Below are 71,434 nucleotides of genomic sequence, written 5' to 3'. Positions count from 1 at the left end.
TTCTTATAAGGACACCAGTCGTATTGGATCAGAGCCCACACTAACGACCTCGTTTTAACTTCACCACCTCTGTAAAGATGTTATTTCCAAATAAAGTCACATTCTGAGGTCCTGGGGGTTAGGACTCCCAGCATATGAATCTGGGGGGTGGGTGGGGCACAATGTAGCCTATAACACTCATTCCTTCCAGAAGCCCTTCCTCCTTTCCCACCTACCCCATCTCAGCTCACTCCGTCATTAGGAGGCATTTCCAGGACCCTCAGACCAGGTCAGCCCCTGCTGGAGGACGCCATGCACGTCCAACTTGCTGCACGTGTGTCGTTCGTCGCTTCTGGTCTCGAGGCCTCCCCTGCTGGTGTCTGTGTTAATCCAGGTCCCAGTGAAGCGCCGAGGCCCAGCTGATGCTCTGTGTGTCTGTACCAACTGAGTGTGCGGTGAATGAATGAGCGAATGAACGAATGAGCCAGTGAATCAGTGAGTGGACCTGGGCTCACTGCTGTTCCGCCTCCCCCAGATCCGGGGGTCGGTGGGGCCCGACGCAGAGACCACACTACTTAATCGCCTGCTATACTTTAGCAGAACGTCTCCCGGACCTGAAGGAGGTTCGTGTTTTGGGGATTAAGACGTGGACGTGTCTCTTTGGAGGTCATCATTCAACCCTCTACACCTCACACATGAGGCGGTTTGGGGTGGGGACAGTAGGAACACCCCAAAGGCAGAAGCAGGAACGGGGGCTCATGCGGGTTCAGGTCTGAGTGAGGGGCCTCACCACGGGAGGGGACTTAGAAATTTTCCAGGAAGATAGTCCAAAGCAAGAAAGTGTCCCCACAGTGCAGGATGCCGGGAGAGCCCCGCCTACCAGGGTCTGAGGGCTGATGTGGCCACCACACAGCTGGCGCCTAACCACGATTGGCATCTCTGTCCTTTTCCACGGGAGGAACATGGAGGTGCCCCAGGAAATGCCCCCAGACTTTGAAGGTGGTGTGGGCCTTGGAGTCAGGCGAGCATAGACACGGTGTGAACATGGCAGGGAGCTCGGCCTCCCAGGTCCTCAGTTTCCCCACTTGTAATATGAGATAATACTGGTTCCAAGGCACAGGGCCGCCATGAAGAGTGCGTGTAACAGCTGGCACCGAGCCTGGCACTAGGTCCTCTCTCAGGAACAGCTGACTGGTCAGCAGAAGGGGCCTGGGTGCACATCTGGCCCAGGCGACAGGTGAGTGCCGCAGGCCCTCCGCCATAGCCAGCCGGCAAAGACCCCAGGGCTGGGGAGCTGTGTCCACATGACTCACGGCTTGTCCAAGGTGAGAATTAAATAAATAAAGAGAAGGTGGCTGGGGGAAAATGCAGACTGTGTACCATTTATGTGAGTGATTAAAATTCTTTGGCTGGCTGCATTTCATCCCCCCTCCAGGAGAGAACGAGTCCCCTTATTAAATTCAAGTGTAATGTGTCAGCTGGGGCTGGTAGTTAGGTGGGGTTCCTGCCTGTGCCTGGGGCTTAGCCCAGAACATGGCGGCTTCTTCAAAGGGGTCTGCTAATCACCTCCTTCCCCAGCAGGGTTTGGGGTGGGGGGGTTCCTGCAGCTCAGGCCTCCCCAAGGCTCAGTCCCACCGCCCCAAGCATAAAGCCTGGCCTTTTGGCAGATGACAGCATGTGGGCTGCAGGGCTGGATGCCATTCTGCGTGTTGGTGCCCGAGGCTGGAACCAGACCCTCTCTTGTGAAATCAGGGGGGTGTTTCATGCTGCCTCCAGACCCCTTTCTGCTCTCTTCCCGTCTCCCTCTGCCCTGGACTTAGCCCCTGACGCCTGTCACATCCCTTTTGCAACCCCCTCCCCCACCACCTGGACACCCTCGTGCCGTGCCCCGCTGTCAGTTCCTCCAGTGCCCACATGCTGCCCTGCCTGGGCTTTACACATGCGGTTCCCTTGCCTGAAGTGCTTCCCTTCCCCCTTCTTGTTAGTTTCCATCCATGCTCCAGGTCTGTAAGAGTTTGCTCTGGCAGCTGTTACAAAGCCCCACAGCCTGGGGGGATTAAACAGCAAACATTTATCGTCTCTTAGTCCTAGAGGCTGGAAGTCCGAGACCCAGGTGTCAGCAGGGCTGGTTCATCCTGAGGCTTGCAGATGGCCATCGCCATCTTCCCCCCTCTGTGTCCAAATTCCCCCTTTTTATAAGGACCCCAGTCACACTGGATTGGGGCCCATCCTGATGACTTCATTTTAACTTCATTACCTCTGTGAAGACCACCTCTCCAAATAAGATCACATTCTGAGATATTGGGGGCTAGGGCTCCAGCATATGATTTTGAGGGGACAACATTCAGCACAATAACGAGGTCCACACCCCAGTGTCCCTCTCTCCGGGAGACGGCCGCTGCTCCTCCTCCAGGACGGATGCACTTACCGCGCTCACCCTTCGCTTCCCTCTTCGGGGCCCAAGGTCCCTCAGTTCGCTTGCTCAATGTCTGCTGCTCCCCCACTGGCTCCTGAGGACAGGTGTCCACCTGTCTTCCATCCAACACTCACCTAGCGCCGCTCACAGAGCACATGCTCAGCAAATAGTTGTGGGAAACTGTGCAACCCTGTTGGATCCTTTTCCATGGGGTGCAGTTAGTGTCGTGGTTCACACACACACACACACACACACACACACACACACACACATACACACACCAGCCAGTCTTCACTTGAACAAAGAGGGTTTTGTGTCTTTTCTCACACAAGAAGGCTGGAAGTAAGGAGCTGCTGGCTCAGTGGCTGCTCTCTCTGCAGTTCGCTTGGCTTGCCGTTCCTGCTTGTTACCTCATGGCTGCAAGACGGCTGCCACAGCTCTGGTCGTCACCTCCATCTTCAAGGTAGGAAGAAAGAGGAAGGACAGTGCCAGTTGGGTTTGTCTTTTCTTTTAATCCAGAAAATTAAAAAAAAAAACTTTCCCAGAAGTTCCCACAAGACATCTGCGTATGTCTCAATGGCAGAAATGGGTCACGTGACCACCCTCATGGCTCAGGAGGCTGGGAAGAACGTTGACTGGGTGATTAGCACCTCTGTGCTCTGTACTGGTGGGCAGAAGGTCAGAAAGGGATGGGAGAGTGATTGGGGCAGGGAGTCAGCAGTGACTGTCCCACTCCAGAAACTCATAATTTCAGCACATCTCCTGTATCTTTCCGCTTCTTCAACCCCAGGAAAGGCCCATGGATCTGCTCCAGGGTCCTCAGCTCCTCCCCCAGCCCCTTCCTGAAAACGCCCACCCTCCTCCATCTCCAAAGCACTTTTCCATCCTGAATCTGCATCGCAGAAGATCCAAGACTCCAAGCGGCAAGGGCAGAAACCTCCTCCCAGGGGGAGGGTGGGGAGGGGCAGAAACACAGGGCAAAGCAAGCCCCCTGCAGGGAGAGGCCAGGGCGGGCAGGCTGGGAGCACTCACTACCTGCTTTGCCCCAACACGAATGAATGAATGAATGAATGAATGAATGAATGAATGCATGAATGAATGAAATGATACGTCAGTGCATCTCCAAAAGTATATACACAGTAATAAGAAGGTCCCACAGAACAGTGGAAATGTGAAAATTTGAAGCAGAACAGTTGGTTCATAGGTCAGGAGTTGACCTTGACCTTGTCTTCTCTAGGTTTCAGTCTCCTTTTCAGGTCATGCCTTCCTCCTGTGTGTCCCACGGCACACTGAACAGAAAAGGGCTGTGCATACATGTCCCCTCATGAGGGAGGGATGGACACACTGTCACTGGCCGCCCTTCGCAGCCAGATCTCAAAGTGAGAGCCTCCAGGACGGGCCTTGAGACGAGCAGGGCAAGGCCTGCTAGGGTGCTGGATGGTCTGTGTTTTTCCAGGGAGACAAGAGGAAATACAGAAATTTCCTTAGAAATCATGACAGAACCCGGCCCTGGGCAGGACACGGAGGAGGGAGCTAGAGTCAGGCACCACACCGGTGGTCCCTCAGGTCGGGGGACACAGTCATTACACTCCTTCTGTGTGGCAGGCACTGTGCTTGGCTCTTCCCCAACTTGGGGGCCCACGATCTTGCCTGATGTCCCAGCCCCTTACTCTTGTACCTGGCAGAGAGGAGCAGCTTACCCATTTGGGGGGTGTCTGTCTTTGGCTCATAGTTCTGGATGGGACCTCGCACGTCTATTAAAAAGCTCTAAGCAACGTCTTCTTCCAGCTCTGTTGACATACCCGGAGCTAGACTGACCCATCCCCCACAGACAACCATACACCTGGACAACAGGTATGAGGTATTTCTTGACAGGAGCTGTACAGCAGTGGTACGTGACCATGATCTTGAGTGAAGGGAGGCTTGGGAGGGGAAGGACAGATCTGCTGGGACAATTCCGGCCATGGCTCAGCAAGCTGGGGTCCTCGGAGCGCGTGGTGGTCCCACTGAACCAAGGAGGCAGAGAGCAGAGTTCAGGGCATAGGTGTTTCTGGAAGCTGTGAGCAGGTCACCAGCGAGGGGCTACAGAGTTGGGGATGGAGTGTGATTACAGAGGTTGAGCAGTCAACCTCTGGGGACACAGTCCAGGGGACACGGTCCAGGCAGGGTGCAAAGTCTCACTGACCCCTGGGCATCCAGCGGGCTACCAACAAGAGATGCCTCGGCATAAGGATGGCATCCAAACACAAGGCCCACATTAGACTCCCCATAACCAGCTTAACACAAGCCCTGGTGGATCGCTGGGGACAGTGTGGGAGGTGAATCTCCCCGAGTCAGGGGGCTTGGGCACGTCTAGAACTCTCCCAAATCCACTAACAAATTATGAAGTCAAGTACATACCAGTTCAGGGCAAAGAGAGAAATGGAGCTACCCACTAGAACGAAAATCAACACTCTCCAGAGGGAGAAAAGAGAATAGGGTGTCTCCACAGCACACCTTCATGAGGTACGTACGTACACACACACACACACACACACACACACACACACACACACACACACGCCAAAACAGGAAAATATGACCCGTAGCCTAGAAGAAAGCAGCCAATAAGAATGAACCACAAGACGACCAATGGGCCAATGAAAACATCACAACGACACAAAGAGCATTAACCACAAAAGTAAAAATTGTGATACATTGACTTCACCGAAACTCAAATATTCTGTACTTCAAAAACCATGGTAAAGAAAACTGAGAAGGCCAATCACAGACTGAGAGAGAATACTCGTAACGCACATCTCTGCCCAAGGAATTTTGTTCAGAACATGTCAAGGACTCTTACAACTCAATCAAGATGTACAACCCAGTAAAATATAGGCAAAGGATATGAGCTCACACTCCCCAAAAGGAGCGACCTAACCGGCCAAGGAACCCATGAAACGCTGCTTCTCATTGTTAGTAGTCACGGGGATGCTAATTACAGTCACAGTGGAACACCGTGCATTCCCAGGACAGCACCTCCTGTTAAAGGTGGGCACTCCAGGTGTCGGCAAGGAATTCGCATACGTTGATGGGAGCAGGTGACATGGAGCTTCCACTTTGGAGTAATTTGGCAGTGTCTTAGAAATTTAAATATACTGTGACATATGTCCCAGAGAAAGGATAAGATTCACCCACAAAAAGACTCAGACACAAGATTCTACAGACGCAGGAACCAGAACATGCCCACAGGTCATAACAGCTGCGTGGATAAGCAAGCCAGCATGTGTGTGCAATAAAAGGGACAAAGTATAGACACACACAGGTTCATGCAATCTCGCTACTGTCATGCTAAGCAAAAGGGGCAGACCCAGAAGAGCATGGGGGTACATGGTTCCATCGGTGTGGCATTCCACACCAGGCAAATCTAGGAGGTCTGACAATTAAGGTCACAAACTCATCCTAGAAAAAGTGCTACGTACCTCACTGCTGAATATTACTACAGTCGCCTTCAAAGGACTCCCCTTGGGAAGATATGCACCAACGCCAGCGCCTAGTCCACCCTTCAAAGCAGTTTTGGAACTCTTTTTCTGGAATGGCCATCAGAGCTGTCATTGTATTACCCTTGATGTCCTGAATGTCACCAAAATGTCTTCCTTTCAATATTTCCTTTATTTTCGGGTAAAGAAAGAAGTCATTGGGGGCCAGATCAGGTGAGTAGGGAGGGGGTTCCAATACAGTCATTTGTTTACTGGCTAAAAACTCCCTCACAGACAGTGCCGTGTGAGCTGGTGCACTGTCGTGATGCATGAGCCATGAATTGTTGGAGAAAAGTTCAGGTCGTCTAACTTTTTCACGCAGCCTTTTCAGCACTTCCAAATAGTTAACTTGGTTAAGTGTTTGTCCAGTTGGTACAAATGCATAATGAATAATCCCTTTGATACCAAAAAAGGTTAGCAACATCGTTGCAACAAGTTCACGAACTTAATTGTCAGACCTCATAAACTGTAGCCACAGGAAGCAGGTCAGTTGTTACCTGTAGATGGGGAAGGGCTGATCGATTGCAACATGTCAGGAAGGAACTTTCTGGAAATGTCCTATATCTTGATAAAGGTGGTGACGGCCCAACTGTGTACACATCTTGATTCATTGAATTGTGCACTTACATTGGTGGATTTTATTGTATATGAATTATTCTTTCATAAAGCTGATGTATTTTTAAGCCCAAGGCATTGGTGTCTTGTCTTCCTTCTCTGCCCAAATCCTTAGGTTCCATCCACGGGCTTGTCCAGGGCTTGTCTAGAGCTAGATTCCTGGGTGCAGGCAGAGGGGTGAACATCACACTAATGGCGACGCAGCCGTGAAAGCCCCTGGCAGCTCTGTGTGACAACAAGCTCGCCCCACATCTCAAAGGCCTATAGCAGTGCGGGTTTGTGTCTCACACACTTTCCATGGCAGCCACAGTCTACCCCACATTCTTCATGCCGGGCCCAAGCTGAAGGCACGGTCCCCATTGGGACACGTGACTTTCATGGCAACGCTCAACAGCCACGTAATGTTTCTGCTCTCAAGGGCTTCCTCTCGCATTCCATTGGCCCAAGTAAGCACATGGCCAAGCCCAGCAGAGCTACGGGGAATCCAGGCCCAGGCCCTCTCCTCAGGGGACACTATCAACTCACAAGTTCCCCCTGTGGGGTCATCTCCTTCTTGTGTGGGAAGGGGATGCAATGGGTGGGAGCAAAAATGCCATCCATCACATTGCCCAATCAACACACACACACACACACACACACACACCAGACTCTTGTACAGAGCTTTACACCTTGCAAGACCTTTTCATAACCACAAACCCCATTTGATGAGGTCAGTGACTTAAAGAAGAAGGATGATCTGGGGTGGGAAGACCCTTTGTAAACTGTAAGCACCATCCACCCCCAACCTGACCCCCTCCTCCTCACGGGCTTCTCACCGTCCTCATGCCCGGGCTGGACCCTGGGCTGCAGCTCTGACTCCTCTTTCTCCTCGATCCTTCACATTCATCGTTCAGTGTGTCATGGAGGAGGCTTTTCATGACAAGGAACAGAACTCCCAGCTCAAAGTGGGTTTAAAAACACAGGGGCTTCATGGCCTCAGGCACAGCTTGATCCAGAAGCTCAAACCATAAGGCCAGAAACTGGGTTTTCTTTCTCTTTGTTTCCTAGTTCTGCCTCTTTAAGGCTGGTGCCATTCTCAGTACATAGCACCCACCAGGACTGTGCAGTGCACAACCTGCCCACCTGTCCACGATGGCTGCCTGTCTGTTGGGCTAATGCAGGAATGGAAGTGGAGGGCAGGCCACTCCCATTTCTGGGCAACCACACTTGTCCAAGGCAAAGGCTCACTTAACAGGGAATGGCTGCATGCTTTCAGTGACCCATGTGAGGATGGGGAAAGAACCACCCAAAAGCATGCAAGAGAACGGTGTCCTGAGCACACAGGGCTGGAAATTGTGCCTGACTCCAGCAGCCACAAGGAGGATCTCATGATTTGCAGGCCATCAGTTAAAATCCTGGGGGAGATTTTGCCTCAGTGGTGGGGTAAAACTAACTCCAGACAACACGCTGCTCTAGTGTCACCCGACAAAAAAGCAAGGCCAAAAAGGATCAGAAGGTCCCCAGGAAACTTAACTGCATCCAAGAGCAAAGCTCAAGTATCTTTTTTTTAAATAGAAGACTATATAGCACCCACCAAAGTAAAATGTGCGATGTCAGCCATCCAATCCAAAATTATCAGCATGCAAATCAGCAGGAAAACACAACCCCAAATGAGGAGAAAAATCGATCCATCACACTGACCCCAAAATGACAAAGACAATAGGATTAGGAGACAAGAACATTATATGAAAACTGTGTTCAGTAGAAAAGGGGCAGGCTTTTCAACCAACGCTTCTGAAACACTAAATATTTATATGCGGAACAAAAGAACTTCGATTGACACATTACACCATGTGTAACAAAGAACGCCAAATGGATCGCAGATCTAAAAGCAAATCTTAAAACTATAAAACTTCTAGAAGAAACAAAGGAGAAAATCTTTGTGGCCTTGGATTAGGTCAAGATTTTTGAGATGCACGTTCCAAACTCCAAAGGCATGTTTCACTAAAAAAATTGATGACAGGTTTCATCAAAATGAAGAATCTCTGCTCTTTGAAATACACTATTGAGAGACTGAAAATTCAAGTCCAGACTGGGAGAAGATATGTGCAAATCACATCTGATAAAAGACTGGCATCCAGAATACACAAATCGACTTGTATCCAGAACATACAAAGCCAATCATAAGAATGTAAACAGCCCAATAAAAATGGGCGAAAGATTTGAACAGACGTGTCATTACAGAAGATACAGGGGTGACACACAAGCATCCGAAATGATGCTCCGTATCACTTGTTGCTGGGGAAACAGAAGTCCAAACCACAACACGACATCATGCAGCATCTCTCAGGACGTCTCAAATTTGAAAGACTCACAATGCCGCATGTTGGCAAGGATTATATTAGGATTGTGGAGATCCTGGAACTCTCATGCATTGCTCGTGCGAACGCAAAATGGCCATTTCTTCAAACATTAAACATTCACCTTCCATATCACTCCATCACTTCATGCCCAGGCATCACCTAAGAGAAATGAAAGTGTATGTTCATACGAAACCGTGTACGCAAATGTTCAGAGCAGTTTTATTGGCAACAGCTCCAAATGTGAAACAATCCAACAGCAGATGAACCACTAAAAGCAAACCATAGAATATCCACACAAAAATAAAAGGGATGAACTATTGATACAAGCAACAACGTCGATGAATCTCAAAATAATTATGCAGGGCAAAAGAATCCCAGCAAAATAAGAGTACACCTCCGTGATGCTATTTATATAAAATTGTAGGCAATGCAAACACGCTGGTGACAGAAGGCAGATTAGTGTTTTATCAAAGCAGTACACCTCGTATCCAGGTCCTTGGCTCATTTGGAGTAGAGATCTGGATTCCAGTCCCTGATTGGCCACTCAGAGCTGTGTGACTTGGGCCAAGTCACTTCCCTACTCTGTACCTCAGTTTCCTCCCCTGTGCTGAATGGGAATGGGGAAGAGGTGACAACCTGTGAGCGTCCAGCATTAGAACTTTCACCAGCTGGACTAAAGCAAGGCACCTCTGCATGGGAACAGGCACAGCGTCCCCCGGGCTCTTGGATTCAGAGAATGCATGGCCAGTCTGTGTGCCAAGCCTGCCTGGGCATTTGGCCTGGCCACTTCCCAGCACATGCCTTCCCAGAAGCCAGTGTGGGAGGCACCACCAGCGGGACCTGCTGTCCCAGAGACAGGCACAGAGTGTCCCAGCAGTGCTGTTGGGATTCAGGAGGTCGGTCCCAGAAGCTAGAAGTAGGTGACGAACTGTCCCGGTCTGCCTAGGCAGAGGGGGCTTCCCGGAATGGGGGGTAGGGGGCCAGTGATAAAAACCAACCAGGAAAGTCTAACAGGGCCACCACCCAGGATGCCACCTCCTCTGCCCCTTCTGGCCACCTGTTCTTCCCAAAGAAGACAACAGTCTATACTGAGCACCTAGGAAACCACTGCTCCTAGAAGTGGGAACTTCTCACCAACTTTCCTCTCCCACCTCAAAAAATGGGGTGAAAACAACCCAGCACTGTCATTGATGTGGAGCTCAGCATCTTCCTCCACAGGATTCTCAACGCCACTGGGAATCCTTGAGCAGAATGCTCACATAGCTTTACAATATTAATAATCTTTGACTCAATAATTCCCTTTCTAGGAAATGCACCCACTGAAATTATCGGACACATGGGACATCTGGACATATACTAAAGTAACTTTTTAAGTAGTGAAAGATTGGCAACAACCTAAATATGCATCATTGAACAGTCACGCCCACGTGCTACGGCTGAGCAATTTCCCACTCCAACAGAGTGGGGAGGTGTGTGCAGTGTCCAGAAGATTCCACGATATGTTAGCGCCTAGACAAAGTTCCACAATAGGGAGTAGTCATTCCACTGACAGAAAATGGACCGTTACACCTGGGAGACTGGAACAGAGGACGGCAGGTTTCCCGGGCTTATCTCTGGAGGCAGGAGTGGCTGTCAGGTGATTTTTACATTTTTGTTGTGCTTTCCTATACTGTTCAGATTGTTGGGATGTGATTGTTTATATAACCAGAGAAAGCAGTCGTGGTGATTTATGGTTGATAAGAACGTTTCTCTATAAAGGGTCTCCTTAGAGACATGGTGGCAGCAGCAGATCTCGAACTCTGTCTCCTGATATCAGGGAGCTGGGTCAGTCCCAATCTGTCTCCTGGAAACAGGGGGCAAAGGAGCCAGATTTGGGTCTGGCACGACAAGAATCTTTTGTCCTCAAACTTGGAAGTCAGCCCTGTCATAAATTTTGCTTTCTTGGAAAGATTCTGGGAATTCTAGGAGACTGAGGAGGTTAGAGGTATCGGGAAGGACACTTGGTTTGCAAAATACAGGCACCCAACTCGAACTCCCTGAGCTTGTTATTTGGCATGTGTAACTTGGAGCTTTGGGAGTTGATCAGCTGTCTTCAGGTACAGCTGGATCCAGGGGCTTAAACAATGTCTCTGGGGCTTTCTTTGCTATCCTCACGTTCTCTTCCTCTTCCCCTTTCTCCTTATCTTCTTCGTTCAGTTATTCTCATCTCTGCTTAGCACGTTATCCTTACGTTTTCCATTGCAGTCAGATACCCTTTGTGAGCTAGGAGAAATGACGCCTGGCCACCCCAGGCAGCAATGTGAGTCCTGAGCCAAATGACAGCGCCCCCTGCTGGAAAAGCTCTAGGGTTGCCCCAGCCTGCGCCACATGTGCACCCCTGTGACCAGAGGACATGAGTTCTAGGATGGCCAACCCCCTCCAAACCACACTGATGGGGAGAGAACGGGAAAGGGGGTGCTGCTGCCTGAAGAAGGAGGGGAGTCCTGCTCCACAGGAAAAAAAATCACAGAACCCACGATCCACTGCAGCTGCATTCTACAGACGCTAGTATTTGTCGGCACAGCTGGCACAGGCTCAGAGCTTTATAGCTTTACAACTTTCAAGATTTCCACTTAATCGTGAACATTCACAGGCCTTGGCCACCCGGATCTGCAAACAGTCCAGAAAGGGATACAGTATCATTCTCCCTTTATTAATGAGGAAACTGAGGTTCAGAGACTGGGTAAATCCCTCCAGCTCACCAGGCAGTAAGTAGCAGAATTGAGACTAGCAGTCAGGTTCTCTGAGTTCAAATCTGCTCCGTCCTGGGCTCAGGCTGTGAGGTGTCAACACCACCTACTGTCAATGTCAATATCCCATCAGCACTATCACCATTAGCAACAACCCGTCACCACCGCCACCACCATCACCACCATCACCACCATCACCACCACCACCACCACCATCACCACCATCGCCATCACAACAACAAAAACATCACTACCACCATCTTAGCAACAGAGAGCCTAGTTCATAGCAGAAGAACTGTGAACCTAAGCCGAAAAGGAGAAGCTGACTGAATTGGATTTTCCTAGTGGGAGCTCCTTCCTTGGCAGCGGGGCCCGGGCCCAGCTCTTCTGTGGCCGGAACCCAGCATTCCACTCACAGCTTTGCGATGCCTCTAGGACATGGCTGAACTGACCCCAAAGGCCTGTGATCGTCCTGGGGAGAAGTACTTGTGAGTCACTGGGGCTGACATTCTTTGGGATCTGACAAGGTTTCTACTTTGGGAACCTACTAACTGACTCAGTAGCGATTCACCCAGAAAACAGGCTGGGGAAACTGGAAACATGCCTCTTAATAAACACTGTTGGGGCCACTGGAAGCGGGGTCAGTGCTTGGTGCTATGCCTTGTGCATTCTGTTGACTCCTTTATGGGGTTTGGGATGGAACTGGGGTTCAGAGAGATGACACAGTATACCCCAAGGTTGCACAGTGAGAAGCAGGAAGATGCAAAACTTGAACCCAAACCTCAGTGACTCTAGAGTCCATGGATGCCATCGCCCCATGCTGCTGCCATGCTGTCACCAGGCTGGCCTTTTGGCTCTGCCACTTGTTCAAGGGCCTGGGAGCCCCGTTCTGAATGGGATCGCTCTGGCTCTCGCCCAGCTTTCTGGGGGAATGGCTGGGTGTTCCTGGGTGCTGCCAAAGGAGTACTCCATCAGAGCCAGCTGTGGGAGCAGTGGCATAGCAAGAGGCCTCTCTGGGGTACCAAGTACCCTCTTGAGCCGCCACGGGATAGGGGTATGTGTCAGCCAGGGTTCCACCAGGAAAAAGATGACACAAGTTGGGAAAACAGCAGAGGGTAGGGAAATCATGAAGGGGGGGCCATACACCACACCCCAGAGCCATTGCCACCCTTACTTAGGCTGAAGGGATAGGGAAAGGCACCATGGCCAGACCCTGAAGAGAGAGACTCCTGTAGTGAAGACTGCCTAAGGGGAAAATGTGACCTTCAATCCAGGGACACAGTCTGCCCAAGGTGACCCCCAAGGGGACAGGCTGTGACCTCCTCTCCTCCCCTCTAACCTGTAGCCAGGGCTTACCAGGACCAGACCCAACAGGAAGCCACATGGCATGGAGCCCAGGCACAGTATCCGTGGGGCTCAGCCCCTGGGACAGACAGCAGGGTGGAGAGTGGGCCTGCAGGGGCAAAGGACAGTGTCTGGCACAGGGTGTCTGGCCCTGTGGACCCGCAGCATCTGCTATGATGCAGGGATCCTTGGGACCCTGCTCAGCAAAGACGCATGTTGTTGGGGCTCTTTTAGTCTTCCCTTGAGGCTCCTGCCCTGACTGCGCGGACCCCCCAGGTCAGCCAATCAGCTCACTCTCTCTTTCCTTCACCTTCACTCGCTCATGCCCTCTGTCTCTCACTACTGCTCGACTCTGTTCCACTTGTGTTTCTTTTTCCCTATGGCCTTCCCCATCCCCTGAAGCATCCTCATTGCTGCTGAGCCAGACCTACTTGTGTTGGTGTCAGAGAAGAGAGACCAGACCACAGTGACCTAGAAAGCCCTTTGGGGAGATGGGACAGGGGCGTCCTGGGCAGCAGTGCCTGTGGAGACTCGGCCCCAGGAAAGGAGGGCACGCCAGGCCAAGGGCAGGCAGCCCTGCTCTGGCATCCAGTGATTTCCCTGGATGAGGGTCTGGTTCAGGAACGTGGGCTTTCCTGGGACAGGGAGGTGTGTGGTGAGAGGGAGAAAATGTCCCTTGGTTTGGGGAATCCTGGAATGTGGCTGAGGCCAGAGGTTGAACCGTCACAGGAAGTAGAGGTGCCTTTTGGAGTTTTCCTACCACACATGGGGGCTCATCGGGAAGGGAAGTGGCCAAAGGGAGCAGCCTGTGTGAAGCAGGTGGGAGGAGCAGGACACCAGCCAATCTCAGGTCTTCCAGCGGGTCCAGGGGTCCTCAAGAAACAGGTGGCCCTGGACACACCATCTGGGCACCATCTGCAGCACCCCCTCATCCTTGGGAGTGTTCACTGTTCCTGCAAGGAGCTCTGTCTCTCTCCCTGTGGGAGACCATCAGGGGCCAGAAGCCCCAGAATCATCGCCAGTGGTGACCAACGTGTGGAAACATGCCTCGGTCTCCAGGGCTTGCATCTCTGTCAGGAAGTCCCCAGGCTGCACCGCCAGCATCACCATGCATGAACACCTCCCCCTACTGGTCCCTCAGCAGCCTAGGGCATCGACACCTTCACCAAAAAGTGATGGAGCACGTCGTGTGGCCAGGCTCTGGGGAGCCTGCTTCTGAGGAGCTCAGAGCCTGCTCTGAGGGATAAAATGCAGACACTGTGTTTGCCCGAAGAAAACGCCTGTAATTCAGGCTTGGAAGACCAGGGAATGTCCCTCCGGGAAGGTGACTTGAGCAAGAGCTGAAGGGTAGTTCAGCAAAAGTCCCAGAGGTCAGCATCCAGTGACCCACCCAGTGAGGGCTCTGAGAAAAGAGGTGATGATGTCATCTGGGAGCTGCAAACAGGGCCGTGAGCAGGAACGTGGGGAACGGGCCATAAGAGGCGGCTTGGAGATGGTGGGGACAGGTCTCAAGAGCTGCCAATCAACACAACAACAGCAGGGTTTTCTGGGAGGCAGTGCAAGGCCAGATGTATGGATCGAGTAGGGCTCCCAGGCTGCCGGGAGGAAAAGAGCCAGACTGGAGGCTGCAAGGCCAGCGAGCTGGCTGTCAGAGGGGCATGGTGAGAACACATGGTGGCCTAACTCGGGCAGTGGGAGTGGAAACGGAAATTTTGACAGATCCAAGAGCGCCGACAAATGTCAAAGGAGCTGACTTTGCTGATGGATCCCCCACAGGAAGTGACGGAGAGGGTGGCGCCAGAGAAGACCCTCCAGGATTCTGTTTTGGAGAGATGGGCAGATTGTCGCAGGTCTGCAGGTGGAGAACATAGGAGAGGAAGGTTTGGGGTAAAGACAATGAGCTCTCGTTTCTGGTCATGGCACAGTAACTGTCACTGGATCAAACCATCTGTCACAAACAATCGTAAAACTGGGCAGAATATATGAAGCCACCACTTTCAACACTGTATCATAGGCAGGGCAAGACTGTGATCCCCAAGAAAGGAGAAAACATAAGACAAGCGCTGTGATCTCCCTGGATCTGTGCTTGGGGACACTTCCCTGAGCGTGGTGCAGTGAGCGAGCGGGCTTCCAGGTAGAACTCAGTGATACCATTGAACCGAGGGGACAGAGATGAGAGTTGGGATTTCTGAAGCAGCTAGAATCTACAGGGCTGGAAGCAAGAGGCCAGGAAGGTGCATAGAGGAGGGGAAGAAGTTCGTGTGAGGTTCCCTGGGTGTTGGTAAAACCATCTGAGACATAATAGGTTGTCTCAACTCCTAAAGATTTGAGAGTGGAACAAAGATGCTGGGTGTCAAGCAGTGCCAGGGGACTTGGGTTCTTGCCAGAGTGAAGAGACTTCATGAACACCAGGTATCTAGCTGTGACACCCCAAAAGCCTCATCTTAGTAATAAAGACCACATCTTAGAGTAAACACTACTGTAGACCTTCCATAACAAAGCTGAATTTGCAGCTCAGTGCTTGTTTCTCCCCAAGTTAGAGAAGTTTGGGAGACATGCTGGCTTTTCACTCATCTGCCATGACAAAGAAGAAAGCCACGATCACAAACATTCAAGTTATCACTCAGTAATTGATCTGCCTGAGAGAACAAAAATCAACTCTTTTCAGAGAAAGATACCTGAATCCAGAATTCCTACATTATCATCCATATTGTCTAATATACACAAAGAAACAGGAAAATATGACTCACCGTCAAGAAAGAAAAACAATGGGCAATAGAAATCAATCCTGAGATGGCCCAGATAATAGATTTAGCAGCAAACAAATCTTTCAAAGCAGCTCTTATAACTATCTTCCAAAAATGAAAGAAAAATATGCTTGAAGAAGTAATGGAAATTATAGTCTTAGTAAGGGAACAGATAAGGAATCTAGGCAGACAAATAAAGAACCAAATGGAAATTCTAGAACCGAAAAGGTAGAAAGATTAACATACACAGTTGGGGATATGGGTCTGAAATTCAGTAGGGAGGACTCTGCCCCCAACCATAGCCTCACCCATTTTTGCCCCTTTTGATACCCAGCTACTAACGACAAGCTCCTTGTGGAGCAGAGAGGGGTGTGGGGATGCTTCTCTGCCAATTAGGGCTGCTTTGAGGACACCACCAGGGTTCCTTGCAGGGTTCCAGGCAGATGAGTTCTCCTGCTCCCTCCTACCCTTGCAAAATATGCTCTGTGATCTTACTGGATTCTGGAACCAGCAGGGACCCCCGATGGACGTCCCGTACTCCTAGGCTCCAGAACCATGGGAGGGGAGTAGAGAGAGTGGCAGCTGTCAGGAGCTTCTCTTGGCAACCCAGTTCCCAGGGCCTAATGGGAAAAGGAACTGCAGCAGGGCCGCTAAGGTGAGCATGGGGAGCTCCCCATGCAGTGGACAGGCAACGGTTAATAGTGGTCTTTATCTGAGCCCGTAGCTGGGCAGGCACTGTGCTGAGCATGTTATAGGAGCCGCCATAACAGCCTCATGAAGAGATAAACCCATTTCCCAGAGGAGGACACTGAGACTTAGAGAAGTTCAGTGACTAACACATGGGTAAGTAGAAAGTGGTAGGACTAGGATTCCAACCCAGATCTCTGAGGTCAGAGCCTGTGCATTTAGACTGAGGCGTGTGCCCATCTGGTCTTCCAACCGCTTTCTTCCAGCGTCATCCTGAGCTCTGCAAATGACTCATCATTTCCCCAGTGGCTCAGACCTAACACCTGGCAATCAGGATGGATGGGTGAATAGCTAGCTGGGTGGATAAAGGGAAGGGTAGATGGGTAGGTGAATGGGTGGATGAGTGAGTGGGTGGGGGGGTGGGGGGATGGCAGATAGATGGATGGATGGATGAATGGATGGATAAGTGAAGGGTAGACAGATAGATGGGTGGATGAGTGGGTGGGAGGATGGATAAGTGGAAGGGTAGAGGGGTAGATGGGTGGGTGGATGATTGCGTGGGTAGATGACTGGGTGGGTGGATGGGTGGGTGGATGACAGACAGATGGATGGATGGATGGATGGATGGATGGGTAGATGGGTAGATAAAGTGGAAGTGTAGAGGGGTGGGTGGGTGGGTGGTTGTATAAGAAGGGTCCCTACATCCGCCAAGCCCTCCAGAATGGTTACTTCATGGCTTCTTCAGTGTCACCCATGGAAGGATGGCTCTTTTGTAAGCAGGGGGAGAGCAGGAGGTCCTGGAGGGTAGGCCCAGCCCCTCCCACCTTCTCCACACACATTCCTCTTCCCTTTACGGTCACCCCCCCCCCGCCCCCCCATCAGGCCTCACGCCCTGGCGCCCGCTTGAGGGGCTCAGCTTTCCGGAGGCTCTGCCTGAACCAAATCTTTCTGATCCCTGCTCACCCACCCACTTGGGAGACGCTGCTGCCTTTGGCCTCCCCCTCCTCAGCTTCCCAAATCCAGCCCCCCAGCCGGCCCCCACCCCCAGCGCAGAGCCAGGCCTCGTCACCGCAGCTGTCCTCACTTACAAAGCCTGACTGTTCGATAAGACTGTGCCAGCTGGAACGAGACACTTCCCGTCCGACGGGAGGTTCTGCACGGAGCCTGGGGGCAGCTGTCGCTGGGGGAGCACGGAACCGGATCTGGGGCCTGCTTGGGGCCTGCACCCTCCCTGGGTTCCCCCTCAGCAGAGGCTCTGCCAGGGGCCTGGCATGGGGGGCCTGGGGGGGGGGAGCTTTTGTTGTCTGAACCCTCTGAGACCTGATGCTGCAGTACCTTAAGAAAACCTGCCCCTTTAGGAGACACAGGGGTCTGGAGCTGCAACAGGGCAGAACGTGGCCCCCTCCCAGGGGTGACACTGTTCTTGCTCGTCATCAGATACCAGGGACCAGAGCAGAGACTGAAGGAAGAGGTGAAGGTCAGTACATATAACAGGCAACAGAGGATGGTCACCCACAGCCAGGATGGGCACCGGTGTTGGCCCAGGAGGCCAGAGCAGTGTGTTCTGGCCGAGTCCAGCCCTGAACCTCGCAGGAAGCTGCTGCATCTTTTCTGGAGCAACCCTCTGCTGAGACTGTCCAGGACAGATGGAACAGTCGCTCCCCAGCCCCTCAGCTGCTCACACCTGCTAGGCACTCATTCCATGGCGATTTCTTGAGTACCTACTATGTGTCAGGCATGAGGATACCAACAGGCCTGAATCCCTGCCCTCATGGCACCTATTTTCTCAGAGCACAGCCTCCTCTGACTGGTGTCAGCCCTGCTGACTCACCTGGCCCAGACCTCAGGCCCAGACCCCAGGCTCAGACCTGAGACCCAGACCCAGACCCCAGGCCCCAGGCCCCAGGCCCCAGGCCCCAGACCCCAGGCCCAGACCCCAGGCCCCAGACCCCAGGCCCAGACCCCAGACCCAGACCCCAGACCATAGGCCCAGGCCCAGGCCCAGGCCCGGCAGAGCCTGCCGCCTTCTCTGGCTCTGATTCCTTCTAAAAGACTCTAATTACATCCTGGGAGAAACAATTAGAATGAAACTAAGGGTTTTTTTTTCTCTCTCTGCCTCAGGCCGGGCCTGTTTAATAACTTAATTAAATACACAGAATTATAATTATAACGTTAATATTTCCTTTCCGTAATGCCGGCACATTCTGCTGGAAGAAACCGCTGTTGGGAATGAGAGCTTCCCACAGCCCCCAGAGCCTCGGTCCGAGGCTGGCCGCCCACCGGCCTCCCTGCTGGGGCCCCCGCCTGGGCCCACCCAGTCCCGGGGCCCAGAAGAGCTGGCAGGAGCCCCAAGCAGGGGAACAGCCTCGTCCTCTCCATCCTGAGTGTTTACAGTGGAGCTCAAACCACACGATGGAAATTACTCTGAAGTTCCTAATTGCATGTTTCCTTCCTACAACCATTTTCTTTTGACAGTCGACTTTGAAAACGTTCACCACTTAATTCTCCCCAGGCGGGAAGGAGGGAGAAGTAAGGAGGGCGCTGAAGTGAGAGACCGCTCCCCCTGGAGGGGCTCCCACTGCTCTGGGCATCTCCAGTGGGGACTCTGGCTTCCCAGGACAGTGAATGGGGCGTCCCACCCCATTTCCCACCCCTACTAGGTGACCTGGAGCAAGTAAGCTTTTGTCTCCTGAGTCTCATTTCCTCATTCATAAATTGCGATTAAGAATATTCACCTTGCAGAGTAACGGTGTGAGGTGGGCCAGCACGTAGTAGGTGCTCAGTAAATGTTAGGCGCTTCCCTCTCAGCGTGGACGCTTACTAGCAGGGCAATGAGGCCCTGGGACAGTGGCATGCCTTTTTTGTGACTCAGTTTCTAGATCCATAATAAGAGGGAAATCATAATGGCGTCAACATCATTGGGTCATCCTGAGGTTTATGGGACTTAACCCTCAGGGCGTGAAACAGGGCACAACACGGAGGAAGGCTTAGCAAGTGTCAGTATTGATCCCTGGTCGTCCCTGTGGAGGCGGCTGTGGGCTTGGAATCACACAGACTTGGGTTCCAGTCCTGGAGGTACATGTACCTGGGAAAGCCACCTAACGTCATGGACTCTGCATCCCCGCTGGGGAACGGGAGCGGTAACACTCGGTTGTTGCAAGACGCGAGGCAGGTCATGAGCGTGAAGGTCACAGCAGAGAGCGGGCTGGACCCCACACCCTCGTCAGCGCTTCAGACCTCCCAATGCGTGACACGTATTTATGCTGAATTCCCACTGGACGGGGATTCCTGGGGCACAGGAACTACAGGCCTATCTCTGCTTATCTCCCCGCGAATGAGGCCATGATCGCAGAGTAGAATAGAGGATGATGGTTGGAGGACAGAGAATGAGACGGATTTGAGATTCATGGAAGGACATTGAAATGCTGGTAAGAAGTGGAAGAATCTGAGAGCTGATCCAAGAGATACAACGGACATGACCCCTGGATAGGCTTTGGAAGAAGGAGTCAGGGGTGACGGCCACTTGTAAGGCTTGGCTCCATTCCCTGCAATAGGGAGCACCGTGGAGGACAGGTTGGCACTGGTGGGGGGATCAGCAGTTTGGTTTGGGGTGTGTTGCGTTGAGGGTGCCCTGAGCACCAATGGGGACACTGAGTAAATGGCTGAGAGAGAGAGAGAGCTGGAACTCAGAGGAGAAAGCACAGCTATGAGAGCCCCGGCAGTTACTGTCCGTGTTTTCATCCCAGGGTCACACCGAGAGCTGGACAAGAACCCAGGTCTCCATTACCCCTCACCCGAGCCCGAGACTCTCTCCAGCCCTCCCTGCGGTTTTCCAGGAGGGCCCAGGGTAGACGAAGCCCAAACAGGAATGTTCCTTTGAAAATATGAACACTTTCAGCTGTTCTCTCTTGAATCATTGGCAAAAGCCCAAAATCTATACAATTTTTTTTTTTTTTTTTTTTATTTTATTGCTGCACAATCGTAGCCAATCTGCCTTGGTCACTAACACTGAGAAATGGGAGGTAGCAGACAAAGGACCCTTAGGACGTTCCCAGCCCTGGCTGGCCTCCTGTATCAGAGCAGGTCCAAGCGAGCCGGGCACCAGCGGTGAACCGCAGGCGCTGTCGCTGGAAGGGCCTGAGGGCAGCCAGTGGGCCTGCGGCTGAAGCACCTGCCCGCTCTCGATGGACGGACCCTTGTGGAGGGACCACATCCCTTCCACGCTGAAGTCACCCACTACATATGAGCCACTCACATCTTTCTCTGTCCAAGACCTCCCGCTGAGCCCAGAGCTGCTAGTCACGCAGCCCAAGGCTCTCTCTCACCCTCGAGAGACCTGTACACAGCAAAGCCACAGCACACCCCTAACTGAACCCCCTTGTCACCTCCCTTCCCCCAGCTTCTCCTCCTGCATCCAGTCTCCCAGCCACAACCTGGGGTCACAATGACTCCTCGACCGAGCCCCCCTGATTCTCTCTCCTCTGTGCTCAAACCTTCCGCCCTCACTGGTGTCTCCCTCAGGTTGCCGCCTCACCTGACGAACCCTGTACCTGTCACAGGAGAAATCTCTCAAACAAGGCCCTGCCAATGTCACCTCCTGCTCCCACTGGCCTCCAGATGGGCTTCAGGCTGCTCCCGAGGGCTGAGGCCTTCGGCTGTGCACCTTACTGCCCCTCGGTCATCCTCAGGCGCTATCCCGGGGTCCCCACCACTGCCCACCTCCATGTGACCCCCAATCAGGCCCAATGGGGCAATTGCCAAACCTGTCCTGTTCTTCCTGTTTGCTGTCTTTTGCACATGCTCTTCCCCCTTTGTGGGGACAGAGCCAGGAGTGCAGTTTCCAGGCTCTCGGCCTCATGTGGAAAGCTGCTGGCTCAGGTAGTAAATGGCCATCACCTGTGATTGGATGGCCATCAGCTGTGGCTAGTTGGCCGTCAGCTGTAACCAGTGAGCCATTGGCCACTAATAAAACTGCCGTGGCTACGCTAGCAGAAAATGGGGGCTAGCAAGAAGATGGTGGCTGAGCTAGCAAGCGCAGATTGCAGTTAGCTCAACGGATTGCAGCTAGCAAGTGGGGTTGGTTGGCAGAGTAGTGGACGGCAGGTTGCGGATCGTGTGGCTCCTGCTTCCTGTGTCTCCAACCCAGCCGCCAGCGAGAATATAGCGGTGTGACTCCCCTATCTATGGCTCCGTGGGTGTTCCTTTTTGGCCTCACCATGTCCTGTGTTCTTATGTGGGGAGCGGGACCACATACCCTGCATGACACCCTGCATGACACCCTTCAAAAATGTTCTTACCACTCCCCACCACCAGCTAAGCCAAATCTCTCTCCCTGTCACCTCCTCACAGCTCAGTCCAGGTGCTTCTGCTCTGGGATGCACCCCCCCTCCACCCTCAACTGGGCGCCCCTGGAGCAGCTTGTATCCTGGGTGCCATCTGGAGGTCTCCACTCCTCACCAGGCGGGGCACCCTGTGTGCGTGGGAGGCATTGGGGGCCTGGGTTGAAAGCTGGGTCTCACAGTCAGACAGAGCCAGGTCCAAATCCACACAAGAATGGGGTGGGCGGACCTCAGGCTGATTATCTATCTCCACAACGTGCAACTTCTCCAGATATAAACAGGTTACGATACAATGTGTCCGGTAGGGTGTTCTCTCATCCATGTAACAAATATTTATGAGCACCTATTATATGCCAAACGTGGTTGTAGGTGTGGGAGATAAAACAGTGAGCAAAACAGCCAAAGCCCTACTGCCAAACTGCTGACCTCCTGGTAGAGAGAGGCCTAACTACATAAACTGTTCAGCATGTCAGATCATGCTGAGTGCTATAGTCTCAGGGGTGACTGTAAACAGGGGGGTCAGGGAGGCTGACTGAGCAGGCCTTCATTTGAGCAAAGACCTGAAAGAGAGGAAGGAGCAAACCATGTGGGGGTCTGGGAAAAAGTGTCCCAGACAGAGGGCACAGCAAGTGCAAAGGCCCTGGGGTAGGAGGAACAAGCAGGGAGGCCATTGTGGCTAGAGTCAAGGAATGAGGGGGCATGGGGTCAGAGAAGAGACAGGAAGAGGCAGGGCAGGGAGATGTGTGCCTTGTAGGTTTAGTGAAGGTTCTGCTCATTTTCTCTGAGGTGGAGCCACTGGGGGCGACCAGAGGAAGAGGGCGACATGAAAAGGCTCAGATTTTAACAAGATCGCTGCCCTAGGGGCCAAAGGAGGCATCACGGGGCCATGGAGGGTCTGTGCAGAAAGCCAGGGCAGCTGGGGCCAGAGGGGAAAGGGCCGTGGTAAGAAGTGGTCAGCTTCTGGATGCAATGGGCCCAGCACAGGCCAGAACACGTAGAAGGCTTCCGAGCGCGCCTGGCACAGGTTATACGTGCTCAGGGGGTGAGAGGAGTTTGGCTGGTAACTGATTAAAGTAACATGATTATGCGGGGACAATAACAGTTACTAAGACCCAGGCACAGGGGTTTGGGGGGCCCGATGGAGGAGAAGGGCACCGGTGGCCTCCAAGCTGGGCCTGGGGGTGTGGACGATTTGGGCCAAGGCGGGGTTGGGGGTCATATGGTCCCGATGGGAGAAACTGCAGGAAGATACTTACTCCTGCCTAGCCCCTGTCCAGTCCCACTCCCTGCTGGGCCTGGCTGGGCAGGACCTAGTGTCCCCTGGGTCTTGGAGTGAGATGAACCGCTGGGACCCAGCACCGCCTGGGAGACACAGCCCTTTGCCAAGGGGCCCGGCTCTGAGGGAGCTGGGTGTCCACTGGTTTCTGAAGCACCACATTCTAATTCTATGGGCTGCTGCTGTGACCTCTGCACCCTGCAGCTAACTTCCTGGCAGCAAAGGGAAGTGGCACCCTGCAATACTGCCGACACTCCTAGGCAATGCAGGAAGAACATTCTGGAGACAAGCACACGGGTGGTTTATGGAGAGGGGCTCATAAACCGCTACTCAGTGGTTTTCATTTTGACGTGTTTGTCAATTGAGAAGTCGTGGGGTGACCCCAGTCCCTAGCTACTGTGTGAGGGGAGCAGGGGAGAACGGAGCTCCCGACAGGCCTCCCAGGACCTGGATCTGTGGCTCCAGGCGAGTCCCCTTCCCTCTCAGGGCCTCCATATCCTCTGCCTGTGTTACTGGGTGGATTCCTGAATGGAGAGCTTCCACCCTGACTAACATCTGTGGGAGGCCTGTCCCTCCATCAACGGGGGGCACCCCGACTCCAGGCTGCCCAGTCTCCAGCCCTCTTCCTCCTCACCCGCTCCCCACACCACCCGTTCTGAGCCCGCAAACGAAACTGCAGCACCGAGTGGCAGGGCCCCCGGGGAGCCCTTCCTACACCAGCATAGCTGTCAACGACGCGACTACATGCAGATGTACCTACAAACGACATCAGTATATCTCATAAAGCCAAACCAAATGGGTCCCCAACGCACTTTCTCATAACTGAACCCCAAATATGTCTGCGGCCATGCTGGTGCCACCCAACTCAGGGGAGAGGTGGCAGAGAGAGTGGGAACAGAGACAGTGGCTGTCACCAATTGCAGTTAAACTCTCCTACTTTTGTACCTGATACAGATGCGTGTGACCCAGACCAGGCCTGGGTTGGACCCTGCACGAGGGGGGTCCTGTCCAATCTGCCTCACCGTAGATCGCCCTCTGGCTACTTGGGGCCTTCTTTGGTCCTAAGCAAGATGCGAGGTGGTCCCAGCTCCTCCCCCCGCCCTCCTAACCCAGGGGCTCTCCAGATGTCCATCAGGGTCCCTGTTCACTGACCACACTGGAGGCAAGGAGGCCTTGGTAACATGTTGCCATGTGCCCAGCGTTCTGCCAGCACATGCCATTTTGGGAGAGCGTGCGTTCCTTCTGAGTGAGTTCCATGTGGAGAGGCCGCCGGGTGCGGTGCTAGGGATGCCGGCATCCAGAGCTCTCACAGGTCTCCTGTGCCTGTGAACAGGTCCCAGAGCCTCCCTGAGTGGCAGTTCCCTCACCTGTGTGATGGGACCTCGCTTCCCTCACAGCTCTACCACTCCAGACCCCGTCTCCGCCTGGAACTGCTGGAATCGCCAGTGCCTTCTGCCCACGGCCCTGGCCGCTCCCCTCACACATGGGCCACTTTCATACGGAAACAGCTGGTACCATTTGAGCTCTCATTCCCTACCAGCTGCTTTACATAGATTATATATCTTAGATCGGCTTACATACATGAGCTCATTTAAGTCTTAAAACCACCCTGCAATGGAGTTATTGTTACCAGACGAAGAAACTGAGGCTCGGAGAGATTGCCAAAGGACACACAGCTGGAAAGGGGCAGCCGGAGCCCAGAGCCTCTGTTCTTCACCACTGAACCACACTGCCTCCTTTCCGATGAAGCAGAGAGGGTCCAGAGAGGCCAGGAGCCTGCGAAAGGTCACACAGCAGGATACTGGTTGCACCTAAAGCTGGGATTCCTAACTCCCAGGCCTCTGTTCCTGCTTCTACGAAGTCGGACAATTAAGTTCGCAAACTTTCCACCGTGTAAGTGCATGGTGCGAAGTTCACGAACTTAATCTTCTGACCTCTATGACCCCATAATCCAGGTCCTTCTGGGGGTAACATGGGCAGGCTTTTCCTGGGAGAAGACACAAAGGAAATCCCTCCCATAATGAGGTACCTCATGGATTCCTGCAAAAGACGAAGACAGTCTTATCAAAGAACATAATGACTCACGCCAACCCACCAAGTCATCAGGAATCATCAGGACTGTAATTTCTATCAAACTATAATTAGCTGGATTTCCTTTTGTAACTTTGGGAGTCCGAACAGAGTGCAGCCTGTCGTCGGAGCCGTGAGTAAGGATCCCACCTCTCGTACAAAATAGTTAGGAGTAAAAATGCCCTACAGCTCCCTTGGACGTTTAAAGAGGGATCGTTAATGTAAAGACGCAAGAAAATTAGTGAAATTTCAAAAACAAAACAAATGTAGCCTTGTTGGGACACGGGTTCCCGGAGGGAGGGATGTTTGCAAGGCTGTTAAACCAGGATGGCATTCGGGCGACAGCCACCTGCTCCTTGGGCAAGATCCATGGAGAGGGGGTGAGGAGTGGGGTCGGTGTTCCCCCAGAGCTGGCACAGTGTTGGGCAGACTGAATGCATATGAGAAATATGGGCAGAACGAACGAACGAATGAATGAATGAATGAATGAATGAATGAATGAATGAGTGAGTGAGTGAGTGAGTGAGTAGAGTGCAGGGGACGAGTGAATTTGGCAGGTGAGCGACTTCCCTCTCCTCAGCCCAGTGAACTCCAGTGTGCTGGGGAAGGGACCTGTGTTCCCAAGTGCCCAAGTCTCCAGGTGGCAGACCTGGGACCCCACAGCAGTAGGGACCTGTACCACCCATCCAGGGGCCACCTGGTGCAGTGAGGGGTCAGCGAGCTCCTGGACCAGCCCAGGCTCAGAGGGCGTCCGTCCCTTCCTGGGAGGTTCCACTATCCCACCTGCTGTCCCTGCCAGGGTTCCAGGGACTGAGCCCCTGACCCATCTGGCCGGGGCAGGCAGAGTGCTCGCCACATGCTTGGCAACTGCCCGAGGAGATTTCAGGAAGGTGGCCCTAAGAATGAGACTCTGCATGAATGAAGGAATGTGTGGTAGGAAGTGACAGTGGTGACTCAGGGTGACTCAGCCTGGAGCCTGCCAGGGGCCAGCTGAGCAGCTGTCTGCGGCCACGGCAGCACTCACCCACCCAGTTCCCCTTTCCCCACCTCTCTGGCTTCACGCCTACACAGTTGGAGAAAAGAAGGTACATAACAGGTGCCTAGACTGAGCCTAGGAAAGAAGTGGAGACTCTGTGAGCAGGAGAGGAGATGATTAACAGAGGTCAAGGGGCTGAAAAAGCTGAATGGAGAAGAGGCCCCAAGTCTCCTGGTCCTAGCTTAGCTCATCAGTTCCCCAGGCTGCAGACCAGTTGGTGGAGGTCACGGGCATCGTGCCAGGCAGCCAACTTCTGTCCAGGAGGACGTGCTGGCTCCACCAAGGCCTCCGCCAGAATCATTTCACTTTGCCAACATCCCATCCTTGCGATGGACTCAGATGCTTATTCCACTATCTATCAACCCTCAAATTCATCTATCCATCTGTCCACCTACCCATTCAATGTGAACCCTTCCTTGCAGCCTGGCCATGACCTCAGCATCTGGAAAATACACACATCATCCTGTGTTCATTCATGCTCCATTCTCCAGCCAGCCAGCCAGCCATCAATCCATCCATCCATCCATCTGTCATCCATCCTTCCATCATCCAGCCACCCATCCAGCCACCCATCCATCCATCCATCCATCCATCCATCCATCCATCCATCCACACTCTCATCCATACACTCATTCATCCACACATTTACCCACTCACTCATCTATCCTCACTTAGACCATCCACACAGGTGTCAATCCATTTAATCTTCAACATACCAGTCTGGCCATCCATCCATCCATCCGTCCCTCAATTTTTAATTTAGTGAACCAAACTTCATGAGCCTTGACAAGGTAGCTGGTTCTGCAGCTTTCCCTTTCCCCCCAGTCTTCCATCCCCCACTTCCTCCCATCCAGCCATGAAACCTTGTCCATTCCAATAGCTTTCATGACTCAGATCATGACCCAGGACCTTTGGGAGCTCACAGTCACAAGGGACAGACAGGATCTGGACCCGGAAAACTCTAGACCAGGAAAAACTGCTACCTCCTCTTCCCCCCTCTCACCTTGTCAACTGTGGTCCCTTGGTCTTCTTCCTGCTCCTGCTGATCTTCATTCCTCCTCTGATTTGGGAGGGAGAAGCTCCCTAGTTCCCGCTTCTCCGGCCACCTGGCTCCAGGGGAGTGGGCTTGAAACCTCTGGGAGGGAAGGCCTGGGGCTCCAGCCCCCGGGGCAGCAGTGAGTGTGAGCAACGCCTGAGCTTCCTGCCTGGCCCCAGCCTGCCCGCCCAGTGCTTCTAGGTACAGTCTGTGGGCTTGGCTGCAGGTCCTAATTAATTCTGGACCAACCCCGCACTTTGAGATTGCTGGATAAGAGGGAATTCCAGATGGACAGCTCAGCCTCATAAACCCATAATTGACTGTTTTTATAATCATAATAATACCTTACAGCTTTTGCATTTCAAAGTGCTTCACTTCCATGAGTGGATTTCATGCCAGCAAGCAGCCATGGCTGGGGGGTCAGGAGGGCAATGAACAGTGACCCTGGACAAGACTGTCCTCCAAGAGCCTCAGCCTCCTCAACTGTGCAGGGGAGGCGATGCCCACCGGGCTGGTGGCACGAGGTCGAAATGAAACCGTCTGTTGGAGAACCCAGCGCAGTGCCCTGGGGTGCGTGACAGGAAGCTGTGGTCACCCGGGTGAGGGTGGCAGGGCCAACAGGCTGCCCCACCTGCCGTTGAGAAACCGCATCCTCTCAAGTGGTCCAGAAGGTGCCACAGACTTGAGGTTCCATGGCGACGTCCAGCGCCTTCTGCCTCCATCTCTGTCCTACAGGGGACTCCTGAGCGTCAACCACCATCTTTTCTTTTCTCTGTTAAATTGTCATTCTCTGTTATTAACTGTGAGACACAAACAACCTCATTGAAACAGTCTCCACAGGTAACAAATGGCCATGGATGAAAGATGGGACCTGCAAACGCAGTCGGGACCAACGTGGCTGAGCGCAGACGAGGACCCTGCACCGCCAGCTGCAGCGGAGACCTTGATGGCTGCTCAGGGTCACCTCTGAGCCCTGTTCTTCTGGGTTCCAGAGCCACTAGAGCCTACAGACAGGGAGCTGCTGAGATGTCCCCCGGGAGAGTCCCAGGGATGATGCCTCACCCCAGAGACAAGGGGGCCCAGGCCTGGGTGACAGGAGCAGGGCCGGCTGTGGCCTCTCACGCAATAGTCCTTTCTCTTTGGTTCAAGGTCAGGGGCGAAACTCTGTTTTTACCCTGCCTTCACTCTTCCCAAAATGGCCAAGCTACAGGGTCTTAGATCTCCCGTTGCTCATGGTCTTGGCCGTCCCTGTCCACTGGGCCTGGGGGTGTCGCTACCACCCCCTGGGGTGGCCCACTGCTCCGTCAGGGCTGTCCTTGCCTTGCCTCCCCTGTCAGGCCCCCCTTCCCAGGCGGCCCCTCCTCAGCTACCTGGCCCACCAAGGCATCCAGAGGCCAGGCCTGGCTTTCGACTCAGCTGGGCCCCCGCCTCCTTCCCGCCCTCCCTTGTCCTGGGCCTCTACCCCCCGGGCACTCTCCTCCCCGGCTTCCCCGATGGCCCTCCCTCCGGTCCTGCAGCTCACCAGCCGTTCTGTGATTCCAAGCCCTTAAGCAGACTGTCCCTCTGCCTGGAACCCCTCCCCCACTTCGCTGCCCCTCCATCCCTTCCCCTGGCTGATGTCTCCTCACCCTTCAGCAGTCTGTCCAGGTACCCCCTGGAATCGCGTCAAAGACACTGGCATCCTAGGGGCTGCAGGACCAACTAATGAGTGAAGAATACGTAACACTAGGAGCCCCTCCAGGTTCCCCTGTAGACATTTGAGACGTGGCCCCAAGAGGAGACGTGTGGCTGGGTTTAGGAGTTTGTTCCTTAATGGGCATCATTCTCTCCTTACTCCTGCATCTTCCTTCATCCTTGGATCCATCCCATCCTGGAAGGTGAGAACCACAAAGAGGAGTGGGCCCGTCAGGTTGGAAGCTGGCTGCCCCACCCGGGCCCTGGCCTCCTGGCTGCCTGGGATGAAACCCAGTCCCCGGAAGGACCAAGGCCTCTGTGGCCAGTCCCAGGCTCCCATCCCTGCCCAGCCCCCCAGGGAGGGGGAGCCAGGAAGCGGGAGGGAGAGAGATGAACACCTGCCATTTAGATCACAAACTAGGGCCCCTTCATCATCCCCACCCCAGCACCCCTGCCGCCCCCTGCAAACCTGCAAATGCCATGAACTGGCCACAGGGCTGGGGGCCTGAAAACGCAGGCAGGACACGGGAACCAGGCAAGTCCTGTTTTTGTGAATGAAACAGCCCAGCTTCCTGCCAGCCTCGCCTGACCACTCTGTAACCTCGAGGGAAGTGCTGACAAAAAGGGGAACTTCAAAATCTAAGTGTGAGTCAGACAGAAGGAAAAAAGAGAGCAATTCTTCGTGGGTTACATTAAAGCCTCAAACTGAGATTTGCCCCAGAGTTGGAATTGCAGACCTGGCCCCTGCAGGAGGTCCCTGGACTCAAGTAACCTTGTCTTGTCTGCTATATTAGGGGTCCTCTGTCCCCTTATACCCCATTTGGGCAGGAAAGGGCCACCCTACATTTCCTGTCTGGGACCCTTGACAGGGGCCAGCTATGGAGGAACACTTCTGGTCCTTCACCCATTCACTGTTCATTCAGCAAATTTGTGTTGAGCACCTACTATGTGCCAAGACTTCTGCTGTGAACAAGACACACAGGGTCCTTGCCCTCAAACGGCTGACATGCTGCAGTGGGGGAACCAGTTAACACGCAAGCAAACTGAGTCGAGTTGTGGGTTGCTATTTGTGCTGCAAAGGAGGTAGCAAACTGCTTTGACAGGGAGAACCTCGGAGCAGGTGACATGAAGCTGAGCCCTAACAGAACCCTGCAAAAAGCAGGGGACGTGCGTTCCAGGCGGCAGGAGGGGCTGCCCGGGAGGCAGCGCAGGGTGTTCTAGGAACTGCGGGAGACCCCTGTGACCAGAATAAGGCAGGACAAAGGGGGTGGCTCGCAAAGTTCTGCGGGACTTCTGGATCAGAGCTTGGGCAGGGCAGGGCGTGTGGCCAGCAAAAAGCAAGGTCGCCGAATGCCGGGGGTTCCCGTCCTGCAGGCAGTCAGCTTTGTGGGGAATCACAGGCCCCTCTCCCTGCGAGCAGGCAGGAAAGCCCCTCCGTCCCGGGGGAGGGGCAGGATGGGAGAGAGGGGCTGCCCACCCAGCTCCGGAGGTCCTGCCGGAGATGCCCCCAAGCTTCTCCTGACCAGGCAGAATCCCCCACTGCCTCGCCCTCTGCCCAGACAAATCGGCTCTGCTGTCCCTTTAAAGGGGCCTGAGTCAGAGTTAAGAATGAAACTGACTCATGGTGGAAGGGGTGGTCCCTGGGCTGGCGGGGTGCCAGGGCAGCAGCAGCAGAGGAAGCGGGACGGTGACCGCAGCTGCCTGTGTGCTCTGCTGCGAAGGGCAGAAACCACAAAACGCCATTTGAATTCCACTGTGCATCGTGACTCGTGTAATGAGGTAACCCCTCATAATGGGGGCATTCAGGACCCACGCGGGCCTGCGGGGCTGGGGGCCTGCCCCCCAGGGCCAGCTGATGGTGATGTCATCTTCCGTTAGGAGTCTTCCCCCCCTGATTAAGGACTTGAAAAAAATGCACCAGGAAACTAAAGTGAGAGCCAGAGCGGAAGTCTTGGTTTATTTATAGTCGATAACTTATGTCCGGCCTGCTCCTCAGGAGGCCCAGCAAGGAGGATAAAGAGCCCAGAAGACGGGGTGACAAAATGCCCCAAACCCCGGGATAATGTGGCGCCTTAGAGCAAACCTAAAGCTCCACTCTGAGCTCCCTAGCAGCCAAAGCAAGAGGGGAACAGGGTGCAGTAGCATGACACCACGGGAAACTGGGGCCCATGGAGCCTGGGTTCAGAACGTGGCCCTGCCACAGATGAGCTATGAGATCTTAGGTGGACTCTGCTTCCTCATCTGAAGATGGAGAAAAGAACGCCGAATTGGTTGGGAGGGCCACGCCAGGCACTCGGCACTGCTGTGTGTGTTTTAGAGCCGCTGCTGGTCTAGGGTTTATAGGTAGACAGCACAGTCAGCCCACTTCCTACACCTACCTGCATGGCAGACATCACTATACGCTGCAGCACAACTTCCCCCAGGCAGAGTCTGCCTCACAGTCCCACCCACAGTCTCCAGGGGGCCACCACCAATGTGTCAAAGTCTGCCTGGGGACACACCTGCTTGTCATACAGGCTTGTAACTAGTTGAAGAGACCTAAGTATCTCAGTCATCGTAGGAATTCCCACCACCTGGCCCATGCCTGTGCGTGGTGGGCCCTCAATAAAAATTGTCTAGTAAAGGAGGGAAGGGGAGAAATGGGAAGGAGAAGAGGGGGAAGGAGAAAGGGAGGGGTAGAGGAGAGAACAGGAGGAGCGAGGGGGCAGGGACATGGACCAGGGCAAGTCGTTGGGCTTCTCTGGGTCTCAGTTTCCTCATCTGTCAATTGGGGATTTTTAGTAACTGCCTCATGGAGTGGTCTTGACAATTAAATGAGGCTGGGCATGCACATAGGAAGTCCCCAGTGGGTGAGGATGAAGGTGACAGCGATAGGCATCATTGTCATCACTAAGAAAGGCCTGACACTTGAGGTAGAGCATGGTGGCCCCAGCCTGGCCAGTCCTCCGAACTCACAGGTCCTAGACCCCCAGGGTCTAAGCGCTGAGCAGGACCCAGAGTCCCCCAGCACAGGGCCCAGTCGGAGTAGAGAGGGGGTCGTGGCGGGGGGTTTTCAGCCCTTCTTCCCTCATCACGGTCAGAACAGTTGGAGTCAGCCCATGGCTGCAGCCTCCCCACTCCCAGCCTAAGTCCATGCAGACGCCCTTACTGCTGGCCGTGAAGCTCAGCGAGGTGCTAGCCACGTGCTGCATTCATCCACAGCCAAGTCAGTTCCTTCCGGGGCCGTTTCCTGTCCACCTCCTTACACACGACCCAATGGCCTTTGCAACTTCCACATGAAAGGCTCATCTCCCTGTGAGCAACATTTGGACCTCGCGGAAGCTATTTCCCAGGCACCCTGGTTCCCGACTCGATGCGGGGCTCCTGGTGGTGTCGGTGGTCTGCCTGACGTGTGTCCGTGTCCCTGCCTCCTGGCCGGAGCCCACATCACCGGACACCGTCTTCCGCTCTCTTATCCCCTGCACGGGCTCCAGCAACAGCCGTCACCCTATGAGACCTGTTCCCCAGAGAAACAAATGTCTCCTGCCAAGCGGCCAGGCTGGGTGGGGAGGAGAGGCCGCAGGGACCCAGCTTTGGATCTCTGGTGGATGGAAGGTCCATCAGTCCGCCAAGCGGACAAGAGGGGCCAGTTCCTGTCCCGAAGGGGAACAGATAATAATAAGCCCAAACGTCGGCAAGTTGCCTTTGTTGCCGCTAAGGAGGCAGATACGGGCTGAATCAGAAGTGCTGGCAGCTGCTCAGGGAGTGTTCAGGAAGGCCCACCTGAAAAGGTGACCTTGAAATAGAATTACAGGAAGACGGAGCTGCGGCAGGAGGGGGAGACCATTCCAGGTGGAGGGAACAGCATGTGCAAAGGCCCACGTGGGGGAAGCTCAGGGAGGTGGACGAGCAGGGCCTGGAAACCGGGGTGGGCGGGGACAGTGTGTGAGCAGGACAGACCTCTGGGGTCTCGTGATACCAGACATGGTCCTAGGAGCCCAGGGAAGTCATCGGAGGCTGTGAGCGTGGCATGACACAACCTGATTTACTACCTGAGAAGAATATTCCTGTTTCTCGATGGGTCCTGACGTCTATAACCCGCATGGGAGTGGCTTGGCAGGAGCTCAGACACACCTTGGTTAGGGAAGAAGGACCAGGATGCTTCCCCTCCTCCTCCACTGAGGGGGGGAGGGGAGGCTGCTCTGTGCCTGGGTTGCCCAGCCTCCAGGCCCCCTCACATCTTCACCCCACAAGCCCAGAACCTGAAAGGTAGAGAGTAACCTGCCCAAATTCATGGGGACAATCCCAGCCCAGGTGTCCCTCCCGCTGTCCCGGGTGCCCCAGCGTCACCTTCTCTGAGAAAGTAGGGGGGGGGCAGCCTTGTCCCCCTGGGTTTGCCTGCCCAAGTTTACAAGCTGTGGAGACTCAGTATGATGCTGGGGTCGTTAGCCCTGGCTCTGGGCACTTTGGGGACCGTTCCAGCCTCTGCATGAGGTAATGACCAGGCAGAAGCCAGCTGGACTGTTTTGGGTGGGACGGCTGGAGGCTGAGTGGCAGGTGGTGGTCTAGCCTTGGCATTGCCTTGGCTGGGAGGTGCCCAGCAGAAGAGGACCTGGATGCTCAGCTGTGGCCCTGACCCCTCCCAAGAGGTCTGTTGATCACGCTTCCAAAATACCTCTGAGTCTCTACCTGCAACCCACCTGCCTGGTCTGACCACGTCCAGCTCTTACAGGGATGGTGACCTCAGCCACACAGCGGGTCCGCCCCCCTCCCCGGCTAGTTCTCCATGCAGCAGCCAAAGGGCTCTCCTTAAACTACAAGAAAGTCCCTGCTCAGACCTACCAGGGCCCAGTCACCTCGTTCTGGATGAAACCCAGACTCTGTGCCACCTGGAGGCCCACGTGGTCACAGGGCTGCTGCCGGCTCTCCCCACCCACTACCCCCCCACCACCTCCTACCCCAGCCTCGCTGGCCTCTGCCAGCTCCTGGGGCGCCCTCGCTCCCCCCCACTTCCAGCCTTTACCCAGGCTGTTTCACTCCCTGGAACTCCATTACCCACGTCTTCCCCCGGCTCAGGCCTGCTCTTCCCATGTGCTTTTTCCTTGCAGCCCTCTGGTCATCTTCCCCGAGGCCATCTCCGTCCACCCAAGCTGAGAAAAGTGCCCTCCTCACTCCCTGATCTCCTTCCTCCGTAGCAGCCATCTCCACGTGTGCACTGACTGTCTTCTCCACAGGGCAGTGGCTGTTCTCCAGGGGTCCCAGGCTGGGGCACATACTCAACCCTGCTCCGCCAAAACGTATGGCGCCAAGGGAGGAGCTCGTGCACTCTGCCTGCGGGACACTGCCTGGTCCCCAGATCTCTGCAGGGGCTGAAGGGAGGGGCCTGAGCTCCCCAACCCGGGAGAAAGGGCCCCAGGCAATGAGCAGAATGTCCAGAAAGCACATGGTAGCTCACTGGCTGGCAGGACCACCTGATACACGTTGCCAGGAGCTGGACAGGGTGTCTCTGATGTAGTGAGCTCCCCGGCCCCACAGGTATGAAAGCGGAGACTCTCCTCCGTGTGTGTGTGGGGAGGGGGGCTGACAGCTGGTGGAGGCACCAGATCCAGAAGTGACAACATCAGCACTTCCCTCCCTCTGTTTCCCAGGGCAGTGGAGATGGGGGGTGGGAGACAGTCATAGCATCAGGTGAGAAAGACCCCTGGACACTTGCTTTCTCTTCTAGTCCCAGCCCTGGTTCACCGAGTCACTTGCCGTCTCCCACACTTACTTTGCCTGTTTGTAAGAGAGTGGGTGGGTGGTGATAACAGAAAGAGAACAGAAGCAAGACCTCAGATGTAAAGTGGGCAGGGCTGCGTGGGGCTTTCTTCCCTGCCACGTTCCTTCTTCCCAGGATAAGGTCAGGGTGGAGCTGCCCTCAAACTAAGACCTGCCCATGGAGAGTCAGGCCACCCCTTTCAATGATCCTGGAGGCAGCCAGGGATTCAGCAAACGATTACACTGGGGTACCATTCATTCACTTATTCATTCATTCATTCATTCATGTCATCATCCCTTCCTCCCTGGGTAATATTAATAACAGTAGGCATACGAATACAGACCATTCCTGCGGGCTCTGCATACACCAGGCACCCCATGCGTAAGACATGCAGTAACTCTTGTAACCCTCATGGCCTCCCTATGAGACAAATGGCTGGGAGGAGTGAGCAATGTGTGCATGACCCAGAGGCAGAGAGACCGGGCCCTGCGCAGCCAGTTCAGTCCACCAGGACCCAGCAGCACGCCGGCCTGTCATCAGGGATGTGGCTGCAGCCATGAGCCAGCCCCAGGCCCCACCGGCCTCGCGGGCCTTGTCAGAGCCTTGCACTTTATCCCTAGGGCTGGGGACCCAGCAAGTTACAGGGACAAGACCTTATTTGCCACTTTAGAAGTTTCATCTAGATGCTGGGTGGAGGGAGTTTGGAGGGAGGGGGAGAGCAGGTTACCACAGCCACGCGTGTCCCAGCTGGGAGATGATGGTGGGATAGAAGGTGACCCTGACAGAGCTCAGGGACAGAGATGAGATGAGGGCCAGGGAAAGGGGGGTGTCCAGACAACTCCCGGAAGGACAAGATGCCATTCAGTGACATGGGGCGGTGGGGTGACAAAGGAGGGGTGTCACTCCTCCTTTGGTTCACGCTGCACTGGAGACGCCTGTGGACAGTTGCCCAGATGTTCAAGGCAAGATCTGAGGTTCCACTGAAGGGGACAGCATCCGACACTAGACGGCTCCTCTGCCCCCGGGAGTCACAGGCGCCCTTGCCAGTGCCCTGCTGGAGCTGCTCACATTGACACCTGTCTCAGTGCCCCTGCGGCACCTCCACCCCCACTGCCCCAGGGTGGCTTTCATGACCATCAGCACAACCTACTGGCTGCCGAAGTAGGCCCAGCAGTGTCCCAGTATGTCCTGGTGTGTCCCCATTTTAGAGATGGGGGAATTCAGGCCCACAGAGGCCCATTTGGGGTCATCCAGTGAGACAGAGATGAAGCTGTCATGAGACCTCCCGAGTCCTGACTTGCAGCCCCTCTCCCCTTCTGAGGAGCAGATGGAAGGGGATAGGTGCCAGGAGACGCCTCATCCCTCCTTATCTGCTCCGACACTGTCAACGTTCTAACAATTCTAGATGCTTCTGGCGTCCCTCCACTGACCCAAGATAGTCCCATGTGAGCCTGGGTCTGGGTAACAAAGTTCGTTCCCTTAGGCCAGTGTCTGCTCCTGTGAGTACACCCCCACCCCCAACAGCCCAACTGGGCCCTGCTGGGAGGAGGTGAGATGGACACTGTAGAAAGTTGTCCCTGCTTCACTCTCTCCTTCTGCTCCAACACTCAGGGTGCAATCCCATCTCTTAAACCTATGATAGAGAATGATGGTGATGGTGATGACGGTGATGATGGTGATGATGTTGATGGTGATGATGGTGATGGTGATGGTGGTGGTGGTGATGATGGTGGTGGTGATGGTGGTGATGGTGATGGTGGTGGTGGTGACGGTGATGATGGTGATGGTGGTGATGATGATGTGATGGTGATGGTGGTGGTGGTGATGGTGGTGATAGTGATGGTGGTGGTGGTGACGGTGATGATGGTGATGGTGGTGATGATGATGTGATGGTGATGGTGGTGGTGGTGATGGTGGTGGTGGTGGTGGTGGTGATGGTGATGACGGTGATGGTGGTGGTGGTGATGGTGATGGTGATGATGGTGATGGTGATGGTGATGATGGTAGTGGTGGTGGTGGTGACGGTGATGATGGTGATGGTGGTGATGATGATGTGATGGTGATGGTGGTGGTGGTGGTGGTGGTGATGGTGATGGTGGTGGTGGTGGTGGTGGTGATGGTGATGGTGATGGTGGTGATGGTGATGGTGGTGGTGGTGACGGTGATGATGGTGATGGTGGTGATGATGATGTGATGGTGATGGTGGTGGTGGTGGTGGTGGTGATGGTGATGGTGGTGGTGATGACGGTGATGGTGGTGGTGGTGATGATCATAGTATAGATGGAGTTGAGAATGAGGATGAGGATGATAACAGTGAGGATAACTTTTATTGAGCATTCCCGTTGCATTCTTACATTGTTTCACTAAATCCCCACTACAACCTTATGAGCCAGGTCTGCTACTATCTCCATTTGACAGGGGAGGAAAGTGAGGCACCGAGAGGCTCAGTTACATAACTAGTTAGCAGCAGAGCTGAGAGGCAGACCAGTCGGTGGCGCCAGAAACTGCCCCTAACCATTATCTTGCCTTTGGTTATGTAACAGGCTGTCCTTGCAGATTCTTATCTGACACTCCTCGTCCACCCCCCCCCCCAAAAGTCCATTCTCTCCCTCATCAATACCAGGCTGGCTTTTCTTCCCCAATAAGATATGAAGAGGAAGCTGAGGTGCCTGGAGAGGGGGGCAAAGAAATGTGGGTGCCCCTCAGGGCACTGCCAAGGAGAAGAGAAGTCACTGTTCCTCTGGTGTGGGCACATGAATGTACCATTGCCTACCACTCCACACCCAACATTTCTGCTCTGACGGCTCAGGCATGGCTGTGATAGCCTCTCCCTCATGAGCAACCAGCCAGTGGCAGGGTGCAATTGCAACCCAGCCCTCTGTTGTGTTTAAAGCAGGATGTGACCAATGAAAAGGCACATTTTCAGGCTCAAACACATCCCAGTACATATCAAGCATTTCAAAGTCCAAGTGTGGCCAGAGAGGGGTGTGACTGCTGGCCATGCCATGTGTTACCAGTGCCACTGGCCAGTTGCTCACGAGAGAAAGGATGTCAGGGCCATGTCTGAGCCATGGCACTGTGGAGACACGAGTTTTCCAGGCAGACCAGGCAAGAGAAAACATCTCAGGCAGAGGGAACAGCCTACACGAAGGTACAGAGGCTGGAACAGACATGACGTGTCAGGAAGCCACAGCTGCTCAGTATGAGAGATGGGCCACCTTCTTTGAGAAGGAGCCCTGGGCCTTGCCATTAGACAGGACTCATGTCCCAGCTTCTGTTCCTCCCAAGACTTACTCAGATGATTAATTAACTAAATGCACTGTTTTCCCGGCAAGCTTTGCAGACTGTGAGCTGGCAGCCAAATGGGGTCCAAGGGAGAGCCCAGAGGGTGAGAGCAGCAGCCATAAAGCTGGTGATTGTGGGCCCACTAGGTGTAGGTTTAGTCCTCGCAGGTGTCTGAAACGATCAGGTGACACTGGGCAACCGGCAAGGCCGATGTGAGTTTTTATCTCAGGACATGTCACAAGCTACTCCAGGCCCTTGAAATAAGAAAGTTCAATGGCTTTGTCCAGTTGCTCTCATGAATTTTCCTCAAATACTACTTCGGTTTAGATTTTAGAGCAAAGTCAGCATGTGCAGAGCACGCACGCCATTGTTTCTGAGTCTGCACTTGTGGCAGACAAGACTAATCGATGGTAGAATCCTCAGCCCAATACTCAGGCAACCGATCCTTGGGGATGGTTGCAGTCTGGGTCACTCTTCTCAATAAGATGGATACCCAGCTTTGTCATGAAGCCCACCAGGATTTGATTCTCCCTTCTACCCTCTGGCCACTTTTGGCCAAGACAATGGAAAATTGTAGAAATCAGTACAACGGGAGAATGAGACAACTGCCTCTCTCTCTCTCTCTCTCTCTCTCTCTCTCCTTTCTCTCTCTCTCTCTCTCTCTGTGTCTCTCTCTTTCTCACACACACAGACGCACATAAACATACACACACAAGCGTGTGTGCAAGAACAGAGGCAGAGCGAGGCCACGTGCATCACAAGTCATCTGAAGCAGAGTGAAATGTAAGCCTCACAGTGGAGGGCACTGGTCAGTCCCGTTTGATGCTCTAGCCCAGTGTCTAGGATAGTGCCTGGCATACAGAAGTCGTTCAATTAATGTCTGATGAATGAAGGCCCTTCTATGGGTCCAAGCTGTTTTTGGACCAATCATCTTGTCCCAGGACTGTCTCTTAGTCCCATCTCAGTGACCTTGTCTGGGCCCTCCTGATTTTCATCTCTCCCATTAAACAGTGGATGAATTAGGGCCTGGAAATGTTTTCCTGGCGTCTTTAAATGACTGTTGAGATAAAGTTCTAGATAAACGCAGAGTGAGTGATGGGAGATGGAAGAACCAGGTGTTCTGAGGGGTCTCCAGCAACCCCTCCCTCCCTGCCCCTTCCTCGGGGGAATTAATTGGTATCAAGAGAGGATTTTAGGAAATGGTCATGTTTAAAAGGCTCCTGCTTAATGTTCCCTTAAATTAGAATGGGTTTCACTTGACAACGTTTCTGCTGACCCGCAGGAAGAGGGCAGCCCCTGCCCGAGTGAATGCCCATTGACCCAGGAATCCCTGCATCTGAGCTCTGCCCCATTCGTGGGCTCACTTAGCAGAGTTCAAAAGAATGCCTTTTTTTCTGCAGCAAAACTACAGCCAGAGCCCAGAGAGTCACTCCCCTCAGTTCAGGCACCTCTGTGGGAACCTGAATCTGGGACATTCCTCTGGAAAGAAGAATGTGCACGTGGGGGACAGATGGGTCCCTGCCAAGTCAGTCACTCAACAGGCTCAACAGGCAGAGCCTGAGCCCCAGGGAGGACAGACTCGGCCAGGCCTGGGGATAGAGCTGTGGGCAGAGTAGGCATGTACCTGCCTCCGAGTGCTCTGAGGGGGTGGGCCCGTGACCTGGCCGCTAGGCAGAGAGGCACAAGATGGGGAAGGCCAAGGGCTGGGGGGCCCAGGGGAGGCACCTGATCCCACCCAGGGCAGAGCACACTCTTCCCAGGGAAATTCCTGTCTAAGGTGGGACCTGGAGCCGGTCTGGACAAGCGCAGCTCTGCTGCAGTAACAACGCAAAGCTCAGTGTCTCCACACAACAGAGATCTGTTCTTCACTCTGCCAGGGTCCAGCGAGGGTCTTCACGGTAGGTCTCCTGTGGCGGTGACAGGGGATCCAGGCTGCCTCCAACCACGCGGTGGGAGCACCCAGCTCTAACTGCCTCAGACCGGAAGTGACCTGAGGAAACTGAGGTCCAAGGGCTCAGGGAGGCTGGGAAAGGGGGAGGTGGCAGAGTGGGACCCACAGAGCGGAAGGTCGAGGAAGAGTTAGCCAGGGACGTGGGGGATGGGAAGAAGGCGATTCCAGGCAGAGGAAACTACGCGTGCAAAGGCCTAGGAGCAGGAGAGTGGGACGTTCAAGCCCCTTTCAGCCACACCTGAGTTTATGTTAATGAGATGATTTCAGGAAAGACCCTAGACAGCCTCAGGATGGGGGCTGGTTGCCATGGAAACCAACCAGCGGCGAGAGAGTTGGAACTTTCAGCCCCGACCCCCAATCTCCCAGGAGACGAGGGGGCTGTAGGTTGACTTACACACCAATGGCCAGTGACTTTCTCAATTGTGTCTATGTAATGAAACGCCCATTAAAAAACACACACAACTCAATCTAGAGGTCAGGGAGCTTCCCAGTTGGTAAGCACGTGGAGGTGTGGGGCAAGAGGGTCACCTGGAGAGGGCGGAGACGCTCAGTGCCCCAGCCCCACACCTTGCCCTGTGCGGCTTCCAGCTGGCTGTTCCTGACATAGCCTTTTATAGTAAACCAGTAATCTAGTAACTAAACTGTTTTCCTGAGTTCTGTGAGCCGTTCTAGCAATTCTCAAACCCCAGGAAGGGGCCGTGGGAACCTCTGATTTACAGCCAGTGGTCAGAAGCACAGGTGACAACCTGAAGTGAGGGCAGTCATGTGGGACTGAGCCCGTCACCCGTGGGGTCTGGGCTAACGCCAGGTAGACACTGTCAGAATTGAATTAATTGTAGGACAGCCAGCTGGTATCTGGAAAATCTGAGAATTGCTTGGTGTGGGGGAAACCCACACGTTTGGTGGCTAAAGGTGCCTTATTGAGAGTGGTAAGAGCACAGGGATTTTCCTGTCCGTTCAATGTTTTTCTCATTCTGACTCACTTAGTTCAAGTGGTAGGGAGGCCCTCTGAGAAGGGACTCTTTAAGATGAGGCCTGAAAGATGAGAAGGAGCCAGCGGTGTAGGAAGTGGAGCAAAGGTCGTTCTAGGCAGAGGGAACAGCGAGTGCAAAGGCCCTGGGGCTGTGAAGCATCCGGGTTGTTGGAGGTTCTGGAAGGAACATGGTACCCAGAGCCAGGAGGAGGGGCATCCAGGGAAGTGCTGATTGGACGGCAAGTACGGGCAGAGAGAATACTGAGGTCTCCAGGAAATGGTGATGGCAATCTGTCTAGGATGATGGTGGTGGGATGAAGTTGAGAGATACCAAGGGAGGAAGAGGCAAGGGTGAGGGTCTCGGTGTGGGCAGTGAGCCAGGAGGGGCCAACAGTGAGGTTCTGGCCTGAGGCCCTGGGGACAGTGGTGCATTTGCTGAGCGGAGAAGACAAGACAGGGGCAGGGGCAGGGGCAGGAGGCTGAAACCCAGAGCCCATGCGGAACATGCCGGGTACACAGCACCCACAAGCCATCCAAGTGGGAATGAAGGCAGAGGGTTGGCTGCACAGAGCTTAGGGGAGTGGACTAGCTGACATCTGGAAGAAACATGTTTGAGAAGCTCCCCTACTCTGGAAAGACGACTTCCCCAGCTCCCCACATCTAAGCGGGGGATGGGAGAAAAGGAACAAACAAGCCATCTATAAAAGGTTGGGTGAGGGTCTCCCCCAGTTCCAGACAAAGCACCAAGGCTCAGAGAGGAGGAACAGAGCCAGGAAGGCTCACGGGTACTTAGATGTGCCAAGCCTGCCGCCAGCCTCAGCTTGTTCCGTCCACAAGAACCCAAGAATACGGTGGGATAATAACGATTGTCTCCATCTTACAGATGGAGAAACGGGCACAGGGCAATTCATCGAGGTCCCCATGGTCACCTAAGGAGCTAGTGGCTGACCTGAGGTTTCATCCAGGCCATCTGACCCCACAGCCCCTGTTCTCACCTCCAGGTGACTTGTCTGAGGTCACAGAGCCACGGGACTGAGCACAAACCGGCTGTCCTGATTCAGACTCCCTCACCCTCTCCTGGAGGAGAGTTGGAATTCCAGAACTTTTAGCCACCACAGGAGCTATCACCATTTATCTGAAATGACACCGTGGGTGAAGAAAACGTGGGTCTCATTCCACCTCTGCTATTGTTTCCATGAGCATTTCTGGGCATCTGACATCTCAGCTTGGCCCCCAGTTCTTATCGATGGAATTAGCAGGTACGGAATGTGGGACCGCCTGCCTTATCTCAGAGCACAGGTGGCGGTTACAGTAGCCCATGCCGCCATGTTGAAACCACAGATGTCACCACACCTGCCCCCTGCTGTGTGGCACAGCGGTCAGGCTGGGGTCAGGCAAGTGGGAGTCACCTTTTCTGGCTGTGGGGGTCAGATCAGGAAAAGTCTGCACCCCCATGCACCCCACCATTTGAAGTACAGTCATCACATTGGCTCCCAACAGCTGTCCTGTGAGTGTGTCACCATCCCCATTCTATAGATGAGGAAAGGGGAGCTCAGGGAGGAAGCCGCCTGCCTGAGGCCACCCAGCCCACAAGTGGCAGAACCAGGACACAAACCCCAACTGTTTGGATTCCAGTCATTTCTTCCACAGATACATTTTGTGTCAGGCCCATTCAGGGCCAAGTTCCGAGCTCGGGGCTGGGAGTACTGATACGTAAGCCTGCATGTCCGACCCAGTGATCTCATGGTCGGCTCCGAAGAACATAAGTAAGAAACTATTCACGGTGGAGTATGACCCAGCCTCAAAGAGGAAGGGCCTCTGACACCTGCTACAATGTGGATGGACCTGATGGGTACTGTGCTGCGTGAAACGAGCCTGTCACAGAAGGACGAGTCTTGTGTGATTCCATTTAGATGAAGAGCCTAGAGCCGTCGAGATCACAGCCATAGGAGGAATGGCGGGTGCCAGGCTCTGGGGGAGGGAGAAATGGGGGCTGCTATTCAACAGGGATAGAGTTTCAGTTTAGGAAGAGGAAAACTTCTGGAGATGGGTTGCACAACAATGTGAATGTACTTAACCACTGCTGAACTGCACACTTAAAAATGATTAAGATAGTAAATTATATGCTATGTGTATTTTATCACAATGAAACATTTTTTTAATAAAAAAAACCCATTTGCTTCATTCATTGGTTCTATAGTAGTGACTGAGAGCCCACAGTGCCTGGGCCTTCAGCCCTGGGCCAGGTGTGTGTGTGTGTGTGCACACGCATGTGCACGTGCACATGTGTGCAAGTATCCATGTATACATGTGTGCATATATATATGCATGTGTACATGAGCACATGTGTTCACATGAGTGTGTGTAAGCATGTGTGTGCATGCATGCGTGTGAGCATGCCTGTGTAATTGTGTGTCATGCATGTGTGCATGTATGCATTTATACACATGTGTAGGTGCGTTCACAAGAGTGTGTAAGCATGTGTGTGCATGCATGTGTGTGCATGTGCATCGGACATAAGAGGGATGTAAGAAGGTGCCCCTGCCTGCAGGGTGCTGACATCGCAGGCAGCGAGGCCAGAGGCCTACCCTGCACACATGGCTGCAACAACAGCAGCACTGTCAGGGCCACCTGGGGAGGCCAGGTCCAAAGCAGGGGGCTTTACACACATGTCCATTCAGTTCTCAGACACACTGTACCCATGGAACACAAGTGTACTGGTCCCAGTGAGCGAGGACTCTCACTCCCGCACTCCTGGCTTAGCCAGACTGCTCGCCCTGTCCGGGTGAGCTTGGGAGAAAGTGCCAACATGGCTTGTGGTTACTGGAATGCCCCATTCATGACAAATGAATCTGAACAAATATTTCACACCGCTCTTTTCACATTCCAATGGGAAAATGACAAGGAATGTGGAATGCTCCCCCCCAGGACGGCTAGTAAAGGACATGGCCCTTCCCTTATCTCCACTGGAAGTTTTGTTTTCCTTTTATCAAAAAGGTGTTATCAGTGCTGCTTAAACAAGAAAGAAATGTGCCACTGGAAACGGAAAGGGGGCATGGCTAATTAAAGAAAAGCAGGCCTGGGAGAATGAAACACTGCAAAAAGAGATCACTTTTTATCAACCTGGCGTTCAACCATCACAGTACCCTTTCGCCTTAAGCACAATCAGACACAATTAGATAAGGCATTCTCCACACGTGACCATTAATTGTGGCACCGATGCTGTCCTTACTGAGGGCCTTTCGTTGTTACAGTGACGCAGCAAACAGGTGCTGGTGTGACTCTTCACACTGAGACATGGACAACTTGGTAACATGGTGCCAGGCTAATAAAGGGCGGACCCAAGCCCAGCTTCCGACGCCACGCCCTTTGACCTCCCAGGAAAGGAAGAGCAGGCACGGCTGGCAAGAGTGCTGCAAGGGCAGCAACTGAAAGTGTTCACTTTTCACCAAGTTGGTTTTTGCCACTTCACCCAGAATTGACACCCGTCTTGCCGGTGCCCACGTACGACTTCAGGTCTGCAGCAGGGATTGGAGGGAGTGGATGGGTGTGCGGTTCCATCAGTGGGTGAACAGATGGACCCCTGAAGAGGTGGAAAGACGTGCCCGTGTGCTCGGGTGGCTGGTGGATAACTGGATGGGATGGCTGGATGTGTTTGGGTGGACAATGGTGAATATTGGCTAAAAGGGTGGATAAGTGGATGGGCAGGTCCAGAAGTAGGTGGCTGGTGGGATAAATGAGTGAGCAGGGCTGTTTTCAGGGCGCAAGAACCACATTGGGACGTGTGTCTGACTTTCTGTTTCTGCAGCCAAGAGTCGGGAGAGAGGAGGAGGCTGGCCGAGGAAAGACTGGATCAGAGGCCTGCCCTCAGAGGACGGGTCATTTCTGAGCCCCTGCCATGTGGCCACAATGTCCTTGGTTCCTGACCTTGAGAATCTGGAATCGGAGAGGTGAGAGGGGCCATAGAGATTGTACTGTTCTCATGGCTGGAGGCCCAGAGAGGAGAGTCGTCTGTGGCCACATAGCCAGGACCAATGCTGGGCCTTCACCCCCCGCCCACCTCTTGGTTCTGACTGTAATCTGGGCTCCAGCAGCTGATACTGGCCCCAAACTCCAGCCTGAGCTGTGCCTCCTTGATCTGGTCTAACTGTCACGACCATTGGCTCTGAGGAGGCCCCAGACTGGTACAGTGGTAACCCAGGGCTACTGCCCCATTGTGGGGGGAAGAGTCTCTGTGAGGCAGCTGTGTGGCCATTTCCAGGGTTTCTCTTCTCTGAGACCCAAAGGCCCAGGGAGGGAGCCTCTTTCCCCAGGGGCATAAAGTGACAACTCGATGACGCAGTGATGGCTCCAATCATTCAGCTGGCTCCACCTGCACACCTACTGTGTGCCAGGCACTGTGCTGGGTGCTGTATCCCTGGGAGCCCTGAGCCTGCGTGCAGCATGTGCTCAATCAATGTCACTCAAGGGAAGGGACAGTCCTGCCCTATAGGAGCTCCGGTCCGGGCACATTTCTCCGAGTGCCTCTGGGAGAGGGGCCACTCGTGGCTCTGGCCTGGGGGTCCCCGGTCTTCCTTTCACCTGCTCCTTTGGAAGTGGACACTCATGGTAGTCACCCTGACTTCAGTGAAACCCCTCACCGCCGCAGGCCAGACATCACCGGAAGAAGCAGCAGCACAAAATTGGGAAACAGAACATCTGTTCCTCCAGTGCCTTGACTCCACGGCTGTGTGTGCTGTCCTATCACCTTCTAGCATATTCTGCAGAGGTCAGGTAAGGGGCCCACTGGCCCATGTTGCAGATGGAACACTAGTCACTCCTCGTGGTGGACTCTTGCTGTCACATGAGCACCAGGAACCCCACGGGCCATCGACCTCTACATTCCTATCCCAGCCCCTGACAGTGTGACTGGCACGCCGTAGAGGTTCAGCAAAGATTTGCTGAGTGAACACATGACAAGGCTAAAAAGCATGGACTTTGGAACCAGAGGAACCTGCGTCCAAATCCTGACTTTTCTTTTTATTGGCTGTGTGACCCGAGGGAAGTCACTTAACCTCTCTGGGTCTCAGATTCCTACACTGTGAAATGAAGATCACAATGTTAGCTTGGTAGGGTCGCTATACGTTTTCGGGGAGACGATGCTGCAAAATGCAACACGGGAGTAGGTGCTCCTCAGACCTGCGCCCACTGGCCCCTCCCCCAGGCAGTGGGGTTCCGGGCTCACCTGTAGGTGGCTCAGGCTCCACCTTCCTCACAGCCCCAGTGCCGCAGGTGACTGCAGTGGCTCCAGGCACCAGCCCTGAGAGCGTGGGAACTTCCTGCCGGCCTGTTTGTCTTGGGCGGTTCGTAGGGGCCGGCGACACTCTCTGTCAGCTCCAGCAAGCTCCTGCCAGGTCACCCAGAGTGAAAGGGAGGAATTGTTCCTATGACCTTTGCTTTCCTTGTCAAAGGTGACTTCAGACACCACCCCTCTTCCCTAAAGGCCAGGCCAGCCACGGTTCCCCACTCCCAAAGGGGCTGAAGGGGCCACCTGTGCCCTGGGGGAACCTACAGCCCCAGCTGTCCTGTCAGCAGGTGTGAGGCCCCACGCTCCTCCATCCCTCCCCTTGAGCCAGCAGCCATCCAGGTTTCCTCTCCTGTCTCAGTAACCCCCACTGCTTCCCTGGTCCTCATTCCCGTCTGTGCCCCCCAGGACCCAGCACGGGCTCCAGCCCAGGAGAGATGCCCCCACCCTCCCACCACGCAGAGCAAGGCACCCTCTCTTCCTCCCACCTCCACCCCACCCTGCCCCGGGAGGGTGTCTCCAGTGCTGGTCTCTGGTGGTGGGCCACACGTCTCTACACAATTGGAAATGCTTTCTCCACCAAGTTTTCATCTCTGTGCTGTAGCCTCCTCTACCGACTGGTCATGGGGCCAGCCCACTACTTACTGCCCACATTCCCTGGTTTGGCATGGCTGGTGGCCCCAGGGCGTGACCTCGGCAGCCATGGAGACTTCAGTAGATCAGCCAGACGCTGGCCCCTGCAGGCAGCACCACTGGGGTTAAGGGCAACCTTGGATCACAGAGGCTTCCTTTCCGATTTTCCAGAAGATGTCGATTATTAATGATCATTGTTCTTTCCTTCTGGGGCATGAAACAGCAGGTTCAACTCACAACCGGAAAAGCAGCAGGTCAAGGTTCCCAGAGTATGAAATGTCAGCCTCCAGTGGCAATGACATTCACCCAGAGGCACTAAAAATAGATGCATCAGGTCTCTGGAGGGTGGAGAAAGAAGGTGAGCTCAGGGCAGAAACGACACTCGCCGATTACATCTGTGGCCACATGGCAAGGCAAGGGGTTTACTTTTGTTTTTTTTCTTAAGAGACAAAAAGAAAGTAAACTTGAGAAGGGTCAGCCCAGAAGGACTTTGCTCTTTCAAGTATGACCTTGCCACATGTAAAATTCAAACGGAAACAAAGCCTGTAGGTGAGATGTGACCAGGGGCAAGTCTGGGGTCAGGCAAAACTCACCCCACTTGGTCCAAGGAGGGCAGAGGATTCGTTCTGCTTCCTGGTACGATCGACGAGCTATGGAGGACTGACTGAGGCCAGCACAGTCCAAGAAAATGTTTGTGAGGATGGAAATGTTCTTTATCTGCTCTGCGGAACATGCGTCAATATCAGGCTCTTGAAATGTGGCTTTTGCGATTGAGGGACAGAACTGTTAATTTTCTTTCATTTTTATTGGTTTAGATTTAAATAGCCATATTTAAATGGTGGCTAGTGGCTATCATATTGGACAGCATGGTTTTAGGCTTTAGGAGAAGGAGAACTGCAATCGATTAGCAATGTCTGCCAGGGACACAGGATGGGAAGGGCAGGTATGAATGCTGTGCTACTGAATGACCAGGGGATCTGGTGTGACCGAGGTCATCTGAGGCCTCAGTCATTGATTCCGGTGCCTGCACAGTTTTAGCATTTAGGAGAAAGAATGTCTGTGAAGTTTAGGGCCACAGCCTGCCATCCTATAGCCTCCTGGTCTTTACTCTAGGTAGTTTCAGTTCTCCTAACTGGTTCCCTTCCTTGTGAGATCCCATTTCTAATACATTCTCCACACAGCAGCCAGGAGGTCCTTCCAAAATACCAAGCCAACCACATTCTTCCTTGCTCAGAACCCTGAGTCTCGTCTCCCCACCACGGCACTCCGGACCTTCCCTATTGCCTCTGGCCTCATCCCCTTCATTCTTCTCAAGCTCCACTCCAGCACAGACCCCACTGACGCTGGCTGCTTCTTTTTCAGCTCCGCTACCCAGGAAATCCCAAAGGCAAGAGCCATCGCTTACCGTCTCTTGGCGCTCCCACCCTGCCACCCAAAGCACGGGGCCTGAAGAGCTCCCACTGGAAACCTCACATGATTCTACAAATTCCCATGGATATTTTCTTATTGCGCCTCAAAATGATAAGACAAGTACCAGTAGCGCCCTGTGTTACACATGAGAAAACTGAAGCTCAAAGAAGGGAAGGGTTTGGCCAAGGACAGGAGGGCAAATGGCAGACCTGAGATTAGACCTGAGTGGATGGAACTCTTGTTTTCTGCACAGAGCACCACGATTCTGTGCTGAGAAAGGAAACCTGGTCACAGGACGTCCAGTCCAGTATTTCCTCTTCTACTAACTTAGTACGTTAGGTGAAGAAAGGGATGGATGGATGAATGGCTGAGTGGCTGAGTGGATGGATGAATGGAGCAGATCAATGGATAGATAACTAGATGGATGGTAGGTGGGTGGATGGTAGATGGATGGACAGATAGATAACCGGAGGGGTAGATGGATGGGTCGGTATACAGGTGGGTGGGTGGGTGGATGGATGCACGGACAGATGGATGCACGCATAAGTAAATAAACGAGTGAAAGAGCAACAAAACATGGTAAGAAGTGAAGTAAAAGGTCTGACATCTAGGGAAGTAGATGAGATAATGTTCCACCTTTTTCTTAACCATTTCTTAGGTTTATCAAAAAAATCAAGTCATGCAAAAAAAAATTTTTTTTGAGGCTTTTGTTTGTAAAGAGATAAAGTAAATGGTAAGTTGTGTGTATATCGAGGAGGCGTGTCCTCAGCCCCTGCTACCCTCTCCCCTGCTGGCTCGTCGAGCTCCTCCCTAATGCACTTTCCCATGGGAAGGCTGGCACAACAATAGCAATTTCTTCTGAATGGAACTCTCCCCTGAGCCAAAAAGTAAACATGAATGAGGGAGGGAAGAGCCCAAGTCGGTGTGAGTCCTCCGTGATTACATAACCAGGACATACCTGGGAGAGGCACTGATCCAGGGGATTTAAGAGGCAAAGGGGGCGGTGGGGGAGGAGGGCAGGGGCGCGCCCCGTGCAGGAATGGCTGTGCAGGTCGCTGGCCTTGCTGGGAACCGGAGCCCGGTTTGTCCCGGAGGGAAGGGGGGCAGGAGGAAATTCAAGTGTCATTTACTGAGGGCATTTGTACACGTCGATCGGCCCTTGCATGACTGTTTTGCTTAATCTTCACTATAGCACTAGGGATAGGCACAGTCATCTTCCCTTTTGTAGATAAAAAACAGAAATGAGACACAGAGAGATGCAGTCCTTAACCAAAGTCACACAGCTGTTGTGGGCGGAGCTGGAAATATGAGCCCAAGTCTGGGGTTGACCAAGCTATACCACCTCCCCCATCTTCCTTCTCTCTCCATCCCTCCCATTAAATCATGTATCCATTTACTCTTTTAAGTTCCCATCCATCCAACCACTCAACCCCCCGGTGGTTTTTCCCTGCCCTTGGTACTGGACCTGCCCCGGGAGAGGGGCCAAAGAGAGGTCAGACGGCTGCTGCCTGCAGAAGAGTCCGTCTCTGATGATGAAGGGAGGTCATTATCAGTATCAGTATCCATCTGTGATGTGATTTTAAAGCTTTGCATGTTGGGCCCTGTCTGTGTGGGGAGGGCACAGGAGGAGCTTTACAATGGTTTTCTGGCTTTATATGTGAGGCAGCCCCCAGGTCAGGGTCTCTCCCCTGTGGCAGAAGAAGGCAGTGACGTCCACAGAGACTCTGGAGCCTCGGCCTTGGGACTCGGGGTCAGGGAGTTGCTTCCTAGAGGACTCAGGGTCAGGGGGAGCCTCAGCCCCCCTTGGGGTGAGAGGGGCTTGGGTAGGGCACCCAGAAGTTCCTTGAGAGGAGGTAGGAAGTGTAGGGGCTTTTTGTGGTGGAGGGGAGGTGGAGGGAGGATGGAACCGAGTATAGTCTGGTTGCCCCCACCAGACCTGGCAGATGCCAACTTTGGAGTTACTGGGGCCAAGGGGCTGGGAGAGCTCCAGGGACACCGGGCAGAGCTGAGCCAGGCTGAGGACAGGCAGCCCAGAGCAGGGCCTCAGCCCCCAAGCATGGTTGAATCAGACCAACCCCTTCTCTGAGTGACCTTGGGGAGGGGAAGGCGGGAGGCAGGGCTTCCCTTGCAGGCAGCCAGAGGACAGGCCAGGGCCATGTCTGGGTGGCGAGCATCCAATGGCTGCCAATGGTCCCCAAGTTCTGCTTGCTGTTGGCACCAGTCAGCTGCACTGGATGGACAGATGGCCATCTGCACAGGACGGCAAGTTGCTCACAGACTAAAGGAATAAGTCCTGGGCACAGCCCTACCTGCAACAACCATTTCTCCAGGGTATTACCTTGGATTAAGAAGCTAGTAGGTGTAGAAATCTTACATACTTTATCTTTAATTCCCCAAACAATCTCAGTGTTCATATTCTTGTTTCACACAGGAAGAAAGTGAGGCTCAGAGAGGTCAATGCCTGACCCAAGACCACACAGTTAATCAGATGATGGAGTTAGAGTTTGAATCCAGGTCTATCTGACCCTAAGGAGTTATTTCTAATAAATATGCTGCCCCCATGCCTCCGCGTTTTCATCTACTGAGTACAGATAATCATACAATTCAAGAAATGGCATCACTCCACACTCTGTGACCAATGTGGTAGCCTGTGTGTCATTATCTGTTCATGGATACATGGCTGGGTCAGTGAAGGAACAGGGGGATGGACAGCTGAACAGAGAGATGGATAGTTGGATAAATGAGTGTCACACTTATGAATGGGGTAGGAAAATGGAGGGAGGGAGGGATGGATGGATGGATGGATGGATGGATGGATGGATGGATGGACCTTTGAATGGATGAGTCAGCAGATGGATAAATAAGTAAGCAATAAATGGATCAATGAACTAAATGAAAGGCTGCATGGAGGACTAGAACATAGAAGGCTGGATGGAGAAATGGATTGAAAATTAGGTGGATGAGTAGGTGGGTAGGTCCCTCCTGATCTAACTCTAGTTGCACAGGAGGCTTGCAAATACCCAACGTCCATCCCAAGCTGAGGTCCAGCTTTGTGGTCTGAGTGCTGTCTGGGGATTTTCAGAGTCACCTTATAGAGCCAGTGTCCCCTCTGCTATGCTAACAACCCTGTGGCAGAAGGAAGGTGAGTGGAGCCAAGGTGTGGGGCTTCTCTTTTCTCTTCTCCACTGGGCCAAGTCTGGGCTCCTAAGTCACAGCTACAAGCAGAACAGCCTCCCCTCCCTCATCTGCCCTCCCCTTCCACTGAGGCAGGGTGGCTGCCCGTAAACCAGCAGCCCCTTTTCCTCTCCACTAAGTAAGCTGGAGGGAGAGCCCTGGCCAGACACCGGCCTGACATGTGTCCCTGGAGGGCAGTGTCCATCTCGGGGACTCTGTCACAGGTGGGCAATCAGACAGGACTGCAAACACAGGCAGACACATGCGCAGTTGCTTTATCGCAGCCAATGGAGCCCTGGAGACCCTGACACAGTCCCTGGTGCTCCCGCTTAGAGTGCAGGGCTCTCTGGACCTGTGCTGGGACCATCTCCAAGGGTCCTTCCAGCTCAGCAGACTGAGATTCTGGCCATGAAGACCAAGTCACCACACACTACAAGGGAAAGATAGCTGGAAAGACAGATGAGACTTGGTTTGTCTGGGCTCCTACTCTCACCTGGCCAAAGGTGTCCCCTTGGACATGTGCTGGGCCAGGCTCTGCCCAGGTACCATATTCCCATCTCTACCCTGAGCCCATCTGGGAAGCCAACGTGGGTTAGGAACTTGGTGATTTTTATAGGGCAAGAGTCTGGGTGGTCCTGGACCTGGCCGGCCGGGGTCCTGCGGAAGGAGTGGAGGGGGTATGGGAGCCATGATGGGTCCCGTGTGCTCCAGAGTGAGGGACAGGAGGAAAGGGGGCCAGTGGGAGCAGGAGACCCCAGGCAAGCCGAGGGAACCAGGGCCCCTCCAGAGAGAGCCTGCATCCCCTTCGGTCTCTTCATGACCTTGATAGTGTGGATGCCTGGCTGACTTCCTGCCATGATGCAGACATCCTCTCGGGGCCACCGTGGGGCCTCAGCCCCTTCCCCTCAGATATCCTAACTCAGGGGCCAGGGACCAGCCTGGGGGGAGAGGGAGGGCCCAGGAGGGAGGGGAGAGGCTCACTGTTCCCAGCACACCCTGCCTGGGCCGTCTGCCCCCCACTGATCAGCCATCAATCCTGTCCCCTGGGAGGCAGCGCACAGGCCCTGGACCTTGTCAATCTGTGGGAACGTATGAAGCCCAAGCTGGAGTGTTCCCACGCCGTGCCAGCTGCTGAGGAGGGGCCCTGAGTGGCAGGATCCCCACCTGTAACAGGCCCGGGGCCCCAGCCCGTCCACACAGAGGCCCTGTGTGTTCCCACTACATCACTCAGCAAACTGAGCCCACTCAAGACCCTTGCGATCACCCACCACGGAGCACGTGGGGCCCCTCCTCACGCCCACACCTGCACTCTGCCCTCTCCGTGGCCAGGGCAGGGGTCCGCCCAAAACCAACAGCACCCCCAGTGGCCTGATCAACGGCTCAAAATACCCTGAGGGCTGTTTGAGATCCCAGTTTTCAGACTCACTCTTTCCAGTTGTCCAAGAGATGGAAAATACACACACTTTTAGTGGGGAAACCGGGTTCAGAGAAGTTAAGTGACTTGTCCCAGGTCACAGAACGAGGAAGGGGAAGAGCTGAGATTCAAACCCAGAACTGTGTCATGCACATAGTAGGTGCTGAATAAATGAATGAATGAATAAATGAATGATGACTACAATGGCCGTGCTCTTACCCTTTACCTATGTTGTCACTGTCTGGCTGACAGCCTGACGGGGCCTGGTTCTTGCTGAACTACCTCTAGCGGCCAGATACTCATCGCTCTGCCGTGCCGGCCGTCTTCTGGCCCTCTGACCGCTGTGACATTCCGCCCCACGCCCCACCCACCATGGGTCACACCAGGCAGCTCACATATGGCCCCCAGGCATGTTCCAAGCTAAGTTCTCAGAGTGCCTGGACCCCCGGCCCTTTCCAAATCCTCTTGCACCCCACATGGCTCCCCAACTCTGCCCTCCCGGAGCCTCTCCCCTGGTCCCACCCCCACACGCCTAGTCGTCTGTGGGTCAGTAATTCCCCGCTGGTGTCTGGTCAGCCCTGGGTCATCAGCTTTGAAGCTGAGGTCTGGGAAGCCTCTCCCTGCCCAGCGTCTGATTTCCCGGCCTCTTCTGCGCACGGTCAGCACTGCTGCGCCCAGGAGTCCTCTCGGCCGTCCCGCCTGTTCTCCCTCCTGGGCAGAATGGGGGACCCCCACTCCCAGCCTCCCCAGGGGCCAGCAGCCTGAGGAGAGACCCCCCTGCCATGTCACTGTAACTGCACAGGACCCCTAAAACGGGCCAGGACAGAGCTCTTACTGTGGCTCGGTCGTTTACTGTCCCACCACACAAGCACAAAGGGAGCAGACGTCCATCGGCCCCACACAGCACGGAGGACTCCGGGCCGCCCCGTTCCCCGACGCGAGCAGGAGGTGTCTGCAGCATGGGGCAGGGGCGGCAGCTGATCCACCCTCCAGACAAAGTCCACGAGCACGTCCAAGGGCTGGGAAATAAAGCTCATGGTGTCTAACGCGGGGCCAGCACGGACACACAGGGTCATTATTTCCTAGGGCGTACTCTCCTGCCCCGGGGTGTCGCTAGGATCAGAGAAGTTTGGGAATCACGGGATGATGCAAAGTCTTTACTGCTCTCTGGTCAGAGCCTTTATTATGCCCCTCCAAGAGGAGGGAGCAAGCAGGTTCTCAAGCCAATTTGACCTCAAAAGTCCTTTTCCTGGAATGTCTCCTGGGTCCAGTGTTCCCTGGAACCCTCTTTGAGAAACACTGCCCAAGCTGCTTCCAAAGCCCTGAAATGCTCGTTTCCTGGGCTCTGACCCAGCCCAGTGTGTGGCTGGGGTCAGAGGACAATGCTTAGAGAGCTCCAGTCACCAAGCGTGGGCTCCTGGAATCCTCCACCCACACTGAGTGAGCGATGCTTAGAGTTGCCTCCTCACTCTGAGAATGTTGTGCCCCAAAGCCCACGAGTCCACTACACCACCAAGGATGTGTGGGGGCCAAACGACAGCCCCTCTTGGGTCTGGAGGCACAGCACAGCCCCCAGAGCCCAGCAGAGCCTGCAGCTCACAGCCTGGGACCAACATTTCAGGAGGCATCAGAAAGGCCCACACAGGTGACTGTCCCCAGGGGAGGAATGAAGCAGGCTGGGTCTGCTCCTGCCTCCCCACCCCCAGGGACTTCTGCCTGCCCTCCCCTCCTTGCCTGCTGTGTTCTCCCCCAGCCAGGAGCCTCCAGCGGGCAGAGCCCCCAGGCACTGGGAGGGCTGGCTGCCACCGAGGTGGGCCAAGGCAGGACCCGGCTTGAAGAGCCCCCGGCAGCCTGTGAGTGGGCTTGCCGGGAACTGAGGTGGGCACCATCGGGCCCAGTTCCCCAGACGCCTGGGCTGGCAGTATGGCTGGTTACCCGGGGCCCTCCTCCGTCCAGCCTGACCCCAGATAACCCACCGCGTCTCCCCAGCAGTGCCTAAGATCTGCCCAGGGCCCCTTCTGTTCATTCAGTTCCTTGTCTGGCTGCCCACCTGATTTGCAAAGGGTGCTCCTTGCCTCTTTCCGCTGGGCGTTTTCCTAACCCTTTGGGCACTGCTCGCTTATTGCTCCCTCTGAGCGCAGGCCAACCCCTTCTTGTCCCCTTGACATTTGTGCCTTGTCTCCTTCCCTCCTGGTTATGACCCCAGCCAGGCCACCGTGAGTCGGGGTTCACTCATGGAGCGTGAACCATCCATTCTTTCCTCCCTTCCCTCATTCACCCAACTTCCGTTGAGGGCTTGTCCATGCCAGGCACAGGGGCCACATCTGTGGTCCTCTCCAGAAAACGAGCTTTGTGCTGGGAGCAGAGACGGTACGAAGGAGCACGTCCCTGTGTCGCTGGAGTCTGTCACCAGGCCACCGTCTGAAGCAGTTACAAAACCCATCGCCCACCACCTGGAGCCAGGTGAGACCACACCCCCTGTGCAGGTGAGCAACTTGAGGCCAGGACTCACCTCGCTTGCTCTGGTCACACAGCTGTGCAAGTCAGGGCAGGAAGTTCTGCCTTAGGATTCATTGGCTGTTCGATTGGCAGCTGGGGGCCCGGGGGTGGGGGCCCTTGCTAACCAGGACCAGAGAGCCCTCTGACTGCTCCGCGCCTCAGGCCCCAGGGAAGCCATCTTTTACGGAATGTGGCCCAGGCTCTGACATTGTCCTGGCTTGAAAAGTCCGTGCCCCTCCCTTCCAGGCACACTCTGCTCCCCAGTGCAGGCACCCGGGTAGCACCCTCCACAGGAAACGTTGGGCTCTGATGCCTGCTTGGGGGTAAATGATTCTGCTCCTAATTGGTGGTTATCTGCAAAGCGGGGGCGGGCACTTGAAAGGCCCGCCTGGCAAACCTCCTCCTTGTCCAGCTGAGAGGGCACATCCCAGGCCCTGCCGCAGCCCCCAGCCCCCCTCTCACACATGAGGAAGGGAGGAGGCCTGTGTCTCTGGCCAGGCGTGGGCCCCTGGGCAGCACCAAGGCAGGCAGGACCCACAGGGCCCGGTGCAAGATGAAATCACAGAGCCCCTTGTTCAACCCTAAATCTGCCACCATGGTGACCCCCAGGATGGCCCCCTCCTGCCCAGATATGCAGATGTTTAGCAGGTCCCTAGCAAGCCACCGCTGTGGTGGGTGGACTTGACCCTGAGTTTCTCCCATGGAGCAAGTCCGGAACCTTCTCTTTGCCAAGTCCCCTTGGTCAACCTCAGTTCTGGGCCTTGGAGCCACAGGGCCGTGAGGGAGGCAGAGGCAGCAGAGAGAGATGCTCGCATGTCCTCTGTCACTACACCTTCCTCCTGGTTGCCCACAGCCCTCTTCCTCCAGCGTCCAAGGCTAAACCAGGGAAGCTGGTGATTCCGCCTGTCAGTAAACATAGACACAGGACACGCGGGGCCTTCTAGATCCTTCTAGATCTTTCTGGATGCTTCTAGTACCTTAACAATGTCACAGTGCTGGGGTTGAAGGGCTAAAGCTCCCCCTCTGCCCCTTTGTTTTTGTTTTGTCCAGAAGGGGAGGAAGGTCTCTGTCAGATTCCAGGGGCCCTTCGGGCCACAGCCACACATTGCCTCATGACGGCCCTGGGCCCTGGATGTCCCCAAAGTAGCGAAGATGGCCACCAGACTAGAGTGTCCCAGGGCGTCTGCAAGAACCAGTGAGCCGCACACAGATGCGTCCTGGTGCCAATCAATGGGATAAGGGTGATCTGAGGGGCACATGCCACAGGCTGGGGACACAAAGCGGGGCCCGGTGGCATCTGGGGAATTTCTCCCAGGAGGAGATTTTGAGCAGAGACTCAGGATAAGCAGAGCAAGAAGAGAGAGAGAAGGCGCATGGGTGACAGTGTGTGGCATTTAGGGGAATGTTGAGTAGTGTGGGTGGGGCCCTCCACCCCCAACACAGAGCCCCCCCCCCCCAACTCCAGGAAGTACATGAGAGGCATTGCTCAGATTTGTGGAGTGCTGTGCAAATCCACACTCCTGCCAGCCCTGGAAGCGGGAGTCTTCGGAGTGGCTTTGACCTCTCTGTGACCTGGTCCAAGGCCAGGCCCATCCATTGCAAAGCCCCTGGCACATACGCTGTTCTGGTGCTTGTCAGTGTTGGCAAGTACCATCAACCCGATGCAAGAGAGGCACAGCGCAAGGTGTGGGGCAGACGTGCAGAGCTTCCCTGCCCTCTCTGAGCTCACCACTGTCCCCAAATCTCCACGTGTTCAACAACCCATCAGCTCTCCAAACCCTGATCTTTTCATACATAATCATGATTGATTAAATCACCGACCACTGGCCACTGGCCACTCCAGCCCTTCTCCCCTCCCTGGAGGTGGGACTGAAGGTTCAACCTTCTAATCCCATGGCTGCTCCACGGCAACCAGCCCCCATCCATAGGTGGTTTTCAAAAGTCACATCATTAAAATAACAAAAGACACCTTTATGCTCTCATCACAGGAAATCCCCAGGGTTTTAGGAACTCTGTGCCAGGGAAGGGGATGCAGACCAAATTACAATATCACACCAGGCTGGCCCCCAATTCTGCCTAACCAGTGCCTCTTGGCAGCCATGCCCATCCCTGCCCCAGGTGCCACATAGGAGAAATATCCATAGTATAATCTCTGCCCATTCTAGCCGTGCAAGGTCTAGACTTGCACCCTACCCCAGTCCATTCTTCTCCCTTGGACTTTAAAGTTCGCTTGCAAGTCAGGGCTCCTCAACCAGCTCAGCACACTCTTGGGGATGGTCAGCAGGCCCCCGACAGCCACGCCAGCCTCAAGTCCTGTCTCCTCACCCAGGTCTCTAGTCACACTGAGCAACCCGGTGTCCTCCAGCGAGGCACACTCTTACCCTGGGCCTTTGCCCGTGCTCTTCCCTCTGCCCGCCAGGCCCTCCCCATCTGTCCTTTGACTGTCTGCAAACATACCTCCCCCAGGAAGCCTTCCCCGACCACCCATTCCCTGGGCTGAGCAAGCTCCTTGTTCCCTGGAGCTTCTGCAGAATGTTCTCCTGCACTCCCAGCATGGAAAGCCCTGGACTTCACAGTAAACAGGAGCAGCGAGGTTCACTATCACGTGCATTGGTGCCTCCCCCCAGCGCAAGCCTCTCTTGGCCCACAAAGGCTCAAGAGGGGCCAAGGCTGTTCCCCAGACCCAGGGTGGCCAATTAATGCCTCCTCCGTCCCTGGCTATAGTAGTTGATTCAGAAGCGGGCGTGTGACCTCAGTCTGATCAATCCGAGCTGATCCAGGGAGCCTTCTCAGAGGAGGGCAGAAATGAGACACAGAAAGTGAGATTGAGTTCTGATGATAGCATTTGAGCCTATGGATCCAGCCATTCCTGAAGCTGAAATCCCTGGGCTTTCCAATGACACAAATGCATAAGCCATTAAATGCCCCAAAAGATTCCTGTCCAATACAAGATGAACCATGAGTGTAGATCCAGGACATTGCCCGGGTCTGTCACAGTAAGGGAAGGAGCTTGGCTAAGGGGCAGCCTCACGTTTCCGGGAGCCTGGCCACCTGTGGTTCATCATCCAGCACTGACTGGCAAGTGTCTGGGCCCCAGAAGAGGGGACACAGAGCTTCTGAGGGGAGCACCCATCAGCAGAGTCCCCACGTCGTATGGTCCCTCCACTGGGCTTCCCAGTGACAGAAGGGATCTTGGGGCGGGGGGTGGGGGGCGTTGACAGAATTCACAGAACAACAGATGAGAAATGGAAGGAAAAGGGGATCTAGACAGGGGCACTGTGTGGTCCACCCAAAAAGTGCCAGCATAGGAGTTAAGCTGACCCCAACTGTGACCACTGCCAACTCCCTTTGTTGGCTTGGTTCAAGCCACCTCCCTGTCCTCAAACCACTTCCTTTATCTCTAAACAAGAAGACTGAGCATCACTGTACCTGGCAGAGGTGACCTACACCCACCAGATCCTGTTTCACACCCCTTCCGCCAGGTACTCACTGCGCTTCTGGGGAGTGGAGACGGCAGAGCTCAGAGGAGTAGTTCTGGACAATGGCAGGTGGGTCCAAGGGACGTGCCACTTCCAAGCCGAGGCAATGAAAAGCCACATGGGCCCCTCCTGTGGCAGAACCATGAGATGAAAAGAGCCTGGGTCACAGGACCCCTGTGTGGGGGACAGACGCCCTGAGAGGCTGCGTCCTTCACTGTGGACCCTGCATGGGAGAAAAATAAATCTTTGCAGTCGGTGCCATTGAGATTTAGGGGTTTCTTTGTCATCGCAGCAAAACCTAGTTTATCCTGACTAACACACCAGAGATGGCAGATACGTGACACATGCACCGTAGAGCCTGCCTGGCACCCAGACAGACATTACTAATCCATCTTGGCACTCGCTTCCCCACCCCAGCACGTGCTCCAGGCAGCCCACACCAATGGATCTACAAACTGTAAGATGTGTCAAGATCTTTCTAGCTCCCAAATTGCCACTCAGGTGGCCGAATAATTTGATTGCTACCCTCATTGGACACGCAGGGGTGGGACTTGGGGGCAAGGGAAGCTGTCCCTGGGGAAGCTCTAAGGCCTTCTTACCACTCACCGTTCAGGCTTGTCAAAACCTGCCTCCCTGTCTGCCTGCCCTCAAGGGGGGCTGGGCAGAGTCCCCCACACCCCTGCCCCTTCCAACTGCCCTTCCCTCATTGCTGGCACTGGAAGCTTCGGCGAGTGATTTCAGCGTCGGGGACATTTTTTCTCCCCCTCATACCTGCTACTTGTAAAACCAAGTGAGAGCTTGTTCCCCTGAGACACAGGGGAGGAGCCGGGCTGCCCCACGCTTTCTCATTCTTTCTCAGGGTGTGCCCAGCCTCAGACCCAGGAAACACTGTTTCACTTTCAGTGGGTCACCTTCCAGAAGGAATGCTGGGGCTCCAGCAGGGGCCGTGTCTCAGTGGTCAGCTCTCTCCAAGTGAGTCTGAGATGGGAGGGCCGTCCCAGGACATGGGCTGCAGGCGGCCCAACAGAGGAACATGACTTTTTACAATGGGGCTTTGATCTCCCTAATGTCACAAGGCAGGCCAGGGACAAGTGCCAGGTCCTCTGTGACTCCCAGTTCCCACAGGAGATGCCCTGAGCAGGTATTCACACGGGGAAATTCTTGGCAGGCTCGGCCCCTGGGTCTGTGCCCATCACAGACACAGAGCGGCAATTAGGTTTTGGAAACTGGTGGGCGAGGCTTGTTTGGCTGAGGCTTCAGCCTCCAGCCTGAAGGCAGCTTTGAAGGGGGGAGGCTGGCCCAGCAAGAGGGGGAGCCCTGCTGGTGTGACGAGGGGGAGCCGAAGGAATTCCTGTGGTCGGGGCAGCCGGCAGGCCACAAAGGCTGCGCTGGCACCCTTGACAATATACATTCTGTCCCTGGCTGATGGTGACCTTCGCCAAAGTGCTCAATGAATGGGCCACGCTGCTCCCAGGTGTGTCCAAGCTGCCGGGGCTGGAAGCACATGAAGAGGCCGGGCCGTGGGGAGCGCTCACAGGATGTTTTGTAACACGGGTGCCCACGAGGGCTGCCCTGGGGCTTGGGCCAGGCCAGCGGGGCTGCCAGGGGCCCATCCTTGGAGCTGTCAGGACACATTATCCCCACCCTGTGCCCAGGAACAATGGCCTCACCTGTAACTCACTCCCACCCCAGGTGGGTGAAGTGCCTGCCCCTCCTGCCCGCGGCTCTGGTTTCCTGGAAGGAAGGCGGTGGCGAGATGGATGAGGCGCCCGAGAGATAGCGGCTGGTGGGTGGGGACCAGCCTCTCTGCAGGCCGGGTGTCAGTAGAGTGTAAGTAGACAAGACATCCTGAGGTCTTCCTGCCCTAGCCTTCCTGACTCCCTACTCCAAGAGGGGGTCCAGTGTGAATCAGCTCCCTCGCTGGTCCTTTCTCGGCAATTCTGACCTCTGGGCCCAACAGGGACAAAATCCCACTGACCTCCCACATTCTGCATCCTGGCCTCAGCTCAGTGACGTCAACCCCACAGTGACACAGACACAGTTGTGTATCAATAATAAACACTGGGACGTGTTAACCTGGCATTGCACTGAGCATCATACAAATACTCATTTAATCCACACAAATTTCCCCTGAGCAGCTGCCATCAGTGTCACCTCCATTTCATATTTGGGGAAACTGAGGCACATAGCTGGTCCAGGAAGTCCCAGTTGTGAACCCTCATTGCTCAGGCTGTCACTGCCATGCCCAGGGCCCTTTGCTGATGCCCAGAAGGGATTCTCTGAACACACCTTTCCCACCATGCCCACTTCCCTGGGATAGGGACCCACGGCATGCAGGCCAGGTGGCTGTTGGTTAAATTAGTAAGAAAGTAACTGGATGATACAGGTACCATTTCTTGAGCCTCTGCCTGGGCCAGGCAGGTCCTAAATACTTCCAAGTATGCCCTTGTTTTCCTTTCCCAACATGCCAACATGAGGAAGCGGGATCACCATTCCCATTCTACAGATGAGGACACTGAGGGTGAGCGTGATGTAGCCAACTGAGGGCCCAGCTCATCAGTGTTGGGGATGGATTTCCAACCCTGCTCTTTTGCCTCTATCCTAAATGAAGGGAGGAGGGGGGAAAAACAGAGAAAAAGAAGGGGTGCCAGGTCACTTGGAGACATCATGGTAGAGAAACCTCCCCAGCTCTGCCTGTGATGGCTTCACACCCGCTGGGGCCCCAGCCCACACTTCTGGGAGGTCAAGGCCAGCACAGGGCACTCAATGCCTCAGGAATTGGCCGTTTTCTGTTTGTGGTGATTTCTACTCGGAAATCTTAACTGCAGGTGGCATTTCCGGTCCTGAGGGTGTGTTTGGAGAGGTCATGGAGGGCAAACAATGACCCACAGAGGAAGGAAAGGGCAAGCAGGCTCGCCAAAACCCCAGCGCGCACAAAGCTGTCGTGTGCAGACAGACGTGATCCTGCGTGTCCTCGGCAGCAAAATATTGAGATACCAGACAGCAAGCTCGTCTGTCAACAACAGACCCTTTGTCCCGGGTGCAGGAGACAAGGGGTGGGTGGGAATGTGCATTTTTGAAGCATCCTTTGACTCTGGTAGATTGTGGACACTACCTGGGCTTGGCGTCCCCTGCGTCTGGGCGACCCTGTGCGGGCGGGCATCTGTGTGCCGGGCACTTAGCCAATGTGAGAGCCCCGGGAATGGAATAAAGAAGAATTAATTTACCCAGCAGGGCCCTTTCAGTGTCTGGGAATCTCTCGCACCTTCTCCGAGGGACAGACGCATTTCCTTGGGAGGAATGCTGTTACACAATCAGTCTGTCAAGAGGCCACATTCAAGAATCCGGTGAGGTTTCTTCAGCTGCGCCCGGCCGGCTCCTTTGATTCACACACTCCCCATGGGCAGACCCACACCCCTGGCTCCCTGCTGCCCTGCTAAGGCACAAACCACTCTCGAGGGAGCCAGAGAAAACACGGTGGGAATGGGGCTGCCCCTACGATGTCCAGAGGCCACACAACCTGAATCCCACAGGTCCACAAAAGTCGTCATGGGGATCTAACACCCACTGTGCAGATGGGCACACTGAGGCACACACAGCCTCAGGGCCAGCAAGAAGCAGAGGAGAGATGACTGAGCCCACAGGACAGATGCACGGTATTGCATAGGACAGGTGGGAACCTGGAGTGGGAGATGTAGCTGGTGGGCTGAGACCAGGAAATAAGAAAAAAAGATTGGTTGCATCAAAATCTAAACATAAGGAAAGGGAATCCAGTGGGAGGTTTGTATGTTCAGGGAGGGTGCTTCCAGCCTCACCTTGCTGGGGACCCCAGCCCGCTTGAGATCCCAGAGGCTCAACCCAGCTCCCCAATTTCATCACCTGATATGTCTATATTACTCAGTGATAGAAAGAAATTGGGTAAATACTTAGAGTAGTCAAACTCATAAAGACAGAAAGTGGAATGGTGGTTGCCAGGGCTGGGGTAAGGGGGAGAAGGCCCTAGGGGGGAGGAATTCTCATCTCATTTCCCAGGTGGAGAAACTTAAAGGTGGAATTTCCACTGCTTCCCATGAAGGAATAAATGGTATGGGACTTACCCTCCTTCATTAAAAACAAAAACAAACAAACTAGAAAATCGAACAAAATATATGAAACAACTTTTTTCAGGTATCAGACCATAAGCAGCTCAGGACTGTGATCTAGAGAAGGAGAAAACAAAAAGTCGAGCCTTGCAGTCACCTTTGCTTTCTGGCTGGGGGTCAATTTCCAGACCACAGTGAAGGGAAGGGGTGTCCGGCAATCTCACTGAGTTGAGGAAACACAGATAGGACCTTATAGAGGTCGGGAAAGCTAGAATTTGTGAGGCAGAATATACTTAAAAGGGAGGAACTAACCAGAGAAGGAATTCCAGAATTATCCACAGGGTCTCCTTGAGTCTTTGCTTGAAGACTGAACTGTAGAAATGTGTAGGGACACTGCATGAAGCTGGGCAAAGCGCAACTGGAGGGCTGTGAGTTGAACAACTCACAGAGCTCACCTAGGACTGAAACGCATGCAAGTTCCTACCAGCTAGATCGAAGAGGCCTTAGTCATAGACATAAACTAGTCCTGCAGTACTGGCTACTCTAGAACTGTACTAACAGAGCTTAACGGCAAGCTTCAAAAGGATTAAACTGAGTCACGAAGAGTTGTACTGACTGCCGAAACCAATTTCAACCCACTGTGAAAGAAAGACAAGAACAACATCCAAGCTCAGAACAATGTGGCGTCCATGATGGTCAGCAGACAATCAAAAACAAGACGTGCCAACAGGCAGCAAACTGTGACCTGTGACTTGGAGAACAATCAGTCACAGGAACAGACTCAGATATGACAGAGATGATGGAATTAACAGACAATGACTTCAAACATCTATTAAATTATGTTTAAGAATTGAAAGGAAAATGTGAACCAATGAGAAAGAAATAGAAGAGACACATATTTATATATGTGTGTATACGAGTATGTTTATACCCAAATACATATAAACAAATGGAACGTCTAGAATGACAAATACAACATCTGAAATTTAAAAACTTCACCACATAGACTAAATAGCAGATTAAATACTGTAGAACAAAAGATCAGGGAACTCGAAGAGCTACCAATGTCAAAACCACCCCAACTGAAGGAAAGGGAGGAAAAAGATTGGAAAAAAAAAAAAAATGGAGACTCAGTGACCCGTGGGACAACATCAAGAAGTCTAACACTCATCGTGATGGAGCCCTAGATAGAAAGGAAACGACAGTAAAAATATTTGAGGAAATAATGGCTGAAACTTTTCCAAATTTGAATATTATACACATACATCCATTAGAAGCTCAAAATGAAACATAGAATTAAGTGTAAACGCTAAAGCTATAAAAATTCTACAAGAAAGCAGAGGAAGTAAATCTTTGTAACCTTGGGTTAGGCAGAGATTGTTTTGATGTGACACCAAAAGCACAACTGATACAAAGATGTATATTTAAAAATCTATAAAAGCAGACATGGATAAAAATGGACTTTATCAGCATGAACAACTTCTGATCATTGAAAGACACACTTTAAAAAATGAAAAAGACAAGAGAAAATATTTGCAAACCGCACATCTGAGAAAGAGCTTGCAGCCAAACTATTTAAAGAACTCACAAAAACCCAATAATAAGAAAACAAACTACGCAGAAAAATGAGTCAAATATTTCACCAAAGAGGATAAGTGATTGGAGAATAAGCCCATGAAAATATATTCAACATCAGTAGTCATTAAGGAAAGCATATTAAAACCATACCGAGTACAACTTACCTCGTGGAATGGCAAGACAATAATGAATATTTACTTATCTTGGAAAAAAACCTGACAATACCAAGTGTTTTGAGGATACAGACGAAGTGGAACTCTCACACACTGCTGGTGGGGATGCAAAATGGTAAGGCCAGCGCGGAAAAGAGTCTGGAGGTTTCTTATAAAATCATACATTTACCATAGGACCCAAAATCCCACTCCTGGGTAGTTAACCAAGAGAAATGAACCCTTATATTCACACAAAAACCTGTATGTGAGTGTTTTGGGTGGCTTTATTTAAAATTGCCCCAAATTGAAAACAACTCAAATGTACATCAACTAATCAATGGATAGACTGTGCTATATCTGTACAATGGAATACTACTTGGCACAGAAAAGGGATAACATATAAGACACATTGAAATATTGCTACATATTATGCTAAGGGGAAAAAAGTCAGACTCAAAAGCTTATATACTATATAATTCCATTTATATGACATTCTAGAAAAAGCAAAATTATAACAGCAGAGAATAAGTCAGTGGTATCACAGACCGAATTGTGTCCTCCCAAATCCACATGCTGAAGCCCTATTACTCAATGTGAGTGAGTGTGGAGACGAGACCTTTACAGAACGAATTAAGGTGGAATGAGGTCATAAAGGAGAGACCCGATTCCCGTAGGGCTAGCGTCTTATACAGGAAAGAGACACCAGAGAGCTCTCTCTGCACGAGCTGACTAATCTCTATATGCTGGGATGTGTGCGTTTTCCTCTATGTGTAGCGTATCCAATTAAAACTTGATTTTAAAAGGCAGACCTGCTCATAGTCCTCCTCCGTTTGAGATTCCTGACTGCTCATCTGCTCTGATCAAGTCAGAATTCAGTGTGGTCTGCAGACCCCGCCTGACCAAGCCCCCATTGGCCTCTCCAGCGGGGGCTATGCGGCTGCAGCCACTCTGACTTTGTCTTAGTTGTCTGAACGCACCAAGACTCACCTGCCTCAGGGCCTTTGCACTTGCTGGTCCCTCTGCCTGAAACACTTTCTCCATCTTTTTGCCTGGCAAACTCCTACCCATCCTTCAGGTCTGGCTTCAACATGTTTTCCTGACCCCAAGCTAGGTCAGATCCCTCAGGTGTAAACTCTTGAAGCAGCTGCCTTTTCCTTCATTAGAAATAAATGAAATATTGCTGCCTCTTGTCTGTCTTCCCCACTAGACTGCGAACTCCCCGAGGGCAGGGGCTGATCTTGTTCTCCAGTGGGACCACAGTGCCCACTGTGAATGAAAGCATGGATGAAGAGATGGACAAATGAGTGGATGGATGGATGGATGAATGGATGAGTGGGTGGATGATGGATGGATGGATGGATGAGTGGGTGGATGGATGGATGGATGGATGGATGGGTAGAGAGGTGGATGGTACATGGATGGACAAATGGATGGCTTTTCCTTTATTTCTCCTAGCATAGTAAATGCTCAGAAGTCTTAGAAATCCCAAGCCAAGAGAGACTTTAAATTCATCTACAGACACATCCCTAGAATCAACAAGGCCAAAGAGCCATCTTGAACGAGGTATGGATCCCAGGGCTGGTGCGGAGAGGTCCTTACTCTCCGTATGATCTGCCTCCTGGCAGTGTTACCTCTCCCCCATCACCCACAACAACGTGCCCTCCCCCCTCACACATGGGCACATCCACAGGCCCCAGACAGCAGAGCGTTTCAGCCTGCACGCACGCTCTGATGGTCAGTAGGAGCTGGGCAGCTTTCGCTGGGGCTAGCTACACCACATAAAGCCAGCTTCCTCTGGCATCTTGTCCTTGGCTGGGCAAAGGCGGGACACAGAGATCCCTGGGGAAGGGGTGGGGGAGGGTATTCTTGAGCCCTGCTCACCAGTTCACCTGCTCACTTGCTCACCTGCTCCTGCCATCTGGTCTGACCCAGATCCCACAGGGCCCCGCCCCCACCCTCTCAGCTTCCCTCGCTTCCTCTTTCACCAGAGGCCTCCGTGGGGACCCAAGACTGCCACAAACCCTAGGATCGGGGAATTGAATACCTGCAACAGCTTTTGCCCCTTTTAGAACGATGGGGAAATACTCTTCTAAGTAGATCTCCTAGGGGAAGTGCAATAATACAAAACCTGGGCCTCTACCTCAGACCCCAAGTGAAAGGAGGAGGGGAGCAAACGGCAGGGCTGGGGGCAGGGGCAGATCGGGACTTTGGGAGCCTGCAGCTTATGCAATCTGGAGGTCCTGTTTAAGAAAAGGAAATCAAATTCCAAATATGAATTAAATCCAAAAGTAGTCATTTAGAATGAGAAAGAAATCATAACAAATGACACACTTTAAGAAGCTGACCAAACTGTAAGATTTGTTTATTATTAAGGCTGTATCTGAAATGTCCTTTGCAGCTTCTTGCAGGGAGGGTACCTGTCTGGGGGGTACCTGTCCAGCCGTTTGGCATCCTCATGCACCTGAGGACCACAGCGGGGCAGCCAGGCCAGCTCAGCCAGGTCCTGTCACCTTTGGTCCTAGAGGGAAGAGACGACCTTGAAGCCTGGGCATTGTGGCCCTAAGCAGTAAGATACATGAGGTCCACCTGGGGCAGGTTGTCCTGGGGGCCAGTCCCCAGCCCAGAAACAAGACCCAGGGGCAGGGTGACTTATAGGCTGGAGCAGAAAAACTCCTGCCAGAACTTGGGATGGAGCCAGGCAAGTGAGGGTCTTAAACAGATGCTTAAAGTTCATTGTCTTCATTTACAATCAGCGGTGCCTCCTGCAAACGCCCAGGGAACAGGTCAGGGAGGCATGCCGATGCCTTCACCCAAGGAAGTGACCGGGACGTTGTCTTGGAGTGAGGGCAGGAAGAGGACAGCAAAATGAGGGATGTAGCCACAGCCACAAGTACTGGCCTTGGAGAACTGTCATTCAATGGCCTGATTCAGGCTTTCAAAACCTGCAATTCCAGACATGCCCACGTGGAGGCGCTCAGTCCTATGGTTGCAATCCATGGTTGGTCCATGGAGGCCTGTTGCAATCCAAGTGTCTCTTCTGGGTCTGTAAGGGAATGTGGTGGAGGTGGTGAACAGCCCCCAACCCCAGCAGCCTTTGCTGAGCACAAGGGTGGGGATTTTCACCCTTGTGAGAACCAATAAAAGTCTCACTTTCATGGGAGTGGGAGAAGTTGCCCATCCCTAAGCCCCTCCCTACATTAGCCCCCCCATGTCACCCCCACTACACACACTGATGCCACAAACTCTACCACCATGGGGAAAATACTCATACCTGGGTCAAGTTCAGGGGCAACATCACTCCCAAGGAAAAACAGTGCCCACGGGAGCGTGAGAACCAGGAATGACTAGAAAGACTACCATGAGGGGGAGGCCTGGCGGTCTCATCTTTGCTTGCCCATTTATTTGCCCCATGATTCCAGAAAGTTCCCCATTCCTCCTGAGCCTCAATTTCTTCTCTGTAAAAGAAGTACATAAGAAAACAACTTCCCTGAGTCCCACCCCACCCCACGAAGCTATGACAAAGGTGATTTTAACAGAAACACAGCCGTGATCACCATGTCGGAACACACTGGTGACAGACTCACGGCCAGCCTCCTTTTTACGCAGTAACTCATTGTCCCAGACCCTTGCTCAGCTCACACTGGGCCACTTGCTGTATCCTGAACAGGTCTTGGGCAGCCCAATGCTAAAGCCACATTCACTGTTTCCCACCAGCCTCATCCCCACCCCACTGGCCTTTTGAGATGCAGACCCCTCCTCTGAGAGGCCTTGCTTTGCAACTATGCCTGAGGTGCCCCCTAGCCTCAGTTTCCACCACTGTAAAATGAGGATTGTGAGATCTGACAGGATGGCTGGAGACGAGCAAATGAGACCATGTATGTGTGTGTAAGACCGTGTGTGGAGTTCACACAGTCAAACAAGAGAGGGCAAGATACAAGATTGTTTTCCCTTTTTGACAATAGGTACAAGCTGCCATCTCATCCTGGGGCATATGTGCCTCCTTTAGGAGCACATGGTAGGTGTCTCATCATGTTCATCAGACTTGCTTCTCAGTCCCTTCTGTGACTCCGGAGCCTCTGTCACTTAACAATTAGGGGACCGTTTCTCATGTCTGAGCCTTGGGTGTTCGCACACTCCTGTGTGTCTCCACCACCTAATGGCGGGTCCCCCAGGGCTAGGTCAGGTTCACCTCTGCGTCCGCATGGTGCCTCACAGGGGTTCACTAGGCTGGTTAGGAGGTACTTACAGTTTCAAATGCCCTTCAATGTTTGACTGGAAAACCCAACGGAGGCATCAATGCCCTCCTGCTTTATCTTAACAGATGAAGAATGTCATTCACAGACATGTGGGTAATTTCTAGGACTAACGTGAGCTAGCAGAGTGGGCGGGAGGGGAGGGCGGGAGCAGATCGGGTGACCTGTTTTAGGAGACCTTCCCTGTCCGCCCACCTCCAGACTGTGGCATGGGGGCAGCAGTCCAGATGGGGCCCCATTTACACCACACTCAGGCAGGACACGTTGCCTTTGATATTCGATCCCCCTGAACAGACAAGCTCAGTTTCCCCTTTTGCTCCATTTCAGCTGCACACCAGGGAGAAGAAGAAAAAAAAAAAAAAGAAAAAAAAATATATATATATACATATATATATATATATATATATATATTCCCAAACCTCTTTTAATTATGCTCATTATCCTAGCACTGCAGATGTGGGAAGAGGTTTACAAGACTTTTTTCCCCCTTTTTTTAACAATAGGTACAATCTGCCAACTAATTCTAGGGCAAACCAACCTCCTATAGTTTCTGGGAAATTCATGGCAATGTCAAAAGAGAAAGCATACCTTCTGATGTGGTTGGTTAAGGAATTCTTTAAAATTTCAATTTGAATGCAAAATGGCCTCTATCAATTCATTTATCTGTGTAAAGAGGGAGGACTTCCTCCTGGGAAGGTGGAGTCTCCTTCCCCACAGCTGTGTGGACAAGACCACTCCCCCTCCAGCAGTCTCAGTGTCTTCATCTGTAAAACGGAAGTCAATCTCCCTGGCCACAGAGGACCCACTTGAGATGATGAATGAGAGGGAAACACACGCTGGCGCCCTGAGAAAATGTGACACGGGACATTTTGTGGCAATTTTAACTCAGATGAAAGTATTCAGTCACACTCAAAATCCTGGATATTGTCAGACTGGATAATAGATCAAGATCCAACTCCATGCTATACACAAGAAGCTCACTTTAGATATAAACACACAAATAGGTTTAAAGTGGAAACAGATATAAAGAAGGACATTTCGCAATGCTAAAAAGGTCAATTAACCAAGATGTGACCCTCCTAAATGTGTATGCGTTGAGTAAGAGATTCAAAATACACTAAGCAAAAACTGACAGAACTGAAGACAGAAATGGACATATCAATTACAGTTGAATATTTCAACACTCCTCTTTTTAACTGGCAGAAAAAGTAGACAGAAAATCAAGGGGGAATACAGATAACTTAAACAACACTATCAACCATCTTGACCAAATTAAACTTCTAGGGATGAAGAATACAATATGCAAAATAAAGTATTCACTGGATGGAAGGAACAACTGATTAGACACGCTAGAAGAAAAGATTGGGGACCTTGAAGACATAGCAACAGAAAGTATCCAAAATGAAGTACAAAGGGAATAAAAGATGGAAAAAGCAGTCAGTGAACTGCAGGATGCTATCAAGTGGTCTATTGTACATATAATTGGAGACCCAGGGGACAAGGAGAGAGCTAGGAGTGTGGTAGCCATACTCCAAGACAGAGCAATGATCTCCATCTCTTGGGATCTATGCCCTTGGCAGCCCCTCTGCCCCCACCCCCACCCCCGCCACCCTGAATAAGTTTGATCTGTGTAACCAGTCAAATATTGCAGGAACAATGCTGTGTGACTTCTGAAGCAAGGTCATAGAAGACTTTGTGGCTTCTGTCTTATTCTCTCTTGGACCACTCACTCTGGAGAAAGCTGGCCACCAGTTCATGAGAACAGTCTATAATTAGTTATATCTTCTGGGCGGCTGGATGGCTCACTTGGTTAGAGCACGAGCTCTGAACAACAGGGTTGCCGGTTCAATTCCCACATGGCCCAGTGAGCTGCGCCCTCCACAACTAGATTGAACACAACGAGCTACTGCTGAGCTTCCAGAGGGGTGGCCCGATGGCTCAGTTTGTTAGAGCGTGAGCTCTGAACAACAGGGTAGCTGGTTCAATTCCCGCATGGGATGGTGGGCTGCACCCCCTGCAACTAAAGATTGAAAACGGTGACTGGACTTGGAGCTGAGCTGCGCCCTCCACAACTAGATTGAAGGACAATGACTTGGAGCTGATGAACCCTGGAGAAACACACTGTTCCCCAATATTCCCCAATAAAAATTTTTTTTAAAGAAGAAGAAACCTGTAAAAAGGAAAACAAAGAAAAAGCATTCAACATGTGGCTCTGGGACAATTGGCTTTACAAAGGAAAGCTAGATAAAGTTTGATCCTTTTGTCACAGCTACAAAAAGAAATAAATTCCAGTTGAGTAGGAGATGGAAATATGCAAAGATAATCCATACGATTTTAAAATAAAACCTAGGAGAATATCCTTATGACTCTGAGATAAACTGTATTAAACCAACGTAAAATGTACAAACAATTAATTAAGACAAGATTGGTAAATTTAACTATACTACAAGTAAATAAGTTTAGTGTAACAAAAGATGCTACAGGAGAAATGAAAAGAACCGCCACAGTTTAGAAGAAGATATATGCAATGCTTATAATTGACAAAGGATGTGTGTCCAGAATATATAAAGAATACCTACAAATCAGTAAGAAAAGTGAAAAAATGGGCAAAGGCAAATGAATCAAATTACAGAGAAAGAAACTGAAATAGGCACCACAATGCAACTGATAATCAAAGGAATGAAAGTGAAAGCAGTTAGTGATATCACGCTGCCTCCATCAG

General features: G+C 53.2%; 2 long non-coding RNA genes across 2 annotated transcripts; both read right to left on the bottom strand.

Annotated features, from left to right (window-relative positions):
- Positions 1–28,762: 28,762 nt before the first annotated feature.
- On the bottom strand, positions 28,763–29,393 carry LOC141572477 (uncharacterized). Its single transcript, XR_012497828.2, has 2 exons — positions 29,278–29,393; positions 28,763–29,004 (listed from the first exon to the last, which is right to left on the bottom strand). It is a non-coding gene; the product is annotated as an uncharacterized LOC141572477 (long non-coding RNA).
- Positions 29,394–43,848: 14,455 nt separating this feature from the next.
- LOC109460351 (uncharacterized) lies at positions 43,849–47,666 on the bottom strand. Its single transcript, XR_016018497.1, has 2 exons — positions 46,684–47,666; positions 43,849–46,140 (listed from the first exon to the last, which is right to left on the bottom strand). It is a non-coding gene; the product is annotated as an uncharacterized LOC109460351 (long non-coding RNA).
- Positions 47,667–71,434: the final 23,768 nt, after the last annotated feature.

The sequence above is a fragment of the Rhinolophus sinicus genome, chromosome 14, assembly GCF_057876585.1.
Source record: "Rhinolophus sinicus isolate RSI-liver-muscle chromosome 14, RSI-T2T, whole genome shotgun sequence".
Classification (NCBI taxonomy): Eukaryota; Metazoa; Chordata; class Mammalia; order Chiroptera; family Rhinolophidae; genus Rhinolophus; species Rhinolophus sinicus.
The sequence above is the reverse complement of the archived record's forward strand: the minus strand, read 5'-3'. Positions and strand labels throughout refer to the sequence as shown.